Here is a 64,518-nt window from a genome sequence, read left to right on the forward strand (position 1 = left end):
GACATTAGGGCGAAATCTGGTGAAATCTGAATAAAGCCTGTGGCTTAGTGAAGTGTCTGATGCACGCACCAGAGTGGAAGATGTTAGGGAAAGCTGGGGGGAGGGGTAAAGAGGCACTTTTCAGTAAACGGTGCTGTTTTTTCTGAGATAGGAGGGTTTTGAGCAGAGAATGAACAAGATCTGATTTATTTTTGGACAAGACCACTCTGGCTGCTGTGCTAAGATGTCTGAGGGCTGGGTGGAGGGTGAATGCGGCGAGGCAGGTGGGGAGTAACCGCAACCATCCAGGACAGGAGTGGGGGTGGGAAAGAGGTGGTCAGGTCCTGCAAATGATTTGAAGGCAGACCTAAAAGATAAGGAGAGTGAGGGAAGGAGGGCCAACGAGGACAGGTAGGTAGCTCAGTTGGTTGGAGCATCTTCCTGATACGCCAAGGTTGCAGGTTCCATCCCCAGTCAGGGCACATACAAGAGTCAACTAATGAATGATTAAATAAGTGGAACTTGCTGTTTCTGTCTCTCTCTCCAATCAATCAATCAATCAATCAATCAATCAATCAATCAATCAATCAAATTCTGTGGTCCTCATGGAAGTCCCACCTTTGTAGGACATGGCATGTTTCTACAGAGACTGTCACTCCTATTTATGAATGTCATGCAAACAAAGGAGCAGTTGCTAAAACGTGGATTTCTTTGGGCATTATTGTAAACGATCACTGATCAAAGACAAAACTCTCCAATGGACGTCCCTGATCATCTGCAGTACTCAAGTTACAAAAATGGTACTTGCACAGAATGTATTCGAGTGCAAAGCAAGTCATTTATTTAGCACCAAAATCAAATGATGACCACATCAATTCCATATTAAAACAGGTATTTTAAAGGCATTTCGGACATTTTAAGTTGGCATCAAGACATCTGCATAGTCTGAGTATCCAAATCCCTCCAGTTTCCGGTTACAAAGGCAATTTTCCCAGGGGTGTGATGACTGTCCTGCAAACAGTCCGGTGGCCCCAGGAAGGCTGTCCCCTACTCGGCTGGAGGTTTCCTCCTGGATCTTCAGGGAGAGTTTTGTGTCTGCTTAAACAGATTCTCAGTAATTGGTCAGGGAGCCTCTATGTAAAAATGTGCAAAATGGACCGAAGGAAAAAAACCCCAATATAACCAAGGCCCCCTGCCCACTTATATTTGCCACGTTAACTAAGCTTCTCCAATAGGGATCTTCATAACAGGCAACCCTAAAGACCTGATTTCATGGAATAAGAGCTGGTTGACACCCTTTAATAACTACTTTGCAATTCGACTGCCTGACAGCTTTTCTGGAGAGGGAATAGAATAACTGAGGGTGCTGTCAAGATCTCAGGGACAAAACCCAGCTCAGCTGAACCATCTGCCCTCTAGGTCGGTTGCAGAATTCCGTGAATTCCTAATTACAGAGGAAAGCAGAGTCTCCTCGTTAGTCAAAGCCGTGCCATTCACCTGCCTTTTTCTTCCTTATTTGTGACTGATTTTGGAAATTGGGGTAACTTCCCACAGGCAGGTGGAGGGAGATATATACAAGACCAGCATCGTGGAGGTGCTGTCCTTTGTGTGACCAGGAAGATGAGGCAATTCAGTTCAGGAGAATATTCCGTGAACAGACTAAGATGGCCCAATCTGTCCTTCGGAGCTACGAAAGTGGACATCTAAGTCCGTCCAAATCCCTGGCACAAGGAATTCCAGTTCCGACTCTATTGCAACGTATGTACTACGATCTTCACTTATAAAGGACTTGGATGTCTTCTCAGTTGTGGCTTCTTGGGTGAAGTAGACCTGGGCTGTGGGTCAGCAGGGGGAGATAGTCCTGGAAGATTTATAGGGCTGGGGACATTCTCCAGCATGTCCTTTCCCAACCAGATGACACCACTCCTGTGACAGCTGCAGGGAATAAGCCATGAGAAGAGAGGTATGACTGTGGCCCTTGATAGTGTCAACCAGGCTCTTGTCAAGGACACACAGGGATAAGTCTACGAGGAGCAATCCTGTATTCTTCTGGCCTTCAGCTTTCCATGTCCGTGAATGTTCTCTTCTTGTAGTTCTGAACGAGGCTAGAAGCAGTGATCTGAGAAGCCTGCCCCTTCTCCCAACACTGGAAGTCATTCAGTCCTTTCTGCCCTGTTTGGAATAAGCCCCTCTCCATCTCATCCAGCCTGGCTACCAGTGCCGAAGTGTCTTCGTTGTAAGCATTCTGGGAGGAGTCCATAATGCGGCGAAAACGTCCAATAAATGTCTGAAGGAGAAGGGAATAAGAGAAATCAAAGCCACTTTTATCCCCGAACATTTAAATGGCACAAAAAGGAAGAATTTGGTCTCAGGACTCAGTCAGAAGGAGATCTGAGTAAGTTATTTCCCATTGCCAAGCCTCGATTTCCTTGCCTGTGAAATGGGTTGTTGTGGAAATCCAATGAAGTAACACGTGTAGAGCACCTAGGAAATAGCTGGCAAGAGTAAGCTCCTTGAAAAGCATTCCTCATTATTGTTACTGCAACAAAGGCCATGATAATGTACTGTGGTCACATGCAGACAGGTTTCAACCAGAAAAGATCCCCGACTTAACTGAATGTAGTTTTCAGTCTGAGAGTAGGATGATCTAGAGGGTGTCAGTTCAGGGCTCTGAGCCCAAGCCACAAGCCCACTTCAGTTCTGCATTCGCCTCACGGCCATCTTACCTTATATGTGAGCAACTCCAGTCTACAGCATAACCGTCTCTTTTCTTTTTCTTTCTTAACTATCACATTAAACACAGCACTAGAAAATGTTAGGCCAAACCACCTTCAAGCCTGATGGAGGATGTCAGCACAGTGCGGGGAGCAACTGTGTCTTGAGCTAACAGTTCTTATAAAGCTAGAAATCAGGCCGTAAAACAAGAGGTAGAAAGGATAGTTTCTTCTAGTTTTAACAGAATAAAAAAATAATTACAAAAGTTAAAGTATGGTTATACAACATAAAGGTTATTATTGTCCATGGGCAATAATAATAGTTACCATTTGTTAAATGGCACTACATAAACTCACTATGACTCCATAATTTTGGCAATATTATTATCTCTTTTTATGGGTGAAGAACTGATGCCTAGAAAGGTCAAGTAGCTTGACCAAGTCACATAGCTAGTCCATAGCAGAGCCAGATCTTAACCCCAGAGCAATGGAAGGGAACAAATAACCAAATACCGCATGTATTTACTACAGGAACCCTCAGAACAGTCCTGGGGCTGGGCTGTGACTACGTACTTGAGTGCCTGGCACCTGTCATCAACTATCACCCCTTTCTTATTTCCAGGACTTTCTACTGGTCCCAACTCTTAGCAAGCAAATATGAAGAGCAGTAGACAAGTCCTATTTAAGTATATATATAATTGGCAAATATAGTCTAACTGTAGGCTGACGTGGAATAATAATATACTAATTGCAGATATTCTAAACTTCCCTGGGTAAGAGTGACGTCCGGGGGCAGCCACAGCCGGCTCCTGACACCTGTGCTGTGCCACAGGTTCTCCCATCTATTACTTGCCTGTAGGAGAGACTGGGAAATGTCTGTATTCTCTGGGCTGTCAAAATGCAGGAGCTGGGAGCCAAACCCGTAGAAATGGGGCCCCATTTTGTGGAGGTCCACCACGTTGGCATCTGCACTGAACACAGTCCTCCAGCCCTCTTGGTAGATCTTGGGAAGTTCCACAGAGAGAATCCGCCGCTTGTTGTCAAAAAGTCCTTTGGCCAACCACAGGGGGAGTTCCAGCTTTGAGCCCTGCGTCAGACAAGAACATAGATCTGAAGAACAGTGACCAAGTCAATGTGTGCGTGGCAAAAAGGAAATACACACCGCATGAGCAAGACTCCCTGTTCTCTCTGGGACACAGCTGTATATGAAGACTTACAGCCCTAGGTTTGAATCTCTTTTACAACGCAACAGGCCTGTCTGTGACTTGAAGAAATGAATTGTGTGAGCTGAAGTTTTATGTTACGGTGGAATGGAAAGAAAAAATTGGGTGTGGTGGTGGTGGGGGTAGAATTCTGCTTAATTTATACAGTTGCAGAAACGAAATCAGTGTTGGAGGGAGCCTGACGACCTGGGATAAATTTAGTCTCCCTAAGGGCGACCACTGCAAGTGCGGATACACTAGGGGAGGGTACGAACCCCGCCTCCCCCTAAAACTACAAATCCCAGAGGACAGCGCGCCCGGCGACGCAGCGCCCCAGGGCCGCAAGGCCCGCCGGGAGCTGTAGTCTTTCGGCGCAGCGCCGAGCCAGAGGGCTTACCTGAGGGACCGTGTTGTCCGTGTCGGCTCCTCCGCTCCGCTCCGGGAAGAAAGCGCCGAGGCGTGGAATGGGGATTTCTGTGCGCACCGGGAGCTTCTCGTGGGACATCAGGATGTCGTCCAAGGAAAGAAAGTTCTCCTCGTGGCCCAGCGCACCGGACTCCACCCGGAAATAAGCCTCGGACATGGCGGCGGCTCCAGCGGCTTGGCTTCCACTCGTGTGAGTTGGGAGACCTCGGGGAGCCGGGGACGCAAAAGCAGGAGGGAGCGGAGGCTGGTCGGGATCGTGGGGGATGAATGGGTCGCTGCGGCCGCCTAGCCGGTTCGAAATTCTTTTCCCGCGCTCGGGGCGGGCCAGACGGGAGCAGTGGATCCGGGCGGGTCGGCCTAGGCAGAAGCAATCGATAAGGTCTCGGTCCCGGGCGGCGCGGAGCGGGGCGGGGCGGGGAGCGGAGCTGTCGGCGGCTCCTGCAAAGTCGTCGTCTCGCAGAGCGTAGCCAGTTGAGAAAGAGGCTGGCATGCCCGTTAAAGCTGCAGGGCGCAGTTGCACTAGATTGGGTTTATGCGGTCCTTTAAATGTGTATATGAAATTAAAAACACTTGACACGTTTGGGGGCTTAAAGAAAGGCGTCTCTGAGCCCTCCATCCCAGGCCTGACCAATCAGACCTATTTACCAGTTTTCTCTCTGTGCATCTCCGTTTGTCGTTACGTGAAAAAAAACTGGCAATCTCCTTTTGTGGCTCTTAATGTAAATCCTTAAATCTGATTGGGAATCTGATTGGTTCAGTTCATCTTTTTGAATCAATGGCCCAGTTCATATTTTTGAGGCGGACCACAAGGGTCATAGGTTGCCAGCCACCCTATAGATTGGGTACTATTACTGGTCTAGTGCGGGGAGGGGGGGGGGATTCATGGTACCAGACTTGGGGATGTTAGTCAGGGCTATGGGTGGTGGCAGAATGTTGAGAGATGCACTACAGAACTTTTTTCACATAAAAGGGCATTTTCAGGGGCTACTAGAGCTAAGAGTAAAGGGTTCATGGGAAGAGAGATGTATATTAATGTTTTTAAAATTTTCTGTATTGTATACTTTGACATCTTGGAGCTTTGGGGTCCTAGGGATGAACTGTCTCTCCCAGGATGAGCTAATACCTAGAGCAATAAGCAACTTGCCTGTGAACATGCCTTTCACATACAAACCAACCAATCCAAAGCCCCCAACCACTCCCTTTATCTAACTCACACACCAAGCCATTCATTCCCCTGCCCTAAATAACCCCAGGGCCAAGTACTGGACAATTAGAGAGCACCTTTATAGCCCAAAGTCCACCAGCGTTGTTCAGACCACCCACTCCTGACCTTGCGCAAATTTGCCTCCTCTGCCTCACCCATTCCCTCCCAGAAAAACCACAATAAAGGCTCTGGCCCATGCTCCCCTTCTTTTGGGAACTAGGAGCAATAAAACTTCCAGTGGACCGATTGCTCAGTCACCTCCGTAAGTTAAATCCTCGGTATCATCAAAACAAGAGGCAGTGGGGGAGTCAGGACCAAGTTGTGGAAAGCCTGGGGTGCTATTCTGAGGAGTTTAGGCTATTCCATGGGCGATGGGAGAAACCTTGTAAGGGTTTTGAACAAGTAATATCATAAGTCTGTACTTTTAAGGAGAGAATTCTGGCAGTGCGATGGAGGGAGAGGTGAGATGCAGGGAAGCCAGTTTGGAAGCTGTTCAGTGGGCAGTACCTGGCAAGTAATTGGATGCAGGAAATGGATAGAGAGGGGCAAGGGTGATTCAGGTTCTTAACCTGGTTGACCAGGTGGATGGAGATGTGTATAGAGCACAGGTACAGGGCAGTTTGAGGCAAAAGATGAGTCAGTTTGGCATTCTTGGGCTCCAGGAGCCACTAGACAGGCAGGTTGGCAGCCCACGGGAGAAACCAGTCTTGAAGTTTTAGAATTAGGAGGCATCTACTTAGCGTTAGACGGAATCTTTTTAGAGGTAGTTACAAGAGAGTTTTTTCCTTTATCATATTTTAAATGTTCACTTTGCTGCACTATCCAATGCAAAAGTAAACAATTCATAGTCCATATTTATCATTTCTCTGATGAAATGAGTATGTGGTACTGGATGTAGTTTGCGATAGAAATCTAAATAAATCTAATTGAAGGCAAGGCAGGTTATTTACTCACAAGATAGAAAGCTGTTTTCTATATTGAAACAGTTAAAATGGATGCTTGATGATTTATCAGTGCCGAAGAAAGGCATTATTTTTGTACTGAGACCAGAATATTGGCTCTAAACTCCAATGCCACAGTTACTTTAATACTAAAGTAACAGACCTGTGTTTCAGATAAAATCAGAGTACCTTGTAGTTCTTTTTTAATGTCTTGGCTCACCATGAAGCTATTAGTCACTGCTTGTATATTTTTACTCTATTTAATCTGTCCTCTTCTTGAACTAATAAGTGAATAAACTAGCAGAAGTGAAATTAGTGAAAGTTTGAGCTGATGACTTAAATAATTGCATTAATTTTTGACAAAAGTAGCACATAGCTTATCAAGTATACATCTGTTTATACCCTAAATTGTACCCTAAATTATAAGAGCCCAGAATGCTTCTTTTCTCTAAGAAAGCTTGCGTTCCTTAGCAGCCAGCCAACCAATCTACGTGCTAGAATTATACTAAACAGAATTTCGGTATGTTTAAAATATTCAGCATATATTCAGTATAGTTATAATATACAGAATTTCAGTCTTCTGGAAGGCTTCTACTGGATCCCTGAAAAATCGAGTAAATTTTCCACCGTCATTGTTTCAAGGTTGCTGAATCACAGAACCCTGTAGCACATGCAGATTTTCAATAAGCAAAACCACAAGCAGCTTTAAATCTGTTCTTTTGAATACCAGTGCTTTCTAAACGTCTTCCATTTAGTGAGGAGGCTGTGACACAAGTGACAGAAACCCCGATGAGGGTGTGCAGGGGAGGCCCTAAGGGAGGGGGGCGTAAGGGGAAGAAAGTAAAAAGGAAATGTATTGGACTCCATCCTTTGAGTTGCTTGCTAGTATTGAGGTAACACTAATTAATAACATTATATAAATCCCAGGTGTACAACATTATAATCAGGTATCTGTACACCTGGCGTCAAATATATAGTAAAAGAAGGAAATTTCTACCACTGTCATTGGCTCTGTCACCTGGGGTGAGTTACCTGTCAGAAGCTTAGCTTCAGCATCTGTAAAATGGAGATAACAGTAGTAGCTCCCAGGGTTGCGGTGGGAGTGGAGCGAATGAGCCCATATGCAGAGGGCACTGAGCTCAGGGCCTGGCCTGCAGCAAGGGCTCCACGCGCGGCCTTGTCACCATCACCCACACGCATTTGTTCACTGCCGTCCTCAGCATCTCGAGCAATACCTGGCGCCAAGCGGGCGCTCAGTGAGCACGTGTTAAATAATCGTCTTCGTCCATTATCATTGTTGATCTAAGCTTGGCTGCACTCCCTCTCCCCAGTTCGAGTTTCTAAATGTGCTTCGATAAATCCTTTACATCTTCAGCCTTTTCCTGCAAAATTTTCCTATGGGTTCAAATGATTAAAGTTGGTGGGTTTTTTTTTGTATTCTGAAATTATAGTATGACGTTTGAAATCTTATGTAAGGTTAATGGAGTTAAATCACTGGAGTTCGTTTTTACATAATTTAAATGTTCCTTTGGTTGAGCTGTTTCTTGAGCGCTGATCCAAGACGCCTTCAATGAGATGAAAATACAGCGATGGGCAGGTGCGACCCCATGTGTGGGCAGTGCTGAGTTTAGACTCTTCCCACGGTCTTCGGCAGCACCAGCAGACACTGTAAGCCCGTCTGATGTATTCACACAGAGTGTGTGTGCGCGCGCGTGTGTTCACATCATTATAATCAAGGTACAGGTTTTAATCCAGCTTCCCTTTTCCTGTGTTCCCAGCTGCATAAAAAAATACCCTTTCCTCCCATTCCTCTGTGTTCATTTTTTTCTGGTAATTTGTTAATATCATTTAATCCATGACCCGAGAGCCAGAGCTTCAGTCCAAGGGGGATGAAGCAGCAATAAACTCATAAGTGAGGAGAACATGGAGAGGAGTTGTCACTAAGATGTTCTGTCGCCTGTGTGATGCCCTGGGGCTGCACCCGTGTTCTGCTGCCCAGTGGAGGAAACAGTAACATGAGGTGATAAAAGCTATAGATCACCTCTGGCCGGGTAGCTCAGTGGGTTAGAGTGTCGTCCCAGTAAGCCATGGTTGCGGGCTCAGTACCCAGTCAGGGCATGTACAAGAATCAACCAACAAATGCATAAATAAGTGCAGCGACAAATCAGTCTCTCTCCCTCCCCTCCGTCCCCCACCCTCTCTCTCTGTCTGTCTCTCAAAAATCAATAAAAAATTTAAAAAAGCTATGATAGAGCCATGTCCAGAATGTTACGGAGGCTCAGAAGGAGTGGTGGATTCTGACCTGGAGAGAAGAGGGCTTTACAGAGGAGCAGGCATAAGAATGGGGCCCTTGAGTATGAGTAGCAAGCCCACAGATATTCGTAGGAGTCATTCTAGATCCAAGGATCAGCTTCAAGCAAAGATGTGGGATTGTTTAAGTTTAACAAAATTAATAATAATTTCCTAGCAGTACTATCTAATAGTCTGTGTTCCCATCTCCAGTCGTCCTCCAAGTATTTGTCATCCAGTTAATCTTCCAGGAGCCAATCAAGGGTATTCCTTGCATTTGATTGCTATAACCTTTTAAGCAGACCCACTACCTTTCCCTTTAACCCCCGTGTCACTGACTTTTTCAAGAGGCAGATTCTGTTCTGGTTGTCTATATAAAGAAATTTTAAAACACTCCAAAATTTACTGACTAAAACAACTATTTTATTATATCTCACAGTTTCGTGTATCACAAATTCAGGCAGGGCTAAGTCAAGCGGTCCCTTTGTTTCACTTGACTGAGACAGTCGCTGAGTAGTATTCATTTGGTAGATAGACTGGTCTGGAGGGTCCAAGATGGCTTCACTGTCATATCTGGTACCACTGGGGGTAACTGCGTAAAGGGCACATGGATCTCTCTGTGTCATTTTTATACTTGCACGTAAACCTACAATTATCTAAAAAAAAAAGTTTAGTCCTAGCCAGTTTGTCTCAGTGGTTAGAGTGTTGGCCCTCAGACTGAAGGGTCTTGGATTAGATTCCGCTCAAGGGCACGTACCTGGGTTGCAGGCTCGACCCCCAGGGGTAGGGTGAGTGCGGGAGGCAACCAATCAATGTGTCTCTCTCACATCGATGTTTCTCTCTCTCTCCCGCTCTCTCCCCCTTCCACTGTCTCTGAAAGCAATGGAAAAAATATCCTCGGGCGAGGATTAAAATAATAATAATAATAAATAATAAAAATGAAAATTTAAAAAGTTTGATTTGCAAAAGCAAGATGCAGAGCAATGTGTGTACCATGCTACCATTTTTGTAAAAATGGAGGCCATCTATTTATAGGTATGCTTGTCTTTGCATAGACTATTTCTAGAAAGATATTAATAAAAATGGTAACTTGTTTGCTCCAGGGGGGACTAGGATATTGAGGGTCAGGGGAGGAGGTCACAGTATAACCTTTTGCATGATTTGACATTTTCAACCTGTGCGTATGTTACTTTTACACTTTACAAAAACACCAAGAAATTAAAAAAAAAAAATCAAATGTGAAGTTTAAATATATATTTTTGTAGGAAAAGCAAAGGCGAGTCCCTTACAGGCGCCAGCAGCAGGCAGGCCTGTCCGAAGGCCCCTCGCATCTCCTATTTTTTAAGTTCGGGGGGAGAGCTGTCACTGCACCGTTTGCCAACATTCTGCTGCTGACTGTATAGACAGCCCCGTGACTTCGCTTCAAGCCAAATGGTTCAGCCCCAGGGGAAGTTTTTCTCTTCTGAAATATCATTACACATAATTTAAAATTTCAAATCAGTCATCAGTCCCAGCCACGTAGGTGTTCTTATGTATTAACATGTGGAGCTGCAGGCTCTGCTGAAGGTAATAAAGGCCCACGCTTCCAGGCAGGAACCAGGAACCCCCTCTGCTCATTCCGATCCTTGCAGTGCAGCAACTCATGGCTGATGGGTTTTGTAGAAACAGACCCAGTTGCCTGTTTACTCAATTTACGATGATCGATATCGCACCATCATTACTGACTTTTAACTTCTTTGCAGTTGATCTTATTTACCCAATATTTGTTGGTTAAACCTCCTTTTAGGAGATAAGCATTTTTATTTAACAAAAATAGAAAAATCAACTGAACAGCCTACAAAAGTACACTTTTAAAATATCCTGCATCCCACATTGCCAGTAGACAAAAGGCATTGTCACACAGTTGAAACTTAAAATGTGAGATTTAAAGTACAAAGGTATGATTTGACTCCATGATGAGCAGATCAAGTCCTTATATTTTTAAAAATTCTCTTCCCTTCCCCCATCTCGAGAGCCACCAAGGACCTAAGATATTTCAGACCTGAAAGATGCTCAACTCTGAGAGTGCTCAGCAGTTGGGAACCAATGCAAATAGAACCTGACACCGCCCCAAAACCTACTGTTCTTGTTCTATCTCACAACAAGCCATGTTGCAGATCGTGATAAACATAAACCTCGTTGGCTGTGCTGACAGTAATGCCAGAAAAATGTGTCCAATGCCAGAAAAATGTGTCCAATGCCAGAAATGGAGCATTCAGGTTTCCTGCAAGCAACGCAGCATGAAGAAAGTATATAGAAAAGTGATACCTTGGGCAGTTAGTACATTTAGAAATAATGCACAAAAACACTAGGGAAGAAATAAACCTCAGCTTTCCTGAAAATGCATCATTTTTAATAAAGTTTCTTGTTAATGGAAAACCCTCTTGGCTGTGTAGTAGTTAGATCTTGGATGCAACTTTGGAATTTACAAATGAAGGCCGGGATTAGGCAAAACCAAATCCTATGGAGGGTGAGTGTGTGTAAGGGAGTTGTCTTCAGTGTCCCATTTGGGCAAGGACTCTGTCACTGGAAATTGGACCCTCCGTGAGGACGTCTGAGAGCCACCTCTCATTAGCCTGCTCAGTCCTCAGAGGCTGTGTGAGAGGGGCCATCGTTCCTGGAACAGCAAAATCATATCATTGTTAGGCAGAGAGGGGAAAAATCCAAGTGTGGAGAGTCCTATTCAATTTTGTAGAACCAAACTGTCAAGTTAACAGAGCTTCTCGGTGAGTCAGACCCCATTAGAGCATGTGGCACTTGGCTGTTGTAGGTACCGGCCGCGACTCAGAAATGCTTACACAGCCACGTGGAGCCATATATTAAGAACTACCCGTGCATTGTCGGATGGATTTAAAAGCTTGCAGAGTGGTATGCAGCTGACAGACCAGCCAGAACTTATGGAAGTTACTTTCTTTTTTTGTGAAATCTTTGGGAACTTGCATTTGATGAGAGCTTATGAAAGCGAATTCACAGATCAAGAAAAGCTGCAGCTTTATTCAAATCTAAGTCTCTGTAGGGAAAATACTGACTCAGAAATGTATTGATTCTGTTTCATCGAACAGTTTTTTTCTGGCTCAAGTAATCTTTTTAAAAAAATAGACGACAGTGTGGTATAGTGGTTGAGAGCACAGACAGTGGAATCCAACTGACATGAGTTTGAATCCCAGGTCAGTCTCTATGAGATGTGAGATGTTGAGCAAATTCCTAGTTTGTAAAGTGAGAAAAAATATAGTGCATAACATTGAGAGTCTCCCACCCCTAGCAATCACCATTCTACTTTGTGTGTCTGTAAATCTCACTACTTACTCTAGGTGCCCCAGACACATACCTCACCTTTATTGAGGCATATAAATACGGAAAATCATGCATATTTAATGTGTATGTTTTAATGAGCTTGGATATATGCTTATATCCATGATACCATCACCTCCTCTATCAATAAAATAAACAAATCCATCACCTCCAAAAGCGTCCTTGTGTCCCTTTACTTTTGTGGGTGTGTGTATGTGGTAAGAACATTCCACCTGAGGTCTATCCCCCGATATTTGCAGTACCCAACTGGCACCATACATAGTTATTACAGTATTATTGACTATATTTCCTATGCCTATCCCCATGACTACCAATCTGTACTTCTTAATCTCTTCAGCTTTTTACCCCTTCCCCCAAACCCCCTCCCGTTTAGAAACCATCAACCTGTCTCTGTATCTATGAGTCTGTTTCTGTTTTGTTTGTTCATTTATGTTGTTTTTTAGATTCCACATATATATGACTGAAATCATACGATATTTATTTTTCTCTGACTGACTTATTTCATGTAGCATTATACCCTCTAGGTTCATCCATTCTGTCGCAAATGGTAGGATTTTGTTCTTTTTTATGGCCAAGTAATATTTCATTGTATAGATGTACCACAGCCTTTTTATTCACTTGTCTATTGATGGGCACTCAGGTTGCTTACATGGGATTTTTTTTAATTGAAAAAAATGTTCATAGCACTGGCTAAGTTTCTACTTTTGGTAGGTGAAAGACTCTGCCATCCAGATGCCTAGGAGTGTTTGCAGTCCTCATGATGCAACTAGAGTGCTGTAGGGAATAATTTTATTTCCAGAGTCTGTGCTAGAAGAGCTCAAAGAGTGTGCTAAAGATGTAAGTACTGTGTATTGGATTTTCAGATTGTCTGTGAAATCATGAAAGTCTCCGTAAATCGTACAAAAACACAAAAGTCTTTAAAGAGTGGCATGCTCTCTGTCCTCGGTTTTCATTCGAGCTGCCATGCAGCCCTCTGTAGAGAAGTGACCCTGGACTCAGTGAGCACCGAGGTTTGGGGAGGTGAGCAGCCATGGTCGTGTGCCTTGCATTCTTTTAGGGGTTAAAATCCTTCTGAAAGGTGCTGGGTGGGTTGAGCCTTTGTGATTTGTTTGGTGGTACTCTGAAAATCTCTGTTCCTAATTTTAGAACCGGCAGCTGTCACTGCTGTGCGCTAACAAATTGGTAATTTTCCATTCCCCTCGCTTACTTGGATCCCCTTAATATATCTAATTACTCTGAAAAAACCTCTAACTTGGTCTTCTCACTTTTTTAACCCCAAGTAAGGATTTGCATGTCATATAGTCTATCATTTAGTATTTTGTCATTTCTGTCAGTTCTTCATTGCTTTAAAAAAAATTAAAAGCTTCTCTTCTTCAAACACAAGTTATCACCTTTTATTTCACCTTCCTACCCTCTACATTATTACTGTAATATAAACACTCTTACATTATTTGATAGACAGTCTTAGCACACCATGTTTTATAGGATATGGCATTCAATACCTTTCATCTTCATAACTGAAGATTGCATTTTATTTATTTACTCACTTATTTTTTAGGATCCCATGGGTGCTCCTAGAATTCCTTGGAGGTGTTTTATGGGTATCATAACTTTATTTTTCTATTGTAATTTTTTGTGGTCTGGGATTTGTTTCAAAAGTATCCAGATGGAGGGGAAGGGGCTAATGGGCTAATGAAAAAAGACTGGTCATGGTAACTGTTGAAGTGGGTGGTGGGAACATGGTGGTTCATTATACTACTCTCTCTGCCTTTGTGTATGCTTGAAATTTTCCAAAGTAAAAAAGTTAAAATTTTTTTTTTCCAAAAGATTATTTCTAACAATCTTCCTTTAATAAAGATGACCCTGATAGCAGAAATGTTGCCACCTACAGATAGAAAATATATTACACTTTTTACTAGGATAGCTTGCAACAGCAAGAAGAAAATTTTTATTATAATCTTTATCTCCAACCTAGAAAGTGCTAACTCTAAAATGTTGTTGATCCCAGGTCAGTGTGGCTCAGTTGGTTGAGTGTCATCCCATGCACCAAAAGGTTGCTAGTTCCATTCTGGGTCAGGGCACATGTCTGGGTTTCGGGCTCGATCCCCAGTAGGGGGCGTGCAGGAGGGTTATTAATGTTTCTAACTCTCTCCTCTCCTTTCCTCTCTAAAATCAATAAAAACATTTTTTTTTTTTTAAAGAGAGAGACTTGAAGTGCAATCCCCAGCCATTTAATACCCTTGGCCTTTGTGAAATAGTGGCTTTTGAGGGTGTTTTGCTTGTTTTGACAGCGACAGAGAATTTCTATCAAATAGAATCTTACCTTTGATCTCCAGGGCAGAAACGCACTCAGGCTAAGGAGGTCCCTTCTCAGCCTCCTGGGTTCACGGCCATCCATCAGATGCTGCAAAAAGAGCAGCTGGAACCCCAAGTCTCAGTGATGCAGAAATAATGGTCCAACACTATCACACAGGGTGGGTGACACCGCAGGCAGGCACTTTCCTGTTCTAATTTTCCTGAGTGCCCCAGCTGGCTGCCCTTCAGAGCCACAGTAAATGTAGAATGTCGCAAGCAAGAGTGCCACCTACCGGCAGAAATGATCATTGCGCACCAACGCACGGGGGCGTTTGATTGGCGGGCGGCTGGGGTGGAAATCTTTTAAGTTTTCACTGGCTGGACTTTCTTGGACTATGGATGGGTGATAACATGTATGTGGTCACCTCAGGAAGTGAATGAAAGCCCAAAACTTACCCACTTGAGGGACAAATGTTCCCATTCTTATTGCAACTCCCCTGGAATCCTCTGGAACAACTTGTGTTTTATAAACTCACCTTGTAAAATAGAAGATCTAAAAAGATGTCACGGGTCATTAAGTTTTAAATATCAATATAACACATAATTTCTTCCACAAAACACGTTGCTTTGGAGGGGCCATGGGAATGACAAAAACCGTCATTATAAGGAAGTGAGATGCCGTCAGTGGCCCGTTTTCACCCAGCACTGCATGTGCCCAGTGCCAGGCTGTGTCCTTGTGAACCACACATGTTCACCAGGTCCCTCTCCTCGAAGACCACACAGGCTAGCAGTTAGCGTACACCATATTTTATCACTACAACATGCCCAGTGAATATCCTTTTAAGATCCTTCTTAAAACTCTGTGTGGGAGCAGCATCTGTGCAGATTGGCATGTCATTCCTCTCCTGACATGTATTTTTCGAGAGAATATTTATAAATTTGAGCACACACTTTGAAGTCAAACAGATCTGGGTTTGCACCCCAGCTCTGTTACTTACTGTGTGACCTTGGCCAATAAATGTGAAAGATATTATGTATTTTTTGAAGTACAATAGTTTGTGTTAATTATCATGGAAGGTTTTTAAAATTACTCTGCTCTTTGAGCTCCACAGAAGGGCTGTTTGGTCAATGTTCCTTCATATATAAAAGTAATGTGTGCGTATTCAAGAGAAAGCACACAAGAAAGCAAACGATCCCTGTCTCCTCCCCCACCCCACCCCTTTTTTTTTTTTAATTGATTTTGGGAGAGAAACATTGTTTTGTTGTTCCGCTTAGTTATGCATTCACTGGTTGCTGCTTGTGCCCAAATCGGGGATCGAACCTGCAGCCTTGTCATATCTGGACAATACTCTAACCAGCTGAGCTACCCAGCCAGGGCCCTTGCATTCTTAATATGCCCCTCAGGGGTGTGGATGTGGTCTGTCAGGCATTTCTACATCTCTTTTTTTATTATGTGCTTTAAAAAAAACAAGACCAGAAATGAACCCACACTGTACAGCCCGTTTTATAGATTGCATTTCTCCTCTAACAATAGCTGGGCAGGGTCTTTTGGGGGTCCAGGCAGAGTTGTGCCCCCTTCTGCGTACTGACTGAAGGCTCCTGTCCATGAGGAATTTGTTCTTTGAGACAGAGGGAACCTTGAGCACAGCCGTCTTTATTAGGAAACGCAGTCCTCAAGCCACCAATGCACTTTCCAAGGGGAGCCTTAGAGAAGAGCAGTTTTTGTCCTTTGTAAAGCGCCAGCCTGTGGCTGCATGCTATGTGCCTTGAACCCACGGAAACTCCAAACCTTCCCAGGCAGCAAGAGGGTCCTGGGTGGAAGAGAGCAGGAGGGTGTGGGTTTGCTGCAAGATCAGATTCTTGCCATTGGGGGACCCCAGAGCCCCGGTAAAGCATGTTTGGGTCACACTTTCCATTGCCTCTGGGTCTTTGGTCATTGACATTGAGAATTATGATGACAAATTGATTTATGCTGAGGTAAAGTTCCCGCCAGGAAAACTAGTTGTAACATTCATTGGGCACGCTCAAGCAATGATGTTTCTTTAGTGTAATGAGTTAGTTCTACGGAACGCATCTCATTTATGCTTCTATGTGGAGACCTGTGCAAAAAAATTTCTGCTGGATCACTTGTTAATATTTTTTAAATTGGACACAATTTAAATTTCTATCAGCAGGGCAATGAAGAAATAAACTGAGGCATATTCATAGTCTAGGATACTAGAGAGCAATTAAAATGGAGTAGATCTTATTGTTGAGTGAGAGTGCAAGCAGCAGAATGTTACACGTGGTTTGAGACTGTTTGTTGTTGTTGTCAGTCCTCACCTGAGGATATTTTTTGCATTGATTTTTTTTTTTTAAAGGGAGTGGAAGGGAAGGGGGGGGAAACATGGATGTGAGAGAGATACATTGATTGGTTGCCTCCTCCTGTGCACACCCTGACCGGGGCCAGGGAATGAACTTGGAACCCAGGTATGTGCCCTTGATTGGGAATCAAACCCTCAACCCTTCCGTGCACAGGCTGATGCTCTAACCACTGAGTCATACCAGCCAGGGCAAGACTTTTAAAAACATACAAAATGCTGCATATTGTGTATGGATATGTGTGTGATTTTAAGTAAAAGTGTAAAAAATAATACCAGAGGTCATGGTAGTGATGGCCTGGGGGAGGAAGATGGGAAGGACTGCACACCTGGGCCACACGGAGGACTTTGCTAGCACCTGTGATATTAATTTCTTTCATTTTTATTGTGGTTAAGAAAAAGGAGGAAAACTAACAAAATTTACCATCTTAACCATTTCTAAGTTTACAGTTCGGTAGTGTTAAGTATATTCACATTGTTGTGAAACAGATCTCCAGTGCTTTTTTCATTTTATAAAACTAAAACTGTCCCCACTGAACAATACACCCCCCCCCCAATCAACCCCTGGCAACCACCATTCCACTTTCTATAAATTTCACTATTCGTAAGTGGAATCATAATTGTCCTTTTGTGACTGGTTTATTTTACTTAACGTATGTCCTCAACCCCCATGTGTGTTGTAGCAAGATTTCCTCCTTCTAAAGGCTGAATAATATTCCATTGTATGTCTACTCTACAGTCTTTCTTTTTTTTCCCCCACCCATTCATCTTTGGATGGACACAGGTTGCTTCCACCTCTTGGCTACTGTGATTAATGCTGCACCAGAGACCTTAACCTGGGCCAGGAGGTCTCTAGGTCCAACATTTTAAGATTAAGTCCAAACCTCCCAGTGTCCTCCTGACTTAGAAATCTTCAAAGCCTGAATACACACAAGCTCATGCCTGCCTTGGACTTTTCCATCCTTCTTTGTAGACAGCAAAATTTTCTTTCTTACACAGATTGTGTATAAGCTGGGGTCACTGATGGGATCTGGCCATGGCTGCCCCCGTTAAACAGGGTCCCTGCTCTCTAGTCCCCCAGTTCCCGCTGCTCCCCATTCATCCAACCTACAATGCTGATGAGTATCTGCGACATTTTAGCATCAAATCAGTTTTGTTGCTTTCTCATAGTAGTGTTAAGAGGAACATGAGCCCTAGCCGGTTTAGCTCAGTGGTTTGAGCGTCGGCCCACTTACTGAAGTGTCTCAGGTTCGATTCCAGCCAAGGGCAAGTACTTTGGTTGTAGGCTGCAGGAGGCAACCAGTCGATGTCTCTCTCTCTCACATCGATGTTTCTTTCTCTCTCTCTCTCTTCCCCTTCCACTCTCTCTGAAAAGCAATGGATAAAATATCCTCAGGTGAGGATTAAAATAATTAAAAAATAAACCATAGTAAGAACTGTAACCAGCATCTATAAAAGATGAGCAATGAAGAATTTGTGAAAAAAAGGATTACAATTTCAAAAAGATTTGGTTTTGAATGTGTGTAGGTGATACTGTTGTATGACTGGTGTGTGATGTATGTCACCCAGTTGTAGATTTAAATGGGATAACATTGCTGCTTTTCAGTGATGGCTGCTGCCTTACTATTGAAGAGACATTATTAGGCAGCAGTCACTTATCAGACGTGATAAAAATCCTTAGGCAGAAAAGCTACTCCAAGCACTAGACCAGCAGATCAGTCAAGTTTTCTTTGGTCAGAAGCAACAGAAACTGCTCCTGAGTCTTATGCAGGAAAGAAGTTTGCTGGTGGGATCTGAGCTAGTTCACAGAAGAGCTGGGTCTCAGGATGAGACAGCTGTTTTGTTCTTCCTGCTCTTTGGCTCAAGACCCAAATTCCAGGAATGGGAGGATCTGATGGGCCTGGCTCGGGTCACAGGTCCACCCCCAGGGGAATATCAGGCCTGTGTGGTGTTATTGCTCCAATTCACAAAAATGAGGGGATGACTAAAAGAGTATAAAAATAGTGATGGAAAATAGAAGCATATCAGAAAAACAGTGGCTAGGGCTCAAGTGGGATTCACTTACACTGGGATAAGTGATGAGAGTATGATGAATTTGAGTAAGCAGCCAAAAATCTGTGTATTCAAAACCAAACAATAGCAACAGAAATAACCCAAAAGTAAATTAAGAAGACCAACAGTGACTACCTGGGAATTACATTTTCCTCTACTGAAAATTCATTAGTTCAGTTTCTAGTGTGTGGTCTATTGTCAAGCTCCATCCCTTTCAGCTTTGACCATCACTGCAGACTAGGTGGTCTCGAAAGCCTTCTCATTGCAAAACAGTGCGGAGGACACACCCTTTGAGTTACCTTTGCTCTCACAAACTTTAGGAAAAGATTCCAAGAAAAGTGAGCTGAGGCCTGAGCTGTCAACATCTGGGAGAGGAAAGGTTGCCTTAGGGCAGGTGCTGTCAGCTGCATAGCTGTAAGAACACTAGTGGAGAGGGTGGGGAGTGGTACCCTCTGGTGACCAGAGACAGAAGCAAACTAGAAGAAAGTGGACCCAGTTTAAACCCATAGGATGCCATGGATTAAGAACAAGAAACTAACAATCATTACAAAGGCGTGTGGGGAGGCAAGCCACTTGGTAAGAGTTAGCAGATAAAGCAAAAAAGACAAATGCATTTAGAGTTCCCCCCACCCCTCAAATAGGTCTTGGAATTGCCAGATACCAAATATAGAACAGATACATATTCAATGGTTGAGGAAATAAAGGATGCAATATGAAGATGAAAACCAATAAGATACCATCAGAAATAAACAGGGAGACTTTAAAAATGGATCTTCCAGAAATAAAAATATTTCTTTGAGTTTTAAAAAAGCTCCAGAGGATGGGTGAACAGCAGCAGATTTGACATAGACAGAGAGAATTAGTGAACTGGAAGGCAAATATACAGTAATCACCCAGAAAACAGCACAGAGTGACAAAAAGATAAAAATATGAAAGGGTAAGAGATATGAAGGATAGAATTAGAAAGTCTAACATGTCTATATTGAGTCCCAGAAGTAAAGAGAGCCTGAAGAAATGGTAATATTTGATAATGGCTGAGATAGTTTAAGAATCTCTAAGAATATATATACACAAAGCCAGGAATGATAACATATCCTAAACTGAATAAATAAAAAGAAATTCATGACCCAACTCACCTCAGTGTAAACATAGTACACCAAAACCAAGAAGGTCTTAAAAAGGGCAGAGAGAAAGGGTAGATCATTTATAAAGAAACAATTCGACTGAGGGGAGACATCTCAAAACAATGCAATCCAGGGGACAGGGGGAAAAACATCGTAAGAGAATTGAGAGGAAATAACTCTCAGCCTTTCCACCTGGAGAGCTCGGGTCACTCCTTCATCCTCGCAGGGTGACTGTGAACTATGAACGAGAAAATGTGAAAGCTGGTTGAGACCTGCTATGTGGAACACACTGAAGGACTAATTCCCATTTCTTTCACTGCCAACCATCTTTCCCATTCCGCCCCCCAAGCAGAAGCCACGCCCCCACTCGGTGTTAGAGGTGACTGAGGATGGTGAGGCGCTGAGGGCACCAGGGGAACCTCGTGGGGGAGGAGATAGTGGCTCCTGAGTCAGGCGTCCCTCTGTATCCAGCCGTCCTCCTTCCCCCAGCCATTCATTCATCTACGGGTCCAATACATATTTCCTGAGTGCCCGTGCCAGCAGCCTGCAAGCCCTCTGAGTCCATGGAGTTACATCTTCCCACCACGTTGTCAACATGTTCCTCAATCCTGGCATTTGCCCTGAAACCAAAGACTCTCGCAGTGGGCGAGTGCAGCTCCCATGTGACCAAACAATTCAACAGAGCCTCGTCGGGTAGCTTGGTTTGGAGCCGCTGAAGACAACTGGGCTGAGCCTCCAGGAAACCATGCTGGGGGTGTGAAAATGCCGACAGGGATTGGAAAAACCAAACCCACCCTAGTCATGGGCTTCCTCCGTCCAGTCTGAAACTCGGGTATAGACACAGGGCGGGTGCTGAGGAGGTAGACAGAGCAGGGCCGCAACTGGACAGGACTTTGCCATCCAACAAAAGGGATGTCTTTCTTCTTGGTCAGACCCGGGGACAGCCAGGCTTCCTGAATAGCCCTGCCAAGTTTAGGAAACAGGCAGGCTTTTCATCTTGGCTCCTCTTGCGTCCCCATGTCCAGACGTTTTCCTGGCGACACCATGGTAACCGTGATGCCACAATGGGACATTCTTCCCAAGGTGGTAGAAGGAATCCCTCTACTGGGCTCTGCTGTGTAAGGTCAGAGTGAGCTCATTTCTCCTTCAGCAGAAGCAGTTCACAGAAGAACTCGGAGAACCACCCGGACGGCAAGAAGCACCCGGTGTCATGAGTGGACCATGGTGACTGGGAATGGCACACATGGGCTCCTCAGGCTCTGTGCATTGTTTGAGGCAAGGGTAGGCCTGGAGGTATGGTGCATGGTGAAGACTTAGACCTGAGCTTGGATTCCAGCCTCACCACTTGGCAGCCTTGTGCCCTTGGGCAGGCATCTCAATGTCTCAGTGTCAGTTTCTGAATCTGTAAAATGGGGTAATGATAGCGTCTACTTCCTACTTCCTAGGGTTATTGTGTGAATGAATGGAGCGGAATGCCGGGGCTGTGTCTGTGTACAAGCATGAGCTGTCCCGGTTAAATGCAGCACTGTCGATGCCAGCAGTGTTTGGTAGGAGGGACAAAACCAGCATGAGCTCGCACTAAACCCATTTCTTTCTTTCGGCAGCATTTTATAGCTACAGAGTTAAGGCAAGGGTTGAATTCTACGAGTCAAAGGACACTTTTCTGAGACCCGACTCGGGGAAGCCAGGGACCCTGGCTAGATCGACAGGCGTGAGCAGCCTCCTCTCCTCGGGCCATCTCACAGGTCCCAACAGAATCTCGGTGCTGGGCAGCTGGTCCCTGCCTCTTGACTGCAGGGAACCGAGCCATAGGGACGTGGCAGGTCTGCTCTTCACAGCCTGGATGCTTTGTGGGTGGGAAGGAAAGGGCCTGGGCCTCCTGTGCTGGGGGATGTCACCACTTTGGGGGGAAAGGAAAAGTGCGTGCTGTTGTCTTCACAGCTGCCCATGGTGTCTGCTGCGGCTGTGCTTGGGGATGGCGGAGATGATGGGGATGCTCTTGGTGCTGCTCTGTGCCTCCCATGCTTCTGCCAGTGAGTGTGCCGCCCGCTTCCGTCACCACTTACCAATCCTGGAATACAGGGCAGGGGGCACCATCCCAGAGAAGCAAATGGTCCTTCTTGTTCAGAGAGGGGCCCTGGGGGAAGATGACTCAGAGCGCTTTGCTCTAGCAGCGGGCCTCATTGGTTGGAGCCAGCAAAGTGGACTGTGGGGTGTGGATGTAGGAAACTGGCTTCAGCCGTGCGGTGTCAGGGTTAATCCTCCAGGGAGAGTGCAGTTAGGAAAATAAACCTCAGGCTACGGGGAGGCCCACTGGACAGAGGGGTCAGTGTGAGGCCGGCCTCCCCACTCACAGTTCCCACCTTGCTCTTCCTGTGGCGTGTCCCCCAGGCACTGGCAGGTGGAGGTGTCCTCCCAGAGCCTGGTACGCATGGGAACCAGGCCTTTCCTGTGTTTCTACTTCAGCATTATCATTTTCATGAAGCCTTTTGTCATTAAATCAAAAGACTATGCTGCTAAATTCACCCCCAGTTGCAGAGTTGGGCCTGGGAGCAAGGAGGGGCTTGGAGGCTGCTGAGGCCTGTTGGCAGAAATGTCAGCTGCAGTGCCCTCCCTGACCTCCAGGTTGTCCAGGACTCAGATTCCCACCTAGACAGGGGCAGTGGTGGCTGGAACAGAGGCTGTGAGGTTCTGAGAGTATATGGAATTTGGATTCATCTGGACTGGCCCTGTGTCCCACCAGCTGTGTAACCAGGGCCGGTGCTCACCGCTCTAAGGCTGTTTCCTCACCCGTACACACACAGTGACGCCATCCACGGCCAGCTCTGTTGGAGGGACCGCATGAAGTAGTGCGTGTCAGCAGTTCTCAGACTTGGCGGCCTTGGAATCCCTTTATACTCTTAAAAATTATTGAGGACCCCCAAAGAGCTTTTGCTTATGGATTTGTATCTTTCCATAGTTATTGTATTAGAAATCAAAGCTGGGAGAAATTCAAAACACAAGGACATACATGTTCACACATGCTCTTAGCCATCAGAGCCATGACAGCATGGAGCCTCTGGAAAATTCCATTGAATGTTAGTGAGAGAGTGGAAGTGAAGAAAGAAAATACAGTCTTAGTATCCTTATGAAGATGGTTTTAATCCTAGAGACCCTGGAGAGGGCCTTGAGGACTCCCAGAGGTCCCAGGCTACACGCCAAGAACCGCTGATGTGGCTAAAGGTTTCAGATACTGCCTGGCGAGGGATTATCTGCAGCCTAACATTATTTCTGCATTCAAAGATGCCACCAAGAGTCTTTGATAGGGAAGGAGACCAACTAGAAAAAGAAACAGGGGTGGTAGGTAAAGTTAGTGGTGATCAATATGGAGAGCCAGAGTGAGATACCAACAGGAGGGGGTCCTGCGGTCCAATGCGGCCACCAACCCCTTGCCCCAGCAGTGAGTGTCGTCATCCCCCGCACACCCTCTCAGCAGGATGTGGCATCCAGAAATACCACGTTATAGAAGATTCCGAGGAGGGTTTGGTCAGCGAGATGGAGTTCCCATGGGTGGTGTCTCTGCAGAATTCCCGCCACACCCACCTGGCTTTCGGCAGCATCCTCAGTGAGTTCTGGATCCTCAGCGTCGCGTCCGCCTTTGAGCACAGGCCAGTACCCCTGTATTTGGGGCCTTCACAGCCACCCCTGGGGTGGGATGGGGGGCTCTGTGTCCCCACTCAGCTTGGGGAGGCCTGGAAGATGGGTTCCTGGTGACAGGGTGACAAGGCTTTTTATTGGCTCAGCACGGCCATCACAGAAAAAGCTTAAAAGAAATACGCAAATCCTTTAAGAGCATTTATCTCTGGATGCTCACAAGCACATGATCGTTGTTTTCTTCTTTGAACCTCTCTGTGTTTTCCAAGTTCTTTACAGTAAATGTGCACTCTTTTAAACCAGGAAAAAAACCCCAAACCTGCAAAAGTTATTAAAGGAATAACTCCTTTTGTAAAACATCTTACTTTTTGACCCAGTGATTTCACTTCTGGGAATCAACTTTAAGGAAATAATTTCAACCACTGGAAAAATTTTATGCACAGAGTTGTTCATAGGATGGTTAGTAAACAAAACACTGGAACATAATGTACAATTATCATGGATAAGTCATATTATTCTTTTATATATAATATATAGTGTATTATTAGTATATATTATGTAACATAATATATTACATAAATAGGGTTTTATTTATATGTTTGATAACATTATATATACTAATTATATGCTATACACACACACAGTATGGGGGAGAGAGTATAATTACTATGGCAAAACATTATAGTATAAGCTTTTGATGGAATATTGTGCAGCTGCTTAATTTTTTTATGTATGATTTATATTTTTTAATTGAAAATACATGTATTTAAATGAAAATACATGTACAAAGTACAATGTTCACGAGGAACCAAAGGATATACTAGGAAAGGCACTTCAGTTACTAGTATCCTTCCCTTCAGCTCTGTCACCAGTTTCTAGGGTATTCTTCCTTAAATACTCAATGCATTTATGGATATCTACATACCTATAGTTATCCACATAGCCTATATATCTATATGTCAGTAGGTCTATATCTACTGACAGAGGGAGAATTTCCTTCCCCCCCTTGTATCAGCCTGCTCTGGCTGCCATAACATAATATCACAGACAGGGTGGCTCAGATAACAGAAATTTATTTCCTACTGTTCTGGAGGCTGGAAGTCAAAGATCAAGGTGCTGGCAGGGATAGTTCTCCCGAGGGCTCTCTCCCTGGCTTGCAGACTGCCATCCCCTCAGGGTGTCCTCACATGGCCTTTCTTATGTGCACTCGCACTCCTGTTGTCTTCCTTGTCTTAAAAGGACACCAGTCCCATGGGATTAGAATCCTACCTTTACAACCTGATTTAATCTTAATTACCCCTTAAAGGCCCTGTCTGCAATACAGTCACATTTGGGGTTGGAGCTTCACAAATGAATTTTGGGGAACACAATTCAGTCTATAACACGCCCCCCTGCCCCCAATACAACTGGTAGCACACGGTGCACAGTATTTCCCTCAGCTCTTTCACTCTGTCGTGGATGCTGGGAGGTCTTGTCTTATCAACACGGAGAGAGGGATCGCAATCTTTTCACCAGCTGCACAGTATCCCCTGACGGGTGCACCAGACGGCCCTCTGATGACGGAAGTCTGCCTGGTTTTCCATCTTTCACCAGAACCAAAAATGCCGTGGTAGATAACAGCAGCGCACGTCATTTCACACCCATGCGGGTTTATTGTAGCAGGAAAAACCCAGGCGGCGAAAGACTGGGCTAGGTCTTTGTTAATGTCCCTTTCATTTTGGTTGCTTTTCTCAGTCCTACCTTCTGGTGTCCCTTATTGTGTTTTTTGTGCTCTCTCTTTTTTTTTTTTAAATCCTCACCCAAGAATATTTTTTCAATTGCTTTTCAGAGAGAGTGGAAGGGGGGGAGAGAGAAACATCAATGTGAGAGAGACACATTGGTTGCCTCCTGCACATGCCCCAGCTGGGGCCGGGGATGGAGCCTGCAACCGAAGTACGTGCCCTTGGTCAGAATCGAACCCGGGACCCTTCAGTCCGCAGGCCGACGCTCTAACCACTGAGCCAAACCGGCCAGGGCATGTGCTCTTTACCCTTCATGCTACTTTCCACTTAGCCTTTGTTTTGGTGATGGTTTATTTCTATTCTTTCTACTTTGTGGAGAAGCTTGTTAGGCAGCTTTCCCACCTCCGTGGCAGTAGGTACCATCTAGAACCCCTGCACACCTGCTGTCTTTCACAGCTTTTCTCAGCCCTTCCTCTGGTTCTGAGGTCTGGGTTCTCTAGTGTCTCTTGGTTTTAGGGTGTTTGCACTTGTTTTTCATTCTTGTTCATTTCTTGGGTGATTCCCAAGAGGAGAAAGGGAAAACTCTCAACTGAACTCCATCATCATTAAAATCAGAATTGCTTTGAAGTGTATATACAGAGTGTATAACACAGAAAGATGCTTGCATTAAAATTAAGATTACAACTTTGATATGACTACAACTATGTAAAAAAAACAACCATGCATAGAAAAAAAGATAATCAGCCATAACATAGCAGATTGTCCCGAGGCGGTGGGATAAAGAATGTTAAGATAGAAGACTCCCCAAGGTTCTATGGGCTCACAAGGGAGGGTGCAAGCCTAGGGGTTCAGGAAAGATTTCCTGGGACCAGGTCTAAAGGGTGAGTGAAACTTTGCCCGGGGAAGATGCGTTGGATGTGCTCCAGGCTGGAAAAATAGGAAACGTGAAAACGGGGAAGTATGAAGCTTGGCCTCTCAAGATTCCCCTGTCCTCTCTCTAGGACGGACGCCATTGCTATAGTCGGTATAGCGAAGATGAATGCCACAGTGATTTCTCACGAAGAGTATCCAGTTAATACCATCATCATCCATGAGGGCTTTGATAACGAAACAATGACCAATAACTTAGCCCTCCTGAAGACAGACACGGCGATGCATTTCAGCAGCCTGGTCGAATCCATCTGCTTCCTCCGCAACCAGCAGTACACGCCGCTGGCCTCGCGGAACTGCTGGGTGGCAGGATGGAATCCCACGTTTGCAGTTAATGCCTTCCTTCCCCTGGAGGCGGCTGTGTGTGACTTGGGTGGGCCACTCTAGGGCTTATCTTAATAATGCAGGTGGCTCGAGGTTCTAGGGTTGGGCTGCACCCCTCACCTAATCGGTCAAGGCTCCCAGTGCTTGCCCTTTCTTACATTCGGTCCTTTGTCCTTCTAGTCCTACACCAAATTGGAAGGACCTAGGCAGCTGACAGCCTGAAATGAGTATGAGGTTATTCGAGGGGCCGGGGACATCATTCCCTGAATTAGAGCAAATTGCTCTCTTGTCTAAGCTTGTTTCCTTGGGCAGTATTTCCTAGACATGTTGAGAAAGGATAAGTCTATTCTCTGCCTGTATTCACATTCAAGTTCAAAGTAAAAGTAGTTTTCAGTAAAACCGCAGACACAGGTTCTGATTTCTATGAGGAAAAGGGGTTTATCAGAACAGTACTCCCATCCGGGCAGGTGAGCTGCGGTTGTGTTGACTTAGGGGGTTCCTGTCTTCTTGTTAATAATTCTTGGGCTCTCCGTTGCATGGTCCAGACAGGAAATCAAATGACGATGAGTATCCTGAGAAAAATCTCCGTGCAAGACCTCGACCTGTGTCCCGCATATGAATCCCAGCAAATAGGATGCGGCAGTCACGTACAAGAGGAGACCCATACTGTCTGCCTGGTAAGGACATGATGGAGTGGGAGCTGAGTGCAGAGAGGGAACAGTGGTCGCTTCCAGAGATGGTGAACTCGTGAGGACGGGGACCATTCACCTGGGATTCGTGGCTGTTGGGACTGTCTATGGTGGGTGGCACTTAGCAGAGAGCAAGTGCTCAATGAAACACCTGCTGAATGGACCGCCCAGTCACCGTTCTCAGTGTAACATGATTAGACAATTCCACTTTCAAACTCAGGTAACTCGCCAGGGTCACGTATCTACCTAAGTGTGCCAAGCTTCTACCCAAGCACCTGAAGCGAGGTAAGGTCTGTGTGGCAGAATTCCCGAGTCCCTGAGGACTGCTGCCCTGGCGAAAGGCTGTGACTGTAGTCCAGTGCGTGTTCCCTGGGGAAGTGTGACCAGTGTGACTCTAGCAGGACTATGGGTGGGAGCGAGCAGCTTAAATAAAAGATGGAAATAAGAGAGAGAGGAGAGGGGAAAATGTGACCATTCCAGGCCAGAAAGGAGAGGAATGTCAACATTTGAAAAATGAGAAACCAAAAGAGGGAGAGGATTTAGTTCAAGTACTGGAAAGGAGCAAGACAGTGACATGCAAACCAGGAAGCTACAGGCACACTGCACAAGTCTATGGATAACTTGTATAATAGAAGGGAAAGTCATCTTGTTGAAGTTTGTGGTGGTGACTGCCTAGATCGGAAAGAGTATCCTATCATCTGCCCCATTCCCAGCTAGAACCAGTGTAAAACATTTCTAAAACAAACAGTAAATTGCACAAGGATATATTAAAATGTTTTTATTGATTTCAGAGAGAGGAAGGGAGAGGGATAGAGAGAGAGAGAAACATCAATGAGAGAGAAACCTTGATCAGCCGCCTCCTGCACGCCCCCTACTGGGGATCGAGCCCGCAACCCGGGCATGTGCCCTGACCGGGAATCGAACTGGTGACCTCTTGGTTCATGGGTTGATGCTCAAGCACTGAGCCACACCGGCCGGGCACGCAATGATATATTAAAAACAAAGTTTTTATAGACCTGAAGCCTTCTGTCCTTTGTCACAGGGGGACCCAGGAAACCCACTGATGTGCCAGCTACAGCAGTCGAATCTGTGGGTACTGAGAGGAATCCTGTCCCAGGGTGGTGAGAAGTGCCCTGGCCTATTTCTGTATATCAGGGTGGAAGACTACAGCGACTGGCTCACATTCAAGACTAAGGCGACCAGCCTTCCCCTGTCCGCCTTCCACCAACACCGGGAGATTTTCACTCCTTCCTACAGCTACTCAACACACACTACTGTGACACAGGAAAAATACTCTACGCCGGGCCAGGATTCATCAACCCAAACACAGTTCCAGGAACAAACAAACGTGACCATCTTCATGGCCATGTCTCCATGGGAAGAAACCAGCTCTACGGAGAGTGTAGAAGATGACGAAAAAGATGTAAGGGAGTTAGGCAATCCTGAGGATACTGTGCAGTCCTCGTACTATGACTATTATAAAGAGGGTGTCAAGCAGATTGCTGAGCCTGCTTCAGGTCAGAACAGGTTACATCAGCCCCAAGAAATGACCTGGCTTTCCTTTGTGTTTGTTTTCTTTTGTAATGGTATAGAGTCTAGGAGCTGACCCTCCAAGTGGAAGAGTGAGCTCAGAATTGCTGAGGGCTGGGCATTCCCCACACTGTTTCGGTGTCTATTTTTTATTGCTGCCCCGGCCCAGCCCGCGGGTCTCTCTTCTCTGTCCCACTGCCACATACGGGAAGGTCACTTCCATTTGTGCTTGTGAACTAAATGTGGCCTAACAAGTCAAACCATCAGAGTGGCCTGTGGTTCTTTCAGTGTCAAAGGTTCCAGGGGCCAGGCTGGGACAACATCCACCACAGGCAGATGTGGCCTGGGAGGGGACTGTCAGCCTGGCTGGAGAGTTGGGGACACCAGCCACCACAGGGAACAGTGAGCAAACCCTGCGACTGGAAAGGAGCTGATTGTTTTAATGGATCACATTTTAGTCTGCAGCCTCGGCCTCCATCTGGCTATTTCCCAGGGGGGAGGTTTTCCAGCAACTGCTCATGGGTGGTTTTCATCTTATTCCAATCCTTGCGGTAGCCTTTTAAGGACATCTGCAAAAGGAAAGGGAGTGTGGGGGGGGGAGAAGGTCACTTGGGAGAAACAGATTATGACTATCCAGAATACTGCCCTGGAGGTCGTGGCTACCTAGGGGCACCAGGACAGGACGAATCTTCTAAAGAGCTTGTTTCTGGTCCGTAAAGTGAGAGGTCGCAGGTTCCTGCTGTGATTCTCTGCTGCTTCTCAGATTCAGATCTGATGGGCCTAGGTTTGGACCCCGTTTTACTTCCTGTTGTGGGAAGTGGAGCTGGGGTCTAGGGTGAAGGTGCTCAGTACACATGCTCAGGGCACATCTGGCCCAGGGCAGTCTGCGACCCCTTTCTTCCCACGTCAGCACGTTTGCACGTTTCCCGTGCCACAGGGGGTGCGGTGCTTCTGTGTCACAAGAAAAGGCTGCAGGTTTAGTCAAAAGTGAAAAGACCCATGGCAACTGTGTAAATGCATGGAATCGAGTTCCAAGTGATATTAAAATTACATAATCATCTCATTTTTTAAAAAACTGGCTTCATGTATAAAGTAGTGATCACTAAACTATCCATGGTGGTGGGGGGTGCGGGTTAAGAAGCTTCCAGAATTTATTATGGAAACAAGCAACTAAAAACACACCATTACTACAGAGTCTCTTCCTGATGACCTGGAAGGACCCTGCCCCTAACCATGAGAAAGCAGCTTTAAAGGAAAGTCATCCTTAATTTCCGTATAAGACTTTCAGCCACCGTGGAGGTTTCTCACAGACGTTAGCGTCCAAACATCTGTATCCTTAGCTTGCAAACAAAACCCCAGACAAAAATGGGAAGGGCATGGAAGACAGCCCATCTGGGGCTGCTCTGTGGCCCACCTCTGCAATCTTCACTTTCCTTTCCCACATCCTGATGGTCTTCTCCAGGTCCCCGTTTAGGATCTTCTCCTTGACGTACAGCATCACTGGCGGCGCTCGGAACTCGGCCAGCTGCTTCCGCAGCTTCGTATTCAAAGCCTCGGCTCTGGCCCGGTCCTGGGTGGAAAAGGATCGAGTAAACCCGGGGTCCCTGGCACTTCTGGCCTGTCGGGACTTGCTGGCCCTCCCGTCTCTCCCCAGTTTCAGTGTAGTTCTAAACACAATGTTTAAATTTTTTACAGATTGTGATCTTTTCATCCTGTTCAGAAACACTAAGGACAGCCTAAAAGTCTCTTTTCCTTCCTTCCTTCTTCCCTCCCTCTCTCCCTTCCCTCCTTTATTAAGAAATATGTTTTACTTATTTTGATTTTTTAGGTTTGGCTTTTTTTCTCTTTTTTTGGATACCATTATGTATTTAAGTACATCACTTTGATTTAATCAATCTCAATTCACTTTTCTGTCTTTTTTTTTGTAACAAATCCATGTAAAAAAACAAATAGCACACGTAAAGGTAATTATGTAAAAATTATAAAAGACAGTATAACTGCATAGTCTCCTCTTAACTGATTTAGAGAGCACTTCATAAAATAATACACATATAATTGTATTGGGGGCCTAAAACATATAAAAATGTAATACATTTGACAATAACAGTGCAATGGAGACAGGCTGAAGCAAAGCTGTATTTGAGTAAGGAAATAATACCAGATGGTAACTCAAAGCCATGGGAAGAAATGGAGAGAACCACCTATAGTAACTAGGAAAGTTAATAATACAAACTCTACAAATATACCCCGCCCCCTTCTTTCAGTTTTTGGATCCCTTCCTCACACTGTTTACTAAACTGATTCAAAATGGATCATAAACCTAAATGTAGGACCTATAAAACTGTTAAAAGAAGACAAGGGTAAATCTTCATGATAATTGGGTTAGGTAATGGTTTCTCAGCTATAATACCAAAAGCACACGTGCAAAAGGAAAAAAATTAGATGAATTGCACTTCATCAGAATGAAAAACTTATGCTGCAATCGGCACCGCCAAGAGAGTGAAAAGAAAACCCAAAGAATGGTAGAAAATACAGGGTGGTACAAAAGTACGTTTACAGTTGTTCATACGGAAACTAATACAATAATTAAATCAAGAACAGCTGAACTCAAGAATAAATTCTGTGCTTTATGCACCCAAAGCTATAAGCCTACTTTTGCCCCACCCTGTATTTGCAAGTCATATATCCGATAAGGGATGTGAGTCCTTACAATTTACAACTCCATGACGAAAAGAAGACAATTAAAAACTGGGTAAAGGACTTGAATAGACATTACTCCAAAGAAGATAGACAAGTTGCCAATAGGCACATGAAAAGATGCTCAATGTCATTAGGGAAATTCAAATAAACCACGGTATCACTTCACACTCGCTAGGACAGCCATTTTTAAAAACCTGAAAATAGCAAGCGTTGGGGGAAGGTATATAGAAACTGGGACCCTCACACACAGCGTTGGTGGGAATGTAAAATGGTGCAGCCACTGCAAAACAGCTTGGCAGTTTCTGTAAATGTTAAACAGAGTTACCATATATATGTAACCCACAGTTCTACTTTTAGCTGTATGTTCAAGAGAAAAGAAAGCAAAACCTACATTCACACAAAAACTTGCATGTAAATGTCCACAGCGCTATTCACAATAGCCAAAAAGTGGAAATAGCCCAAATGTCCATCAACTGATAAACTGATAAAATGTGATCTATTCATGCAATAAAATATTATTCAGCTATAAAAAGAAACTAAGTGCTAATATGTGTTACAACATGAATATTGAAAATATTAAAATTAAAGAAGCCAGTCACATAAGACCACATAGTGTATGATTCCTTTTATAGGAAATGCCCAGAGTAGGCAAATTCAGTGGTTGCCTAGGGCTGGAGCGTAGGAGTGAGGTGAGGTGGGCAATGGAGAAGGATTTCTAATAGGCACAGGGGCTTTTTGGGGTGCCCAAAATGTACTCAAATTATTGTTCTGACAGTTATACAACTGTCAGAATATACTATTGGCCACTAAAATGTACATTAAAAAAATTTTTTTTTAATCTTCACCCAAGGATATTTTTTCCATTGCTTTTCAGAGAAAGTGGAAGGGAAAGAGAGAGAGAGGGAGAAACATCGATGTGAGTGGTTGCCCGACTGGGGCCAGGAATCGAGCCTGCAACTGAGGTATGTGCCCTTGGTCAGAATCGAACCCGTGACCCTTCAGTCCGAGGGCCGACACTTTATTCACTGAGCTAAACCAGCTAAGGGCTAAAATGTACATTTTAAATGGGTGAATTATATGGTATGTGAATTATGCCCCAATAGAGCTGTTGAAGCTTACAAGAAAGCTAAAATACACTGAGCAGTGAATGCCAGGCGGGAAGAGATTAACAAAGGACTTATATGCATACATGCATAACCCATGGACACAGACAATAGTGGGGGGGCGGGAGTGGGGAGGAGGGGGCCGATGGGGAAAAAGGACATCTGTAATACTTTCAACAATAATGATAAATTAGAAAAATAATAAAAATGGATTTCATGTTTTACTTGTAATCTAATAAATGTCAACCTCCCCCCCCCACCAAAATAAGTACCACAGAAATTCTGCAAAGAGAGAGCACGGACTTTTGCTTGAACTTTGTCATCTGCCACTCTGCTCCAAGACCATCTCTTTGCAGAGCCTGTTGGTTCTCCATCAAGGATATGATGGGGCTGCCGTCGCAAAGCTGTCTCATCCGTAGTAATGCTGTGGCTTTGGGGCCATTGTAGATAGGTCTGGGGCCACACATACTGCTGGGGACACTTCAGGCCCATTCACGACAACGACACTAATAAGTATACTCATGGCTTTAGAGGCTGATGAAACATTTCTATACGTGTTCCTATCTGATCGCCACAGGGGTTGTGATGGCTATTTGACAGATGTGGAGACTGAGTCCCATCTAATTCAAAGGCTAGAGACTGGCCACACCAAACCTGATGCCAGGCCTTCTGACTACAAGTCCAGTGCTCTTGAAGCCCCACTTTCCCAAAAAAGTCCTCTTCGAGTTCCATCCTAGGTGCATTTACCTGCAGAAATTCAACTTTATGCACCCAGCAAAACACCGAGCGCCCTAAATCACGGTGTAGACGATGCTGCATCTTTCCTCGCAGTGACCATGGGGCCTGGAGTGAGCCCAGGATGGAGGTCTACCGTCCAAGCATCCACTGCACTGAATGAGAGTTACGTGTCTAAAGAGCTTTCTCTCCTTTACCTGTATGTTGGTGTGTGTACTTTTTTTCATACCAGTTACATTATTACATGCGTGTTACATTTTTTGCAAGGTTGTACAGATGACACTTGAAGTATTTCACTTGATGGGCCATGTAAGGCATTCCCGAGGATTGTTTGGACTCCATGATTTCCACCTTATGAGCTGACTCTAGCACCTAACCCAGCAGTGAAAGGCAACTCCGCTAGACCGGGAGTCTCCAGGTACTACTTCCTCCTTTGACAGCCCACAGGTACTTTGATTTCTATGGTGTAGGTGTTTCTAGACAAAAATCAAGGTGGCTTGGATCTTGGTGGGCACAGGCTCAAGCCCTTGCAGACAAACACCAGAAATAGCACATGTAACCCTCTCTTACCTCCTCTACTTGTAGAGTTTCTCTTTCAATTTTTTCAAGTAGCTCGTTTCTCAGCAATATCTCCTTTTCCAGATTGATGGACATTTCCATTGCTCGGTGTAGCCTTGTCTGAAAAGTAACAACACAGCAAGTCTTGAGCAAGGTGATCACAGACAGGGCAGGAAAGGGAACTGCAAGGGGTGACTGGCTCTGGTGGGGCAGGGCCTCTGAGAAGATGTGATGGGAGCTATTTGTGATTCTGAGCATGATGTCAGTGTGGCATCTTGGCACAGTGTGGCTGGACTCTCTGCCTGGGGAGGGTCCCACGAGGCTGAAATCAAGGTATCGGTCAGGGCTGTGGCTCTCATTTGGTGCTGGGGTCATCTTCCAAGCTTATGGGTTGTTGGCAGAATGCATTTCCTTGAAGTTGCAAGACTTGGGTCCCTGTTTTCTTTTTGGCTGTCGGCAGGGGTGGCCCTCAGCTCCCCGAGGCCACCCTCAGACCCATGCTATGTGGTCCCCTCTATCTCCAAGCCAGCAATAGGGAACTTCTCGCCCAGCAAATCTCCTTCTTGCTTCGAGTTCATGGCTTCCTCTCCCAGAGAAAACTCCCTGCTTTCAGCTTCGTGTGATTAGTCCAGGCCCACCCAGATCATCCCCCTATTTCAAGGTCAACTGTGCTGTGTAATATAATCTAATGATAGAACAGAACAGAACAGAACCTAATAACAGAATCCACCCTGTCTGTAGTCCTGGGGAGTGGGCAGGGTGCATATACCAGGGGCCAGGGAGTCTTGGGGGACATCTTAGAATTCTCCTACCACAAGGCACCCCTCGCTTACAGTCGGTTAAGGGTGAAGAGGGTAAAGAGGGTCAAATATATGGTAACGAAAAGAAACTGGACTTCGAGTGGTGAGCACACAATAGAGTATATAGGTGTTGAATTATAATATACACCTGAAATTGATATAATGCTATTAACGAACATTACCCCAACAAATTAAAAAAAACAACCAGTTAATACCTACTAAATACTCTCAAATAATTAAACATATAAATTTTTTAAAAAGAGTGACCTATCACAGCTGTAGTCAATCAATGATAATATGCCAGAGTCCACTGCTCAGGGCTTGTTACTGAGGAAATGGTGCCCCCTTGACTGAGGCTCACTCATAAAACTCACAGAAAAGGAGAGACGTGCCCGCCTCCTTCCCGGCTGTACCCTCAGCGTGTGCCGGCGTGCCATGGGCCCTCAGTACATTTGGTAACAGAGGGAAAGTTAGTCTGCATGTTTTTAACAAGATCTTGCATTGGGTGTTTGACACTTATATGAAGTGGTCCCTCCTGCCACCCTCTGATCCCCTAAACACACACTTGAATCACTAACAGGTCGTTGGACAATAGTAGCCTAGCACATGCTTTGGCCGGGCACTGTCCTTGGTGCTGGGGACACAGCCCAGACCAGCCGGAGCCCTGAGGTACAAAACGCCCCCTCCAAGAGGTGAAGCCTTGTGCCTGGGGTCCCCATTGGAGCCCCCTTTCAAACTCAGGCCTGACTGCACAACTCATAGCTGTTCTGCCTTCCTTTCCCCCTGGGAGCCTGAGCACTGGGACATGGAGGAAGGGGGCCTGCCTCTCCCTCAGCCCCTCGCCGGGTCCTCCTTAGGACTCCTGGGGGCGGCTCCATCGGCTGCTTCCTATTGTTTGTAGCCGCCTACAAGCACAGTGGCCTCTGGGATTCGGGCTGAAACGGCTTCTATTCCGCCCACCGTGGCCTGTGTCCCTGCTGCTCAGCTATCCATCCATACCCAGAAACCTGGGTTGTGTGCTTACACCCGTCCCAACGAGCTCAGGCCCTGCCACCTGCCAGTTTCATTTTATAAACCAGTAGCTCCACTCCCAACCCCTGGTTTTCCCCCCGCAAGATCAGACAGGCCCTGTGTTATTTAGTTGGTTTTGCAGGATAAGATCAAGGTCCAATGTGATGTAACCTCTTGCTGCCCGGCTCTCGAGCCAGCAAGGGCCTGGGAGTCACGAGGATTGGCTTTGTCTGGAAATAGTAGGGATCAGATAAGCTAACTACTGACGAGATAAGCTCCGGGTGACGATCGGTAGCATGTTTACGACACTGTCACGGGTGCCAGCACAATACCGTCTACACACTTTGTGCCTGGGGAAGACAGCTGGGTTAGGTGGGACATGCACTGGACCAGGAGTCCCAGCCCGGTCACAGACTAGTTGTTTGAATCAGGCAATTACTCTCTGGGCCTCGGGTTTTTCATATGTGAAAGGAAAATACTGGACAAACAGCAGCCTGGCCTAAACACGTTCCAGTTCACATTTTAAAATGACACCGTGTGGGCCAAATTAAGCGCCTCTGTGAGCCACCAACCCCTGTAGCCACAGCTGCTGCCTGGGTCCCTGGCCGGGCCCGGGTCAGCAACCCTGCTCTGGAAAAAGCCAGACAGACAGTAAATATTTTCGGCTTTGCAGGCCAAGAGGCAAAATTGAGGATATTATGTAGTTACTTATATGAACAAGAGAAAAAAACCAAATTTCCACAATTGTTTTATTGATAAGGTTTCAAATATAATAGTTAAGTACAGTATTTTGGACCACGGTCTACTAAAGAGAAGCAATTTCTGAGGGAGAAACCAATTGTGCTTAATTGGGTTTCAGACGCAGTGTCTGCTGTGGAGCAGGCTGCAAATGCTCTGTAAAAACCATTCTTGGCTGGCCCACAGTTGGCTGACCACTGCGTTGGCCAGGCACTAACAGGGTGACCGGACAGCCCGGCCTGCTGGGGACAGGCCCTGTTCACGCCTATGGCCCTGCTTAATTATTGGCAATGCCTCTTTTTCTCCAAAAAGCGTTCGGTGTGGATGAGGAATTATTTAGCAGTTTTCTGATTTACAGCTAAGATGGTTTTCCTTTGCAGGGTTTTAAGCAGGGAAGTGCTTTTTATATGCCTACATAAAACAGGGACCTAAATGTGGTTGGCTCTCAAAACTCACTGTGCGTAAAAATCATCTGGGGAGTTAAAAATAAAGAGATGCACGGCCCTCACCCCCTAATTCAATTGGTCAGGGTGAGACTAGGGTGTTTTTGTATCTTTTTTTTTTTTTTTTAATTTGTTCTTATATCTCCCCTGGCCTGGCCCAGGGGCTTCCCTATGCTCTTGCCCATCCATTGACTTTTCCATTGATATTTTAGAGAGTGTGGAAGGGAGGGGGGGAGAGAGAGAGAGAGGAACATCTATGTGAGAGAAGCACATTGATTGGTTGCCTCCCACATGCACCCTGACTGGGCTAGGGATCGAACCTGCAACCCAGGTACGTGCCCTTGACCAGGAATCAAACCCACGACCCTTTGGTTCACAGGTCGATACTCCAACCGTTGAACCACACTGGCCAGGGGCTCCTTATGCCTTTTTAAAAAGTAGAAGCTCCCCGGATGGTTCCAATGAGGACATTCCAAGTATTTTAGGAGATGTGGCTTTCACAAGAGAGCTCAGGGAGCACTGGGAGACTGAAGGACACCCATCCACACCCTTGCGGGGAACCGCAGCGGCGCGTGGGAGCCTCACTGTGGCCGGAGAGGTGGGGGCAGGAAGCCCCGGGGACCTGGGCATTGGGGTGGACCTTACTTTGTAGGAGTTGAGGACCTGCAGGGTGGTTCCAGATGCCAGCTTCAGCTGGATCAGCTCTTGATTCCTCGTTTCAATGGTCTCTAAAAACTGAGCATTCTCGATCTTCAGCTGCTGGAAGTCCACGTCGTGGAGGGCCTCGCCCACCTCCTCCTTCTGCGGCGCAGGGGCGAGAAAGGCGTGCAGTGAGGTTGTGGCACCTGCGTGAGCGGCTCCCACCCTGGCACTCTGGGTGAGGTTTGGAAGTCGGGCATCAGTCAGTCACTCGACAATCATGGATGGTGTATCTACTTGGTGCCAGGCATGGTGCTAGGCCCTGGGGACAGAGATTTGAGCGAATAGGGTGCTCCCTGGCCTCAAGGTCATGAGGATTCATGGACAGGTCACAGCGGGGTGCAGTGGGGTGGGCAAGAGCATCGGGCACGTGGAAGCCCTTGGGCCGGGCCAGCAGAGGATGGGAGCTGGGTGAGGGGAGGCTTCCCGCAAAGGGCCAAAGGGTTGTGAGTTCGAGTCCCGATCAAGGGCACATACCTGAGTTGCAGGCTTGATCCTGGCCCCGGTTGGGGTGCATCGGGAAGGCAAGCAATCGATGTGTCTCTCTCACATTGATGTCCCTCTCTCTCCATCTCTCTCTCTCTTTCTCCCTCCTTTCCTCCCTCCCTTCCACTCTCTCTAAAAACCAATGGAAAAATATCCTTGGGTGATTATTAACAACAACAACAACAAAAAGTAGAGGATCTTACATTTGTCCTCAAGCCACTTTTTGTTGTTAAAGTTGTCCCAGTTTGTTGAGTCTTTCAGGATCCCAAGTCAATCAGGCAATAGTCCCTGACATGTTAATTCTCCTGCCCAAGGTTGTACATTGTTGGTGGCCACCTCTGATGTGCGTGCCGTCTGTGCCCAAATTCAAGCTAATAATAAAACCGTTGGGCTAGGAGAGGACAGAGCCATGTACCCACACTCTGGAGACCCTCTGCCATGCCTGCCTTACTGCCTTTAGGTCAGCTATTCAAAGACTCACCAAGGAACAGGACAACCATGCCACCCAGGCCACATCCCCCAAAACAATTAACAAGCATTGAAGCCAGCTCCGCCTACAGATTTACCAGTACAGTGACTGTATCAGTTTTCTATGGCTGCTGTAACAAATAACCCCAAACTGGCAGCTTAGAAAACAACACAGATCTACTATCTTACAGCTCATAAGGTCAGAGCCCGATACAGTTCTTTGGGCTAAAACCAAGGTGCTGGCAGGGCTGCATTCTTTTTGGAGGCTCTAGAGAAGACTGTTTCCTTGCCATCGCCAGCTTCTAGAGGTGCCTGCATTCCTTTGTCCATGAGGTCTTCCTCTGTCTTAAAAGCAGGTCACCCTGAGAGCCCTGGCAGGGTAGCTCAGCCGGTTAGAGCATCATCCTGATAAGCCAAGGTTATGGGTTTGATCCTCGGTCAGGGCACATACAAGAATCAGCCAATGAATGCATAAGTAAGTGGAACAGCAAATCGATGTTTCTCTCTCTAAATACCAATCAATCAGTACATTTTTTTTTTTAAAAAAAGGCACGCCACTCTGATCTCTGCTTCTGTTATCACATCTTCTCTCTTCCTCATAGGACTCTTGTGACTGCACTGAATCTACTCAGACAGCCCCAGGTTATCTCTCCGTCTCAACATCCTTGACTTAATCGCATCTGCAGAATCCTTTTGCCACGTGAGGTAGTATATTTAGATTCCAGGAATCGGGACACAGACATCTTCAGGTAGACATCGTTCTACCTACTACAAGTGACCTTAAAAAAATAAGAAGCCACATACCTGCCTCAGTTGTAGAAGCATCTGTTTCCTCAGGACTTTGAGAGAAACGTTTTTCAAACATAATTTATCTTTCATGTGATCCTAAAAAATAAAGGCACATTTAAATCCATTTCTCTTCTTCTTCCCTGTTGCTTGGAAACATTGGTAAGTCTGCAGCTACGCACCAAACCTTGAGCCCTAACAGTTGGTCACTTATTTGAAGGTCTTTTCCCATCTCCCCGAGCTGGTGTCGCTATAGCGTCTCATTCATAACCGAGAAGCAGAGGAAGCTGGGTCTGGCCCATGCAAATTTTCTATTGCTTTCAATTTCAAGATAATCGGGCCTTTCCTGACAAAAGGATCTTATGATTCTTGGGTCTTTTCTGCTCTTGGTAGTTTACGTAATTTTTATTACTTATAACATATTAGGGTTAGTAAGCCTACCTATCTCCAGGGTCCAAGGCGGATATGCTACATCATCTTTGGAAGTGAAGGAGCATTTTATATCTCATTCGTATTATAATGGAACGCAAAGAGCTTGAGATGTACCTGTCCCACTCCACACAGTCACCTGGCTAGACAGGCTCATACTTTTCTCAAGAAAACATCTCAGCCCTGGCCTGTGTGGCTCAGTTGGTTGGAGCATTGTTCGATTTCCAAGGTTGAGGGTTCGATTCCTGGTCAAGGCACATACCTAGGTTTTGGGTTTGATCCCTGGTCGGGGCATGTAGAGGAGGCAACTGATTAATGTTTCTTGCTCACATCGATGTTTCTCTCTCTCTAAAATCAATGCATGTCTTCAGGCGAGGATTTCAAAAAGAAAGAAAATATATCAGATCTTGAAACAAATAGCGACAACAAAAAAGAAGTCATCGATCTGAGATGAGATACTACTGATATTCATCCAGCCTGATTGATTTTAGCCTTGATAAACTTGCATTTTTGGACGCACACACTTTGGGAGATGTGAAAAATCTGCACATGTGAGCGACATTGATGGTGGGCCGAATGGAGTGGGGCTACCTCACGTGCCCCACTTTTTATGCCATCTTCCTACGAATCTCTCCTCCCTTTCTAAGCTCCAACCCCTGCCAGCTCACCCTCTGGTGGTTCATGTCCTCAAGGTACTTCATCACTTTCTGAGTGGCCAAAATACTCCCTTTCTTCTTGGATATGGTTTTTAGAATATCTCTTTCAAACTCTTGCATGGCTTTCCGAACTTCAGCCCATCGGATTTCCGCTTCCTCAATGATAGCCTGGGGGAGTCAGCACAAAGAGCGAGCAGAGTTTCCAAAAACTCTCAAGGATATATCCCTCTACGCTCTCAGGCCTCTTTGTGTCCCGATATACAATGTTTCTTCTTAGCCTTAGAAATATAGCCTTAAGATATAAATTTGACTATGTTAATGTTATTATTTAAAAGCATGCCTCAAAAAAGTTAATAGTAAACATAAAAAGGGGGCAAATAGAAATGGAGCCTTTAGGTATCTTTATAAATATGTCTTTTCATGTCTGAAATATTATTGACCAATTAAAAATTATAACATATAATATAATATAATATAATATAATATAATATAATATAATATAATATAATATAATATAATATAATATAAAAATATCTAGAAGGATATACACCAAAACATTAACCACAGTCACATCAGGAGAGATGGGTTAGTGGGGGGACAGAGAAGCACTCTTACTATATACTTCTGCAATTTGATAAAAGATGTTATAGATGAATATATATATCGACAGGGAAAGACATTGTTAAGTGATAATGCAGTTGATTAGATAACATGACATCTTTTTATAAAGCAATTCATATATGCATGTGAATGTGTTTTCAAATGTGCTTTTTTTAGCTTACCTATATGTTTAAGTTTTGCTACAACAAATAGAGTCTGTCTTAATCCACTTGTATTCCTTTAAAAGCAGCAACACTTACATGAACGTACCCCAGACACTTCTCGGAGCCCAGGCAGGGTGGCCCGCAGAGCCAAAGGTTTACCTCGTGATGCTGCAGGTCCCGCTCGGCATTTGCCCTCAGGCGCCTTATTTCCTCCTTCGTGTCTTCCAGCTCCTTTCGTACAAACTCAAATTTCTGGTCAACGCTGAGGGTTCCCACATGTTCCATACCTGAGCGGGATTTGGACCTGTGCCTGCCTCGTGCCTCAAAAAAACCAACACAAAGCCACTGTCAAGTAGGCATTGATAACAGGGCAGCCCAAGGGGGATGTCACAGTGACCTCTCAGACCTGCTGGAAATTGCTTGAATGACAGCCGGAGAGAACACACTCAATGCGAAAGGAATCTGGATATTAGGCCTGAGTTCATACCTATTTCACTTGTCATCCTAAGACCTGAGCTAAATACATCAAAGGCCTATGCCTGAAGTGAACTAAAAATAAATAAGTGGAAGTGTCTCAAGGGTGGAGAGACTGTGAACCTGCTGTAGACTAGCATTCAGGTCAGTGTCAGGGAAAGCCTGGAGCTCAGAGCTTCCTGAGCTGGACGCAGAAGAGAAACTGCATCCGGGGTACAGCACACAGCAAAAACAAAGAGACAAAAATTTTGGATTTCCTGTGCATTTAAGCCACAGGTCACAAGCAGGTGACCCAGGAAATATGTGGACCTCAAGATGGTATTGTTTGGCCCTCGAAGGATAGGCTTTCACTCAGTTTTAAATATAAAAAAATTTACCCACATTTGAAAAATCGGGAGATTCCACCAAAATAATTCTGATTTCCAGCTTCTCTTGAAAAGTCAACTACTCTGACAACACCAGGCCACCTGGATGGCCCTTGCAGATGAGGAAGGAGCTTTTCCAGTGCCCTCACCAGGCCCACTTCATCTCTTTATGTGGCTGGCTGGGCCCTGTAAACATTTTGAGTCTCTCAATTTAAGGGAATTATTTCAAACAAACTAAAATATTCTGGGAAGGGGGGAGGACCCTCGGGGGAGGGGAGGGGGACATCTGTAATACTTTCAACAATAAAGGTAAATTTAAAAATATATATGTTCTGGGAGAGTCAATCTGGTTCCTTCTACCCTGACTTAAAAGAGACATCTTGAGGGGCAAGGAAGGATCAGAATAAGAACACGAACAAAGTCATACGTCGCTTGGCCAAAGAGGGCACACCAAAGGCAGATGCACAAACGCCCCTTGTATCTAAGGGACAAACAGAATAAAGCAATCCTTTATCTCCGTTGTGTACCTGCGCAAACTCTGTTACTGACTTTTGAATTTCGGATAGTTGTAGAGGTCGCTGTTCCCTGGATTCCAGTTTATTGTAATATTTCTCAAACATCTCTGTCTCAATTTTAAGAGCAGAGTTTCCATAGCTGCAAGACAGAGTGTACCTGAGTAAGTTCTATTAATAGGAGTTTAAACACCAAATAAATAGTATTTAACCCTTACTAGCTATGTATGGCCTTCTGCAAGATACTTCACCTCTTGGTGCCTCAGTTTCCCCATCTGTAAAATGGGAATAATAACACCACCTATCTTTTAGGCTTGCAGTAAGGAATGCAAAGCCTTCAGGACAGTGCCTGGCACATAGCAAGTGCTACTCAAGTATTTGATATATATTTTTAATACATCTAATGAGCCACAGAATTCAAAGCACTGGTATTACATTGACAACTGTGGCTGAAGATGAAACTTGTCTTTTCTAACTCATTTGTGAAATTCCTCCTGAATTACTACATTCTTGAAGTTACATCCATAATCTTCAGATGTTTCCTTTGGTTTATGTTTCTCAGGGTTTTTTTTCCATTTCCAGCAACCAACAGATGAAGTATCCACTGGAAGTTTATTATAAATGATGGAGAAGCTTTGAACAAATGTTTTTTAAACAACTGGATATAACAAACCTAGTTTATCCTGTATATGTCAAGATTTTCACTCTAACTCTTTGACTTCATACATATATGTAACACACATGTAACACGTGTGTGTATTTGTAGAAGAGAGAGAACAGCTTTGATATCTTCGTACGTTCTTGAGTTAATTCCTGTTTGGCTGCATTTTGAGATTAGTGGAAAAGGCTCAGGGGAAAGTCCAATAAATCAAAACATCTGTGTTTCTCAGCATATGTCCGGTTCCCACTGTAGCTGTGGAGCCGCACCTGAGTCTGGATCCCAGCACTGCCACTGACTAGCTGTGTGACCTCGGGAAAGTGACTTAACCTCTGCGCCTGTGTTTCCTCACCCTCCTTCTAGAGTTCCTGCCCCACTATATAAGTTCATCTGTGCAAAATGCTTGGCACATAATCAGCACTGTTACAGAGCCGGGGGCTTCCGCGTGAGACAGCAGGGAACCTTGGTATCCGATTTACCTTCTACGGTAGATACAAAACAGGCTGCTACAAACGCAGAGCACCGGGCCCGTCGTTCTTTGCTGTCCAGCTCCGTGCACGGGTTGCCTCATGCTAAAAACATCCCAGCTGCCACCTTCGTTTTATCAAAGCCTCTTAGCTTTGCAAAGGGCCTTAGAGGTCACCCGGTCCCACCTGCCGCCGCCGAGCAGAGGATCGGCTAAGCACCCAGGTTCGGCACCAGGCAGACCCACCAGGTTGAAGTTCTGGCTTCGCCAAGGACCCCCTGGGCTTCCCCCGCCCACCCCGCGCCCTGGCGCCTCCGCGTTGTTCTGGCTCCATCCACCGCGTGGGGAGCTCAGTGGCGGGGGACACGCAGGGGTAAAGGGCAAAGGGCAAAGGCAAGGACTGTCCCCACTCTCGGGGCGCGGGAGGGGGTGTCTCAGCTCCCCCAGTGCTCAGTGCGGGCTCGATCGCCTCCGCAGCCGGCGGGTACCTGAGCTCCTCCACCAGGCTGCACAGCTGGATCACCGGCAGCTCCGACTCCTCCACCGCCGGCAGGTCGCTGCTGGCGGGCGTCTCGGTGTCGTCGTCAGACATCGCGCTAACCAAGCGGCCCCTGCCAACGCCAAGGGCGGCCAAGAGCGCGGGGTGCTGGCGGCCACGCGTCGCTCCGGCTGCCCCCAAGCGGTGCGTTGCCTGGCGACGGGACGCAGGGGGCGGGGCTTCCGGAGGCCCCGCCCATCGCCCCGCCCCGCCCCGCGCCACCCATCTCCGCGCTGACCCCAGCGAGGTCCTGGTCCAGCACCAGACACCTAAGCGCGCTCGCTTTTACTTCTTCAACAATAATTCTTTTCTTTTTTTAAAAAAATATACCTCTATTGATTTCAGAGAGAGGAAAGGAGGGAGAGGGAAATAGAAACATCAGCGATGAGAGAGTCATTGATGGAGCCCGCAACCCGGGCATGTGCCCTGACCCGGAGTCGAACCCCGATCGTCTGGATCCCAGGTCGAGGCTCAACCGCTGAGCCCCGCCCGGCCTGGCAACAATAATTCTTAAAATGATAATAATAGCAGCTATTGTTGATTGGCGCTTGCTGTGCCCTTGGCACCGTGTTAAGCAGCACAGTTCAGGAACAGCCTTGCAGCAGCCTTGTGAGAATACCCGTCGCGCTCTTTATTTTCCAAAAACTGAGGCACAGAAAAGTGGACTCGGTTTGTGGGGGCGTCTCCCTGTGAGGCCCCTTTGTTCACCTACCGGTGCTTCACGTATACTAACCGCGCTTTCTCTTAGATGCCGGTACCCAGCCTTCCTGAAAGGCAAAGGCCCAGCTGGTTATTAAATGAGCATAAACTCAAGAGCCATCTCTACACAGGCACCTGATGTGTCCTGAGCATCTTGGGGGGATGTATGCAGCAGACCACTCCTGCCCTCAAGGACTTCCCAGTTAAATGAGGGAAACGGCCCCTAAATGGACTGATGATAGTAACAGGTCGGGCCTCGCACCGTTTTGTTTCATCAACTCATTTAAGCCTCAAAAGCCTTAAGGAGTTGGGGTTTCTGTCTTCATCTTATGGATCAGGGAACTGAGGAACAGAGTAGCTAGATGAGTTGCCCACGGCCACACAGGAATGGAATCAAGCTCCAGCGGGCCCGAAGCCCATGCTGCTAGCTTCTGCGCTGACGTGGGTCATGGCAGGGATGCAGCGGGGTAGCTTTCTGTCTGCTCCCATTGGGATGGAAGAGGGCTGGGTGGGCAACCTTCTCTGAGGGGGCGGGAAGGGGCGCTGGGTGTGATTAGAAAGCAAGCTGGGATAAACTGCTTAGGATGAGGGTCGGCCACCTTCCCTCACAAGGACCATGTAGTCACTAAACTCCAAAGGACTTTTGTTTTGCTGCTTAGGGGACACAGGTTTGGATTACTGGAGAGGATGGCAGAGAGGCTGAACCCTGCCACCGCCTTCCTCTCCCTGCTGGTAGGCCTCTTCGGGCTCTGGGAGCAATGCAGACCACATTTAGAAATACTTAATATGCTCATGGACCAGGTGATACAAATGGATGCCAGTCCCAAGAGGGCCCCGAGAATGAAAGGGCCCTGCAGCAGGTCTCGGCTATGGTGCAAACAACCCTGTCACCTGGGCTGTGCGATACAGTGGGCCCAGTGGTGCAGGAGGTATCGGTGGTGGGAAAAGATGTCGTGTGACGCTCTAAGGAAGATCCAGTGGGGAATCACAATGCAATACCTGGAATTTTGGGGAAGGACCATGCAGTCCACAGCAAGCAATGTGGTGCCCTTTAGAAACAGCTCAGTCATTTGGCAGCAGTCCGTGGTAGATTATTATGTGAAAAACTGACTCAGCTCGCAAGCTTTAAATAATGATGACAATCGCCGTTGTTATTTCTTAATATATTTATTACCAATTAGGCAATATTATTGCTTCATAAAAAACTTATAACAATGATTGTTTCAGTTACTCTTTTGCCTTTGACTGCTGCCTACGTGCTGGACGCTGTGCTAAGCACCTTCGGTGCATCATCTCATTGCGACAGCTGGCTCTGTGCTGGTTCCGCGAGGCACGGGCGCCTTCTCAACCCCCATTTCACTCATGAGGAGACTGAGCCTTAGAGAAGTTTAGCAACTTTCTCGAGGTCACGTAGCTATTCTGGGTGGGGCTGAAATTCAAATCCAGAACTCTGCCCTCTCTTTTCATCATATCCACCCCTTTAGAGCAGGGGGTGGGGGTGGGGGGTAGGTGAGGGACTCTTTTGCCTTCCCAGGGGACATTTGAAAACATCTGCAGACATTTTTGTTTGTTACAATCAAGGGCAGAGGTGCTATTGTCATCTAAAGGACAGAAGCCGGAGACGGCACTTGTATTAGTTTCCCAAAGCTGCCGTAACAAATAATCTCAAATGAGGTGGCTTAAAACCACAGAAGTGTAGAGCCTTATGATTCTGGAGGCTAGGAGTCCAAAATCAAGGTTTTGGCAAGGCCACACTTTCTCTGAAGGTGCTATGGAAGAACCTTCCCAGCCTCCCGGGGCTTCTGGCAATCTTTGGCATTTCTTGACGTGTAGCCCTATCACTCCCTCTTCACATGGCCTTTTTCCTTGTGCCTTTGTGTAGCGTTGCCTCATCTTATAAGGACAGAAGTCATTTGATTCAAGGCCAAGCCTAAATCCAACATGAATTCATCTCCAGATCTTTAACTCATCACAGCTGCAAAGATCCTTATTTCCAACAAGGTCACGTTCTGAGGTTCCAGATGGACGTGAATTTGGGGGGACACTATTCAGCCCACTATACTGTTAAACACCCTCCCATGCACAGGACAACCCCCCACAACAAAGCATGAACTGTCCCCAAATGTCCATAGCACTGAGGTTGGGAAACTGCTCAAGAGGGAGGCACTTCTCTGGGAAGCAATGAGAACGTGCCTGTGCGAATCCAGACAGCTACGAACAGAAAGGGTCTTAGAGCAACTTGGAGTCTAGAGACCACCCCCGCTTCCACTTTTCTGGGACCACTTCCTCTGACAGCCTCTAGTATCTCCATGTGAATGCTGCTCCCTGCCTAGCATTATTTTTGTAGCACGCTGCATTTTGACTTCAGAAGGATATGGTCAGATCCACCCAAAGTATTAAGCTTCAACCATAAATAAGAAGTGCCCAGCTCCATCTTCTCCCAAAGGGAAGATGCTAAAAATCAGATAAAGGAACTTGGGCTTCTGGGCAAGTGACTACTTACATGTTATAGAAAAGAAACCAGTCCTGTGAGGTGGTCCATCGTCTGAGGGCTGCCAGAGCACTTTGCGCTATTCTTTCAATGAATACGTTGAGTTCCTGCTTTTGTGCTTGGCCCTGGGGATGCCCAGCAAGGCTGGTGTGCCTACTCCCAAGGAGCTTCCAGTCTGATGTGAAGAATTTCAGTGAGGTAGGTGCTATAAGAGAAATACAACATGCCCAGATTTCAAGGGGTCATGAAAGGCTGGGTCAAGTGAGGTCTAAGCTGAGATTTAAAGGCTAAGTAGGATTCAAACCCAGGTGAGTGAGACTCGTTAGTCCAAACTCAACCACAAGCTCAGGCCCCAAGCAGAGACCAAGGGAAGAGCAGAACTGGGAGAAGAGAGGGCTTGTGCAAAGGCCCAGAGGGCAGAGTGAGTGCGTTTGGGGAACTGAAGAAAGGTCAGCCCATGCTTCACCCCAAGACAGAGAAAGCCATTACTACCGTCCACCTCCTGGCTCCCCGCCCCCCTGTCCTCTGGAGGCTCCCTTTTGACCTCTTTTCTAACATGAGTTGTTTGGGTGCTTTCTCTTGGTGTCTACGTTCACCCCAACTTTCTTCTCCGTTTCAGAAAACCAGAATCCTCAGATGCTCAAGTCCCTCATAGAAAATGACATAGTTCTGGCATGTAACCTACACACTTTCTTCTGTGTATTTTAAATAATCTCTAGATTACTTCTACCATCTAGTACAAGGTACATGCTATGTAAACAGTTGTTATACTGTATTGTTTAGGAGATAACACAAGGAAAAAGTCGGTGTGTGCTCAGTGCAGAAGTAATCATTGTAGACCTAACTACATAGCACACGTCAGCAACGACATAACATTTTTTTCCAAATAATGTTGATCTTCAGAACCTACAGAAGGCCCATTGTAACTCATTACACTTATTCATTGCTCTTTGATGAGCTTTTGGGGCGTTTCCAGACTATTATTGCAGTAAGCTCTGATAAGAGCATTCTAGTAAATGTCTTCTGGGGAACATAGGTACACATGTCTGTTAAGTAGACACTTAGGGGCGCAACTGCCAGGTCATAGTATGTTCAACTTTAGTGGATACTGCTCAGTGGTTTTTATATCAGGTTTTCACATTTTAATAATCCTCACACGAGGATATTTTTTATTGATTTTTTAGGGTGGGGAGAGAGAGGAAAACATCCATCAGTTGCCTCCTGAATGCACCCTGATGGGGGATCGAGCCCACAACCTTTTGGGAGGACACTCCAACCAACTGAGCCACCTGGCCAGGGCCAGGCTTTCACTTTTTAAAACAATCAGTGACATGGGGCACTGTGCCCTCTTTCTGCAGCGGTCAGTCGTTTGTTCACACTCATTTTTGGAGCCCCGATCTGTGTCAGGCACCGTCCGAGCTATCGGAATGCCAAGGTGAAGAGGCCATGGGCCAGTCCTGGCCCCGTGTGCCCTGAGATCTATTCCTCTCCTTCCCTGTGTTGGGGGAAGGAAGGGGGTGGCAATGAGCCATTTAGGCTGCATTTCCCAGGCTCCTGGGTCAGCTGAAGGGCAGGAGAATGGAAGACATTTGGGTCGCAGTCCCCTCTCTGTGCCTTGGGCAATACCTCTGGTTGTGGCTGAATCTTTTCCATGGCTCCAGTTCCCCGAGCAGAGGCCTGTCGCCTGTTCCAACTTCTGCAGGTGACCTTAGCCCCTGGGCTCCAGCGACCTCACCTGCTCCCTTGCCCCTCTAGCTGACAGTGGCAGTGGCCTCCTACTCTTGGTGTCACCTGGGCCTCCCCAATTTTCCACCATGTGTGCATCCAATCCCTGTATACAAAAGGTCATTAATGAAGCTTAGAGATGATGAAACCTTTCACTACCCCAAACTCCAACCCCTCCCCCCAGGCCCAAGGGTCCCTAGATCTCCCCCCTCCACTCCACCAACCCCCCCCCCCCCCCGGGCTGGCTCCAAGGGAGCTTTGTGCAAGGTTGAAATGGTCCCTTGTTTCTACTGCCTTTGGAAAGGACCCTCCTCTAGGATTGCTGAGGGCGCCAGTCCCACTGGCAGCTCACCTGGAAGGAGCAGAGGGAGCTGTCTCCACCCCTCCTGAAAAGTGAGTCACTCTGTCAACATGCCCTTCTGAAGTCACAGCTGGTTCTACCAGGTCCCCTGGAGCTGGGCCACGTCCTTGCCAAGCCAGAGCCTTCTCCCTCCTCCCTCGTCAAAAGCAGGAGGCACATGCCAGCCAGAAATACCAGGAAGCCTGTTCTATTCAAGTCCTTCAGACTATCACAGTCTTTGTAAGTCAGTTATTGCTGAACGACATAGAGGGAAAGGAAAATTTTCCCTCCCTCCTTGGCCTCTGTCTCCATCCACACCCCAAAGGAAGCCATTATTAACAGCTCATTGTGGAACATTCTGATTCTGTATAATGCATAATTAATTTTATTTAGTAGGATTTTTTTTTTTTTTAGAGCAATCTTAGGTTCACAGCAAAATTGAGGGGAAAGTACAGAGGTTTCCCGTATACTCCCTGCCTCCCCCACATGCATAGTCTCCCCTATTCCACCATCCCCTCTAGAGCGGCACATTTCCTACACTGATGAATCTACACTGACATGTCATCATCACCCAGAGTCCGGAGTTTCCATGAGGATTCACTCTTGGTGTATATTCTATGGGTCTAGAGAAAATGTACGATGACATATATTCACCATTACGGTGTCCTGTTTCCACTGCCCTAAAAGTCCTCTCTGCTCTGCCTGCTCATCCCTCTGGCAGCCGCTGATCTTTTTCCTGTCTCCATAGTTCTGCCTTTTCCTGAGCGTCACCTAGTTGGAATCATACCGTCTGTAGCCTTTTCACACTGGCTTCTTTCACTTAGTAATATGCACTTAAGTTTCTCCCATATCTTTTCATGGCTTCATAGCTCATTTCTTTTTTAGTGCTGAGTAATATTCCATTATCTGGAAGTACCACAGGTTATTATTATTATTAATCCTCGCCTGAGGATATGTTTATTGATTTGAGAGAGAGAGAGAGAGATCTATTGCCTCCCATATGGGCCCCGACTGGGGATCGAACCCGAAATCTTTTTGGCGTACAGAGCGACACTCTAACTAACTGAGCCACCCAGCCGGGGCCATCACAGTTTCTATATCTGTTCACCTGCCGAAGGACACCTTGGTTGCTTACAAGTTTTGGCAATTATGAATAAAGCTGCTATAAACATCCATGTGCGGGTTTTGGTGTGGACATAAGTTTTGAACTCCTTTGGGTACATACCAAGGAATGGCATTGCTGGGGTTTATGGTGAGAGTATGCTCAGTTTTGCACGAAACTGCCAACTCTCTGCCATTTCGCATGCCCGCCAGCAATGAACGAGTTTCCTGTTCTCCATACTTTCGCCAGCGCTGGCTGGTGCCAGTGCTCAGAATTTCCCCCATCTGACAGGCGTATTGTGCTATCTCCCGGCTGCTTTAATTTGCAGTTCCCCATGACACGGGATGCAGAGCATCTTCTCATACGCTTATTTGCTGTCTGTACGTCTTCTTTGGTGCCGTGTCTATTAAGGTCTTTGACCATTTTAAAACCAGGTTGCTTCGTATTGTTTTATGAGTGTTAAGAGTTCTTTGTATATTTTGGATAACGGTGCTTGATCAGATATGTCCTTTGCAAATAGTTTCTCCCAGTCTGAGGCATGTCTTCTCCTTCTCTTCATGCATATTCGGTTTTTAAATTTTAATTTAATTTTACAAGTAATACAACATTTACCCTTTTGGGGGGAAAGAAATGAAACGAAACAAAATCCTCCCTGACTTTTACCCGCCACCTGAGCCTACCTTGCTCTATGTGTTTTTATTTGTACATATCTCTATTTCTATGGGAAATATATAGCTCTGTTTCATGGACATGTGTTTTATACAAATGCTGGCATATCACACATATTACTTTCCTGTCGTGATCATACTGAGTCTTGAAGATCACCTATGTTAGGACACATGCAGCCACCTCGTTTTAAGAATAGCATTATATCCCATTAAGTGAATTACCACAGTATATTTCACCTTTCCGTTTATAAAATTATTATTTTTAAATTTTTGATCAAATTCATGCCTCTTCATGGTATTTAAAAAATCAATTAATATTACAATATTTACAGCAAAAATCAGTAATGCATCCCCTGCCCCCCCACACACACTCTCACACTCACTCTCACTCTCACACTCACACTCACACTCACACACATGCATACATCCCCTCCGATCCTGCTCCTCTGAGAAACGATTTTCTCTTCAGCTGTTTCTACTGGCATTTTCCTCCATGTTTCAGAAGGTGATGCTTATGTGCTATTTCCAGATTTATCAACCTGAGACATGACGTACTGTCTTCCTATGGGAGTAGGTGTGGATTTAATGTTTTCTACTCGCCACCCCCACCCACTTGCTTCCCATCTCTCTGTCCCTCCCGTATAGTTACAGGATGATTTTCTGGTTAAATCAGTATCCTCTGTTTACATGATTGTGACCTGGAAGGATTCCCCGCCCCCCGCCAAGTAGCGGTTCTCAGCTTTAACTGCGCCCAGGGAGCTTTCCCTGATCCCGAAGCCCAGCCTGCACCCCAGACCAACAGGTCAAATTGCCTTCAACTTTTCCCTTCTCACCCTTCCTTGAATATTTCATTTCTGCTCTCACTTTTTTTTTATTGTCAAGACTCTTTCCTGTTTCTGACTGCTTCTTGTGGCAGACACTGTTGGCATTAGCCCTTGGCATTCACCCCTGCCTGCTTGGGGCCCAAGGCTGTTTACTGCAAATATCTGCAGAGCTCTGCCCAGGGGCTGTTCTCTTCCAAGTAGCGTTGGCAGCCAGGGCAGGGCCAACTGGAAGCAGTGAAGGTCACTTCCCCGGGAAGCAGCTGCGGGCCTTGCGCCGCCTGGGATGCCTCCGGGCCTGCTCTTACCGTGCCTGGGACGGGACTCTCGGCAAGATCAGGCTCCAGGTGTTCACAGTAGTAACTGGTTGGAACAACACACCTTTTATTGGCCTCTTTCCCTTCTCTGTCTCACTTTTCCACTCCTCAACCGGTATTTTCTGGGATTACCTGCCAACAATAGCTTGCACTGAAATTGTTTTCTCAGAGTCTGCTTCTGGGAAAACCCAAAAGAGACACTTTTTATTTAATTTTTTTTTCAATTACAGTTTACATTCGATATTATTCTGTATTAGTTTTAGGTGTATAGCATAGTGGTTAGACAATTATATACTATACCAAGCATTCCCCCAAATATTTCAAGTACCCTCCTGGCCCCATACATAGTTATAACAGCTTCCTCAGAGCCAAGCGGCAGGAGGGACTGGCGGTCTTCCGATACAACCCTGCTTTTAGTTTAATTTATTATTAGGCACAGTAAGAGATTCACAACAATAACTAATAATAAAATAGAAGAGTTATAACAATATACTGTAATAAAATGTGAATGTGGTTTCTCCCTCTCTTAAAATATCTTATTGGACTATATGTACTTCTTGTGACGATGTGAGATGACATGGTGTCTACGTGAGGAGATGAAGTGAGGCGGATGACACCGGCGTTGTGGCATGACGCTAGGCCACTAGAAGGGTGACCTGAACACGAGCACCGTTACACCGTGACGGTCCCTCTGGTAACCGAGACGGCCACTAAGGGACTAAGGGGTGTGTGGCATCTCCCTTGTGAACACATTGGACAAAGGGACAAATTGTGTCCCGGGCAGGATGGAGCAGGATGGCATGCAATTTACAACTCATGAATTGTTTCTTTCTGGAATTTTCCATGTAACATTTTCGGAACATGGTTGACCGCAGGTAATTGAAACCGTGGATAAGGGAAGCCTGCTGTCCGGCAAAAGCTCTCTGTTCTCTGTCAAAGAACATTAAAGACATGACTCCCATACAGAGGAGCATGCCCCTAAGATACACGTCACTTATTGATGAGGGAATCGCCAGCGTGGTAAAGGTACAGGAGATGAGAGGAAGGGGGTGTTTTGTCCGTCTGGAGAGGCATTCTAAAATCAGTTTGCTAGGTCGGAGACAAAACTAGTTAATCTCCCACACGGCAATAAAACTGTAACCTTTGGGGTTATCTTTCCTACTAGACAAAGCTCATTTGCATCTCTGCCCAATAAAATTGTATAAATTAGCGCACAGCTTTACAGAACCCAGGCCCTGATCAAAAGGAAAGTTCAAGTCAGAGGTGCATCCTGCAGATAACAAAACAACCCAGGCGGGGCCTGGTCAACAGTGTTCCAGCGTCAGCTCGAAGGACACGCGGCCTCCTCCTGCCTTATTTCCAAGTTTGGGATAATTTTTCTTAATATCTCCATTCTTTTCCTCCATTCCCCGAGCAAATTCTGCTGCATATTTTCCTAAGGGAAAGCAGCCGTATCTTCTGTGGTTCCATTGGCACCTCTCATCTTTGTCCCATCCACCCACATTCTGGGAAGGCGAGATCAGTTCCCACGGACCTGGGTATTTCCAGTTAGTCACTGTGCCTGGCCCTGTTTCCTCTTCCATGGCAGCCTGCTTCTGGCTTCCTTCCCCCCTTCCTTCCCCCCTTCCTTCCCCCCTTCCTTCCTTCCTTCCTTCCTTCCTTCCTTCCTTCCTTCCTTCCTTCCTTCCTTCCTTCCTTCCTTCCTTCCTTCCTTCCTTCCTTCCTTCCCTCTCCCTCTTTTTTCTTTTCTAGTTCCCTGCTTTCATTTTTTCAAATATGTAACCATTTTATTGAGATCTAACTCTCAAACCATACACCCACTTAAAGTGTACAATTCCATGGTTTTCGATATAGTCTCAGAGTTGTGCAATCAGTTTTAGAACATTTTCATCACCCCCCCCCAAAAAAATCCTATACCCATTGACAGTCACCCCCCATTTCCTCCCAGCCCCTGGCGACCAGTAATCTACATTCTGTCTCTATGTATTTGTCTACCCTGGACATTTTCTATATGTGCAATGATACAACATGTGAATCTTTTGTGTCTGGTTTCTTTCATTTAGCATAATGTGTTCATGGTCCACCTATGGTGCAGCACATATTTCATTTCTTTTTATTGCTAAATAAAATCCCATTGGCTAGATATACCACATTTTAATCAGTTGATGCATATATGAGTTGCTTCCACTTTTTGGCTATTAGGAAAGTCGCTGCTATAAACATGAGTTACAAGTTTTTTGTGTGGCTGTGTTTTCATTTCTCTTGGGTATATACTAAGAGTGGAATTTCTGGATCATATGTTGACTTTATAGCTCACTCCTTTGGAAGCTGCCAAGCTGTTTTGCAAAGTGGCTGCACCATTTGACAGTGTAGGAAGGTTCTAATTTCGCCATATCCTTGTCAACACTTGTTATTATTGGTCTTTTTTATTACCACCATCCTAGGGGGTGTGAAGTGGTATCTCATTGTGTTTTCAGAGACCTGGCTTCTTAAACCTGTCTTGTACAGAAAGGAGTTTTGCACACAATCGAGGCACTGAGTGCAGTGACTCAAGGTTGTAAGCCTCTATTAGTGGGTGGAGTCTGATGGATGGATGAAGGCTGCCCTGCTGAGCCATCCCCCAGATGGGGGCTCCCAAAGGGACAGGATGGCTACACCACGCCCTGCCCACCTTGGGGAAAGCATCTAGGATGTGTGACCTTCTGACCAAACATGGACCCAATTTTGGTGATAGATAGACAGGAAACGCCCGGGATTGCTGTGCAAGGCTGGGGAGAGGAGGAATGCAGCCTGGCTGGGCCCCTTCGGTCCCCGACCTCTGGAAGGTGTCATTTGAATGTTGCCCATAATCAAATGACCTCCTCCACCACCCTGCCACGCTGCCCGAGATTCCCCCACACTCCCAGAGCGAAGTAAATAAGTTGCCGCCTTTTAAAAAATGTGGATGCCTCTGGGAGGGGTAGGCCTCTTGCAAGAAGTCATTAGCTTATTGTGATGAAGTTATCAGATGCCGACCCACACCCTGCAGACGGGGCTCAGCGAAAGTGGGAGTTTTGACTCAGTGGGAGGGGTGGGGAAGGGGTGGGAGGGAGCTCTGGCTGAAAAGCGGTAGCTCTGCTCCAGGGGGATTGTTCCAGAATGGCAGGATGGCCAGAACTGAATAGGTGGGAAAAAGGAGCCTGCTAGGGAAGTTTCCACCTTCATTCATCAATTGATTAGTCTATTACATGTCACCTGCTGTGCTAAGTGTTTCGCATTTATTCTTTTCTATTTTATTTACCTAACAAACACTTACGTAGGACCACGTGCAGCCACCTAATTCTCACAGACTACAGGCCACCTCTGATTTATCAGAGATCCCCCCACCCGACCATTTGTCACCACCTGCCCAGCCACGCCCCTCTCCCTGGTTTACTGCAGGTCTCCCCACTGGTCTTCAGGCTACCGTATTTGTAGTCAGAGCGAGTCTTCATAAGACAACATCTCTCCTGTATTTGAGATGCTCCAGTGGCTTTCTATCTTTGTCACTAGAAGGACCAAATTCTTTACAATGATCTACAGGCTGCTACCTTAACTCTCCCCCTACCTGGCTGGCATCACCTGTCCACTGGCTCAACCACAGGACTCCTGCTGCTCCTCACACACACCAGTGGTGCTTCTGCTGGGGTGGGGGTGGGGGCAGTGTCCTGCCCAGAACATTCTCTGCCAGAACCTGCGTGGCTTCTACACCTCACATCCTTCAAGTCTCAGGTTAAATGTCACCTCTTCAGAGAGCTCTTTCTTAACACTCTCTCCTCCATCTAAAAGAGCCCTGCATGTGCCAGATCGCTCACCGTCAGAAAAGATGATTACAAACATAGTAAGGGAGAAACGAGCATGGATTCTATGGTGTTGGGTTGGAATTGGGTATAGAGAGTGAACTCGTGGTTTTCAATAGACACAGATATATATAGGAATGGATGCAGATGGGTGTGTGTGTGTGTGTGTGTGTGTGTACACACACATACTTCTCTAGCTCAGTCCACTGGAGAAGGCCTGGGAGCAGCATTTGTCCAAGAACTGTGAGCATACTGTGTGCCCAGATCCTGGCGTCTAAATACTCTCCTCCACGAAAAGGAACCAGGACCCCTTGGGGAACTGGTTGATTCCAGGCCCGGGGCAGGAAAGGTACAAGATGAACCTGGGACACCTTTAGTGCCAAAATACATAAGGAAGTGCCCAAAGGATTATGGAGCACGTTAAAAGGATACAGGAGCCGTCTAGAAGAGTCAGATAAGGGGCTGTCTGAACATCGAAATATCTAATGACAATAATTGGTTATAGCTCACTGAACAAAATAGGAGTCAATGAGCCCATATCAATGTAAATAAATAAATGGAAGGTTTGACCATGGCCAGGATAATTGCACAATTTCCAAAATGCCTCCCCATAGAATACATATTCCTTAAGAAGGGGAAAAAAAGTAACTTTATGGTGGAGAAACCTGGCAGGCACTACCTTGATAGTCAAAGTGATTGAAGTTCATACCTCAAGTATAATGGGACAACTAGAAATTGTACATATGTACCTGACAAGATGTGAGGAGAACACAGCATCATGTCTGTGATATTTCTGTCAAAGATACATAATCTGAATCAGATCTTGAAGAAACATCAGGCCTAGCATGATCCAGGAGATCCCAGTTTTATACCTGGTCAGGCCACATGCCCGGGTTGAGGGCTCCATCCCCAGTAGGGAGGCCTGCAGGAGGCAGCGGATCAGTGACTCTCTCGTCATTGATGTCTCTGTCTCTCTCTTCCTCTCCCTTCCTTCCTCTCTCTGAAATTAATAAAATATATTTTTTAAAAACCCATCAGATAACCCCAAATTGAGGAACAGACTGCAAAACACTAGCTTATAATCTTCAGAAAGAAACTGAGGAACTGTTCTAAACTGAAAGAGATGAAAGAAACACAGCAACTGCAACTTTGTGTGTCGATGGATGTTCACTCAACTTAATGTGGTGATCATTTCACAATATATATACATATCGAATCATGTCCACTTGAAACTAATATAATGTTTTATGTCAATTATATCTCAATTGGAAAAACACACACATGACAACTAAATGCCACAGGTGGTTCTGGAGGAGATTCTTTTGCTCTAAAGGACAATGTTGGGGCAAATGGTAACATTTAGAATGGGGTCTAAGGACTCCAGTGTTGGCAGAATAACACAGTTCTTGTGCTAATTGGGGCAAGTCCTGCTTGACTTCATGATGGTTCCAGCAAGGCCACTGATGTCTGTGGTGCTTGCAACCAGGCCTGTCTTCTCCCAAACATCTCTCTCACTGCCTCTGTGTCATCTCCTCCACTTCTTCTATGAAGGGATTGGTCCCCACCTTGGAGTGTGGAGTTTTGATTTTCTTTTCGGGCTTGGACTGTACTGTCCAGGGCTGGATGGTCCGCCACGGGAACCCACGTCATTCTCTGTGCTCTTGTGGGCAGCAGAGCTGCCAGGCACCCACACTCTCAGGGCCCATTGCTAGCATCTGGGCTCTCCATGACATCTTGCAGTACAGCAGGAAGCCCTGCAAGCATCCAGAAGTGATGCATTTCCCAAAACAAGGAGTAGAGCTTACAGGTACAACAACTTTTAGTTCCTTCATGGTTTTGTATATGTCTGTTTTTTTGTTGTTTTTTTTTAAAACATCTTTAATGATTTCAGAGAGAGGAAAGGAAGGGGAGAGAGAGAGATAGAAACATCAATGATGAGAGAGTCATTGATCGGCTGCCTAGCCCGCAACCCAGGCATGTGCCCTGACAGGGAATCGAACCCCAATCTCCTGGATCATAGGTCAATGCTCAACCACTGTGCCACGCCTGGCTGGGCGTGTCTGTGTTGTTGTTTTTTAAATTCTCGCCCAAAGACATGTTTTTATTGATTTTAGAGGGAGAGGAAAAGAGAGAGAGAAACATTGATGTGAGAGAGAAACATCAATTGGTTGCCTCCAATACATGGCCTGACCAGGGATGGAACCAGAAATCTTTTGGTGTTGAGACCACTCTCCAACCAGATGAGCCACCGGGCCGGGCCATGTGTGTCTTTTTAATTCTCAAGGTATAGCCGCTGGTATCTATTGGACTAAAAAGCTATTAAATCTCCGTTTCAGAGTCTTCTAAACACAAGCCCTAACGCGAGGGAGAGTGGGGGCTGGAGCACAGGGGGGAAGCCCAAGGTCAGGAGGATTCCTCCATTCATTTGCTTCCAACAATCGCAGCAGCTGATCCTTCTGAAGAGAAACCTTTCCTGCTTTAAAATAACACCAACGGTACAGTGACAACATATCTGTGATTTTTACTGGTGACAATACTCACAGGTACCGCGAACGCGTTTGTGCTTCGCTTTTGTCTGTTTCCTACATTTAAATGGAAGGAAATGCCACATTTTGTTTAGAGGTTAGTGGATAGAGGTGTAATCTTTTTCTTGCAAGCTTATGAACCCGCCGACCCAGGTTAAGGACCCCTGGGTGAGCACATGGCAAGTCTGCCGGCCCAGAGAGCCCTGCAGGGAAGGACCCACAGAAAGCCCGTGTCCAAGGAGACAACGCGGGCTGATAGCAGAACAAAAGCTCCGGGCATCCAGACAGAAGGGTGGCAGTGAGCTGCCATCTGGAGACGGAGCCAGATGGACTTAGTGATGGCTGGGACGTGGGAGTTGGTGGCGATTCTGAACAATTCCCAGGAGTGGGTTAGCAGGAAGACGATGAACGTTGGCAAAGCGCAGTGGCTGTGCCAGGGGCGCGGTGCCTGCTGCGGCCCATTGCAGCCCGCTCCCCTCCGAATGCCCACTGACCTTCCGAGCGGGCATGGCCCTCAGGGGGGTGCGGCCTGCCCTCCTAAACACCCCTCCACTCCACCGTCCCAGCGCTGGCCACTCCAGCACTGCAGATCCATTCGGCAAGACGTCCTAGTCCTGCCCCTCAAAATGCAAATCCCTCTTAAAGAGCTTCTATTTACATTTTGGTCTGAATAAGTGTATCCATCCTTCTCAGAGAATTGGCCCCCATTCCCCATACCCGCCTCTTCCCAGAAGCTCAGGGGACTCAAACTCTTCCAGTCAGACAAGGCTAAATAATAATTTTTTTAAAAAAGGAGACCCACCAATGGAAAATTTCTGTTTCTATTGCTTCAACCTTGGAAGGCTGTGCCCCACCCCTTCCTGCCCACTCCCCACCCGGGGGCACTTTCTGGGTGATGGGCGGAGTGGGTCACACTGTAAGGATGAATGGGGGAAAGTCAGTGAGTGATATTCCTAAACAAGTTATGTGCGAATGTACCCAGGTGGCGTGCAGCCAGTGGGGCCCCCATGGACACGTTTTATTGACCCGTCTGGAGCATCACAGACACCCAGAGTGGGAGTCCAGCATTCCCTGAGGACTCCTGGGGTTACAGAGATAACAGAAGAGCTTCCTTCCTCTTGGTCCCGCTGCAGGAGGGGGGGGGGGTGATAGTCAACAGCCTGTAAATATTGGTTATTTTCTGACTATACAAGTAAAACCAAATGATCCCAAGACCCAAAGGCACATTTGTTACAGGCCTGAGAACTTCCCTAGTAGTAGAGTAGAAGGCACTTTGGTGTCCTGCTTTGAAACAAAACAAAGCAAGACAAAAGACCACCATTGGGCCCTGGCCAGTTTGGCTCAGTGGTTAGAGCGTCGGCCTGTGGAATGAAGGGTCCCAGGTTCGATTCTGGCCAAGGTCAGGGCTCGTGCTGGAGGCAACCAATCAATGTGTATCTCTCACATCAATGTTTCTTTTCTCCTTTTCTCTCCCACTCTCTCTGAAAAGCAATGGAAAAATATCCTCAGATGAAAATTAAAAAAAAAAAAAAAAAAGACTATAGTTGGTATTATACATTCTAATTGTGTAGAAAAGGCAGGGAGGGTGGTATTATACTGCTTACCACAATTCCTTGTGTAACTTATAAAAATACTTATTAAAAACCCTTATATAATAAATTTTTCTCATCACTAAAAATTCCTGATACTCATAATTTTTAGTGATGCCTAATACTTCACTGTAGGGGCATACCACAATTTACTGAACCAATCCCCCAATTTGGTATATTTAAATTGTTTTACATTTTTATGATTAAAGATAATGATTTTTATGATGTCTTTGGGTCTTTGGGGGGTATATTGAATCATAAGATAGTTAAGGAAATGGACTGGGTGGACAGAAAGACCTAAGTTCAAATCTGCTTGCCTCAGTTATCTGTGTCCTTAGAATCTTAATTTCCTAGACTGCAAAAGGGAGTCCTCACAACAAACCCAATCTCACAGAATTTTTTAACAGTTTTCTTGAGATACAATTCACATGCTGTACAATTCACCCATTTAAAGTGTAAATTCAATGGTTTTTAGCCTCAGGATTTTTGCAGAATTCAATGATATTGAACATACACATTGTCACTACTATTAGTAATTCTTTGATCATAATTTACTTTACTTTCTTAGGCTAGATTCTTAAAATCAACAACACAGGATAAAAACCTATAATGTTTGGGAAATAGGCCTTGTGGAGATAGGAGGTGTTCTGAGGATTTAACATTTGTTTGTTTTTCTTTGGGTTTGGTTTTTTGGACAGTTGTTTGGATAGAATTTGGAGTCAGGGGAGAAGTTGGTATAAAATTGTTGGGCTATTTGACTCATGATGCCTTCTTTCACCCTTACCACGTAACCTGAATTATACTCACTCCCACCCCCTCCCCCAGAGTATTTAGGGGAAGTCGGTTCTGGTTCACTGAATCACCCTGCCCTGTCTCACACAGACAGACAGACACACACACACACACCCGCCCCCTGCAGAGCCACCTTGACTTATTCCCTGAGTGAGGGTTCCCAGGGTACCATCTCTAATCGCCCATCTTAATTCACATCAAGCACACTGATGGTTGGCTGGTAGGAAGGAGAGGTGGTGGGTGTCCGGCAAGTCCATGAGGTGACCATCCCACCTCCCAATAAACCATAAGAACATACTCCATTTGGCTGTGGGAGGACTGACTGCAGGTTTCAGGGCTGAGTTAGCGAAGTGCCGGCCCAGTCCAGGAGCGCGTTGCACCAGAGCGGTGTGTGGGTGAGCCCTCGGGCACGGCTGCAGGCGTGGGAGCAGGTTACGTGAGATGGGTGTGGGTTAGGTGGTGAGGGTGAGAGGAAGGTGCAGGGAGGGCGGACGGAGTCAGAGGTGGGCGAGGGCGGAGACGAGGAATGGGGCCCCAGCTGGGGTTGGACCTGGTGGTTAGACCAGTGGCTTGGAACCATTTTTGGGTCATGGCCTCCTTTGAGAATCTCATGGATGCTAAGGAAAGAGGACAGACACACACACACACACACACACACACACACACACTGACCCACAAATTTTGCACATGATGTCGGGGGTTCCTGGAACCCAGGGTTCAGGATTAAGAACCTCTGGTCTTGACTAGTTCTCAGGGACTTATCAGGAAGAAATACTAAGGCTGCATTAAGAGATTGAGAATGGCCCTGGCCAGGCAGTTCGGTTGGTTAGAGCATCGTCCTGATTTGCCAAGGTTGCAAGTTCAATCCCCAGTCAGGACACAGCCAAGAATCAACCAATGAATGCATAAATAAGTGGAACAACAAATCGATGTTTCTCCCTCTTTCTCTCAAAACAAAATTTTTTTTTAAATAAATAAAAGAGATTGAGAATGTTGTGTCTTCCTATGTGACAGAGATTTACCAAGGTTTGCAGGTTTGGGAATTAAATTCCAAAATCCATTTATTTCACAAATGCTTTCTTGTCTTCCAGTTCTTATTTTGAAAATGTTCAAATCTGCAAAATGTCGCAAGGTCAAATAGTCCAACTGCATTCTCCAACTGTCAACATCTCTCCTAATTGCTTCCCTCTCCCTGTGTATGCTTGTGCTCACAGGAACCCAAGCTTTTCTGGAGAACCATTGCAGGGTGAGATCTAGATACTATGATACTTGTTTCCTAAACACTTTGCACGTAACTTCTAAGATCAAGAGATTCTCCTGCACCCTGCAGCATAATCCTCACACTCACAACATTGACCAACACCATTGTGTAATGTATACTCCTTATTCAAATTTCTCCAGTAGGCCTTAGCCAGTGTGGCTCAGTGGTTAGAGAGTCAGCCTGCAGACTGAAGGGTCTCAGGTTTGATTCCGGCCAAGGCCAGGTACTCTTCCCTTCCACTCTTTCTGAAAAGCAATGGGAAAAATATCCCCAGTAGTCCTAATAGTGTTCCTTTAGCTGTATTCTTTTTCCTTCCCTTCCTTCCTCCCACCTTCCTTCCCTGCCTGCCTTTTTCATCCAGGATCAATCCATATACATTCATTTCATTTAGTTGTCTCTCTCAGGCTCCTTTAATGAAGGATGCTACTTCAGAGTCATTTCGTTTTCTTGTGACATTGACATTTTTGAAGAGTTCGGGCCAGCTGTTTTGTAGCATGTCCCCCAGTTTGGATTTGTCTGATTGTGTCCTTGTGATTAGATTCAAGTTAAGCAAGTTTGGCAGATAGCATGTCTCTTCTCGGCGCACCCTGTCAGAGCGCCAGTTGGTCCCTTATTGAAGATAAGTTTGATTCATGGTTAAATTGATGACCTTCAGGTTCCCCGTTGGAATTAATAGGCGAGCTGTGGGTTACACTGTGTTCATTGACAGTCTCCAACTGTGAAGAATGCTGGGTGAGCCAGGGGTGAGCATACGGACTCAGTCCTTGCTCAGCTAGCCTGAACTCTTCAAAAATGCTGTTTTTACAGTGGAGGAGACAGACAATAACCTAGGAGACAAATAAATATACCGTTTTCTGAAGGATGTGGATAGGGTGCTGAGGTAGAGAAGTGTCAACTCTAACACTGAAAGTGCACTTAACGGTAAGACTTCAGGACTAAGGAGTCGGGTATGGGAAGATGCAGGTGGGGGAGGGGGAGGTGGCCAAGCTTGCAGGGTGCAAGGAGCTGAAAGATAGACGTGGGTATGGTGGTCTCGGGGAGGGAAAAGGGATAGGAGAAAAGCCCTGGATGCAGTAATAATAACATTGAGCACTTAATATCTGCTAGACAGTGTTCTAAGTATTTTACATGGTTTACCTTGTCTAATTCTCCCCATAGACCTGTGAAGTAGGTGCCATGACTGTTTTTATGCTGTAAAATCTGCAGCACAGAGAGGTTAAGTTATCGGCCCAAGGTCACACAGCTTGTAAGTAGCAGAGCTGGGATTCAAACCTGGAAGGATCTGATTCCACAGTCTGTGCTCTTAATTAATTTCAAGAGAGAGAAGGCAGGGTTTCATCTAGAAAACAGATTGTGAAAAACGATTGGAGTCAGAGCATCCTGGGCTGAGTGAGGAAGTTCTATGGATAAAGGATGTGGGATAGGAACACAAGAGGAAAGAAAGGCCCAGAAGATCAAAGACAGAAGAGTGTTAAGAGCTAGAAGATAGCATACTAACATAGGCCCAAGTGGCTGGCCCGGCCGCCCTGGGTCCACCGCCAACCCCTGGCCTGTCCCTTCAGGGCCAGTCCCTTCAGGCAGGACTCACAATCCTCCTGCTTTCCATGTTTCCAAACAAAACCAGGGGATATACCTAGTCTCTAAGTGCCTCCCCCAAATTACAAAGGGAAAAACTGGAGCAACAGTGAGCAACAGTGGCTGACTGCAGCTGCACCAAGCGAGCATTCATAGGGCTCCCAGGCAAGGGCCTGGGAGGAAGAGAGAAGGCGAAGTCCTGTGATAGACGAGTCTATAGGCCGCAGGGCAGGCGCCGTCGGGGAAGAGGGGGTGTCTCCGGGAGGGATGGAGACACCTTGAGGTGGGGGAGGTTCTGAGCGAGAAGAGCGAGTCATTGGAGAAGGACTTGATGGGAGCAGCTCGGGCGACAGGAGGTCAGACTAGGGTCCTTATGTGCAGGAGGTCGGGCTGGGTCAACTCGGGACGAACAGAGGGTGGAGCGCCTGGGGTGGGCATCTCCAGGGCCGTCGCGAAAGGGCACCCGAGGGGTACGGCTCTGCAGCAGCAGCCTGCGGGTGGGGAGGCCCCGTGAGCCCCTCCCGCCCGCCCGAGGCCGGGGGGCGTTGGAAGCGGGGCTCTGGGCGGCGGGGCGGGGCCGGGCGGGCGCCGCCTGCGGGTCCCCCCGCGCTGCAGGGGGCGCTGTGAGCCGGGGCGGTGCCG

The 64,518-nt window shown here is 46.1% G+C and overlaps 3 protein-coding genes across 4 annotated transcripts; 1 reads left to right on the top strand and 2 right to left on the bottom strand.

Annotated features, from left to right (window-relative positions):
* Positions 1–461: 461 nt before the first annotated feature.
* On the bottom strand, positions 462–4,542 carry GINS3 (GINS complex subunit 3). Its single transcript, XM_016206472.2, has 3 exons — positions 4,293–4,542; positions 3,547–3,780; positions 462–2,266 (listed from the first exon to the last, which is right to left on the bottom strand). Exons 1-3 carry the CDS (start codon positions 4,476–4,478, stop codon positions 2,036–2,038), a joined length of 651 nt encoding a protein of 216 aa, XP_016061958.1. The 5' UTR covers positions 4,479–4,542; the 3' UTR covers positions 462–2,035.
* On the top strand, positions 4,398–29,195 carry PRSS54 (serine protease 54). 2 transcript variants are annotated; one of them, XM_087826620.1, is made up of 5 exons: positions 4,398–4,511; positions 23,410–23,541; positions 26,293–26,551; positions 27,091–27,222; positions 28,277–29,195. In XM_087826620.1, exons 1-5 carry the CDS (start codon positions 4,477–4,479, stop codon positions 28,838–28,840), a joined length of 1,122 nt encoding a protein of 373 aa, XP_087682746.1. In that variant the 5' UTR covers positions 4,398–4,476; the 3' UTR covers positions 28,841–29,195. The 2 variants fall into 2 exon arrangements, with proteins under 2 accessions (XP_087682746.1, XP_087682747.1); XM_087826621.1 differs by lacking the exon at positions 23,410–23,541.
* Positions 29,196–29,246: 51 nt separating this feature from the next.
* Positions 29,247–44,207, bottom strand: CFAP263 (cilia and flagella associated protein 263). The gene is made up of 9 exons (XM_016206582.2): positions 44,104–44,207; positions 42,507–42,633; positions 41,300–41,461; positions 40,389–40,544; positions 39,310–39,390; positions 37,498–37,653; positions 33,873–33,980; positions 30,179–30,334; positions 29,247–29,333 (listed from the first exon to the last, which is right to left on the bottom strand). The coding sequence occupies exons 1-9, from the start codon at positions 44,205–44,207 to the stop codon at positions 29,247–29,249; spliced, it is 1,137 nt and encodes a 378-aa protein (XP_016062068.2).
* Positions 44,208–64,518: the final 20,311 nt, after the last annotated feature.

Source organism: Miniopterus natalensis, chromosome 18 (genome assembly GCF_054644295.1).
Source record: "Miniopterus natalensis isolate mMinNat1 chromosome 18, mMinNat1.hap1, whole genome shotgun sequence".
Classification (NCBI taxonomy): Eukaryota; Metazoa; Chordata; class Mammalia; order Chiroptera; family Miniopteridae; genus Miniopterus; species Miniopterus natalensis.

Coding starts and splice junctions, on each gene's coding strand:
- PRSS54 (XM_087826620.1), top strand. CDS start 4,477: ATGGCGGCGGCTCCAGCGGCTTGGCTTCCACTCGT. Junction 26,552..27,090: donor GATGGAATCCCACGTTTGCA/GTTAATGCCTTC, acceptor TGCATGGTCCAG/ACAGGAAATCAAATGACGAT. Junction 27,223..28,276: donor AGACCCATACTGTCTGCCTG/GTAAGGACATGA, acceptor CCTTTGTCACAG/GGGGACCCAGGAAACCCACT.
- GINS3 (XM_016206472.2), bottom strand. CDS start 4,478: ATGTCCGAGGCTTATTTCCGGGTGGAGTCCGGTGCGCTGGGCCACGAG. Junction 3,781..4,292: donor CGGACAACACGGTCCCTCAG/GTAAGCCCTCTG, acceptor TGTCTGACGCAG/GGCTCAAAGCTGGAACTCCC. Junction 2,267..3,546: donor TTTCCCAGTCTCTCCTACAG/GCAAGTAATAGA, acceptor CTTCTCCTTCAG/ACATTTATTGGACGTTTTCG.
- CFAP263 (XM_016206582.2), bottom strand. CDS start 44,207: ATGTCTGACGACGACACCGAGACGCCCGCCAGCAGCGACCTGCCGGCG. Junction 39,391..40,388: donor AGGACATGAACCACCAGAGG/GTGAGCTGGCAG, acceptor TTTATTTTTTAG/GATCACATGAAAGATAAATT. Junction 33,981..37,497: donor AGGTCCTCAACTCCTACAAA/GTAAGGTCCACC, acceptor GTTACTTTTCAG/ACAAGGCTACACCGAGCAAT.